Raw genomic sequence first — 72089 nt, forward strand, 5'->3', positions numbered from 1 at the left:
ACTATTTCAAGTACAAGAACATGGAAAAAAATGACATATCCATCGATCAAATAATTTGCGCTGTTATTAAACGCAGCACCTACATGTACATACATGTAGTATCAGGAAAAACTAGAGTGGAAGAACTTTCTTCATTTTATGGGTTTATTAACAAATATCAGTCATGCCTGGATGTTGAACAGGCATTCTTTGTGGTAATATCGCCAAAGTCAAGACTGCTAGTTTGTAAATGTCACGTCGATGGCTACGCATGCACGTCTACAACAACCCTAGCCAGTAGTATGCTCTGCATGTTTGATTGTCCTATGAATAATTCATGTCCCTTTATGGATCATAAATTGTGAGCTGCCATATTTCTTCTGCCTTCATACTATGTGTGTTTATTCTAAGAAATTTTACAGTGTATTGGTAAAATCATAGATATTCTTCTTTGCAAGTTAACATTCTTGCCTTAAAAGGTATACAGGTATGATGATCTTTCTTAATTAGTTTATTCATTTATTTATTCTATTTCTGGCCAAAGGAATACAAGAAATTACAAATACAAGAAAATTTATTAATTAGTTAAAGGGTATATTGGAGAAAATGTATAAAAAAATATATTATTAAGTATGTTTCTTTTCTAATTCAAAGTATCTCCTTTCTTAAAGGTGAAGTCTACCCCAGAAAAATGTTAATTTGAATAAATAGGTAAAAATCAAACTAGCATAATGCTGAAAAATTCATCCAAATCGGATGTAAAATTAAATAAGAAAGTTATGACATTTTAAATTTTGCTTATTTGTCACAAAACAGTGATATGTATAATTCATTGACATGCAATGAGACAGTAGATGATGTCCTTCGCTCACTGTTTCTTGTTTTTTTTTTTTTTTTTTGAATTGTACAATATATGATTGAAACATATACATGCTGTATTAAACAATGCTAATTCCACATGTTCAGGGAGGAATCGATTGTTGTTTCACTTGACAGTGAGGAAAAAATTTGAATATTTTGTATTTCATACAATAAAATACCAAAAAATAGTGAGTGGATGATGTCATCAGTCTCCTCATTTGCATACTGACCAGGATGTGAATATAACTGTTTTGTGAAATTCAGCAAAATTTGAAAATGTCATAACTTTCTTATTTTATATCTGATTTTGATGAAATTTTCAGTGTTATGCTTGTTATTGAGTATCAGGGGTGTGGTGGTGGGGGGGGGGGGTGGCATTGATGACTCCAACCCTAACCTTTGATTTATTATTACATGAAAGGTTTGCAACTTTGCACTATGTAATTTCAAGAATCTAATAAAGCCTGAAAATCCAATTAATGTCTTGTGAAGTTCTCATTTAAATAAATAAAGTGATCACACATAAATTCTTAATCATGCAAAAAAGAGAGAAATCCATGAAAAATTAAATAAGTGAACGTTAACAACACATAAATCAAGTATAATCATGCATGCATGCAAAGAGCAAATAATTTTAATTGGATTATTTTAATAGTTAAAGGAGAATGAAACCCTTGAAACCAGCTGAATCCATATCAAAGAGAAAAATCAAAGAAACATATTGTTGAAAGTTTGAGGAAGATTGAATGAATAATAAGAAAGTTATGAGCATTCGAATATTGAGATCACTAGTGCCATGTAGATCCTCCCAACGGCAATGCGACCAAGATCTGTGATATCACACACGTACAACTCCCTCATTACTTTAGTACTTATTTCACTTATATTCTCACTTTTATAGAGTCTATCACAAGGTGAGGTGTTCTCTTTATGAAATGACAAGTACAGAGGTTTCACAACATTATATCATTGATGAATCGTTTGTCATATGATTAGAATGAGCAAAAAGAAATGTTTTGGGGTATATTTTCAGTGTCCAAATGGGAGAGTTGTACGTGTGTGACATCACAGATCTTGGTCGCATTGCCAATGGGAGGATCTCCATAGCATTAGTGATCTCGACATTCAAATGCTCATAACTCTTTTATTGCTAGTCCTATTTTACTCAAAGTTTTGTTGATCTTATTCTTTGGTTTTTCTGCTTTCACAAAAGCTAACTTGCTCCAAGAGTTTCATTCTCCTTTAAGACTGCTGATTTAATTTTGTCATACCCACTATTTATTGGTGCAAGCCATTATTTACATCCTAGATGAAAACAGTCGGTATTCTGTCAAGCATGAACAGAAATTTGTCTTTTTTGGGTCATCTCATAGAGAAAACTTTAATAGAGCAATATTTCAAAGGAAGTCCTTGGTATTTAGAAAAATAATTTTGATAGATTTTCAAAAACATCTCTTTTTATAAACACTGTATAGGAAGCATTAAAGGGGTACACTTCGATGTAAGGAATATGACTTGAGCAGATGAGACTTGCAAAACACTGAAAATTTGATCGAAATTAGACAAGGAATAACAAAGTTACATATATGACATTTCAAAGATTTGCTTTATTTTGTAAAGCAGTGCTATGCATGTCTTCATGAATAATCAATGAGCAAACTGATGAAGTCATATCCCCACTTGTTCTTTTAGATTTTATTACATAAAATTATGTTTATTCAAAGTTTGTCCTCTACATGTATGAACTAAAAGAAAATGGATTTAGATTTATTGCTGGAACTTATTTCATTATGATGGAGACATATTGATACACACCTGTATGAAAATATTTATGATTTCATGTAATAACATAAGAAAAATGGACATCATCAGCCCACCTCATTACTATTCATGATGAGATGCATATAACTATTTTCATAAAACATGATATCTTTGAAATTAAATTTTGATTAAATGTGCAGCATTTTGCTAGGTAAATTTCACTCTATTTATTTCTAAAGATATAATTATTTTCAGCTCCGAATACCGCTTAAGTGACAAGGTGACAAAGAAAGAGACTCCCAAAAAAATCCACTCTGATTAATAACCTCAACATCCTTCTCTGCTATCCATCATTTATTTATATTTCAGTCATCATCTAAATCATTCTCTTATGAATGTTATTCTTTCTTCATACCATCTCCCGTCTTCCTCCTTATGAAAGTAATAACATTACTTGGCGCTCAGTTTGTTGCTGAGTGAGTGGAGGCAAAACCCAATCTCCGTACTCTTGCTGGGAGCCCTTCGAAGGCGTATCCAGAGATCGGGCTCCAACATCCTTCTGTGATCCATTTTCAGAGAGGAAACGGGGCACAAATCTAGTCCCCATTTCCAGTACCAGATGATAATTCATTTTGAAAGATGTTTTAATATAAAATACCTTTTGTAAAGCTTTAAATAAAAGGGTGTCTTAATAAGTGTAGGTAATAGTAGCCAACAAGTCTTTTGTTGGAAGAGGGAGAGAGATAGAGACTGAAAGACCCCCCTCCTCCCATTGAACTCTTTATTGTTGAGTGTCTTATGTCATCTTGGGGTGTCCACACTTCATGTCGGATCCATTTGTTGTTGGTCTCATGTACACTCGATCTCGTGATTGAATGTCGTTCTAGTGGGATGACACCATTTTTTTTGGGGGGAGAGGTGTTAACTTTATTTTTATATGTTCTTGACGACCTATAAGCACGCCATAGTGGACATGTCAACATTATCTGCACAAATTTCTTTTAACGTGTTGAGGGCCCCGCAACACTAAGTTTGTGATTAATAATCGCTAATTGAAATGGCCAATCAAGATCATCATTGCATGCGCATTTTGCTGTTTAGACTGACAAGGAACTAGGGCTGTTATCGTTGAGCAAATTCTCTGTCGATATCATGCTATAAATATCTTAACGATATCGATAACTATTGACAAAACTATCTGTTAACTATAACTATCCGTTTGAAAAGCCACTTTCAAAGGGCCGTTTCCGTGATTCTCGGAAATTCACTGTGTCTCTCATTGATAGCGGATATTTTCGACAAAGAGGGAAAGGATATCGATATCGCTAAGTGGCAAAAACAAGCAATTATTGACAGGACTATCGAATATCGATAAAGACGTTATCGATAACAGCTCTACAAGGAACCAATCAGAGAGTTGCTATTTCAAATTGGCGATTAATCACTACCCTTTGTGTAAACGGGACCCGGGTCATGTGTCTGTAAACCATTATTTAAAGGGGGAGTGAACTGTGTGTGATCTCTCATTGACTGTGTGTTATGAATACAAAAGTCTTAAAATATACGTTTTGAAAACTTTTCAGATATCTACTAATACTAACAGAGAATGAATTGACCTATAATTGTATCTCTATGGAGAAACAAAAATGTTTTGAGAGAAAAAGTAATTGTTTTGCTACTTGGTAACATAATTATTGCGGTATAAATGTATTGAGTAGTTAATTAGCATGTTATCATTCAAGTGGGTCTATATTACTAGACTGCACTACAATATGGGTCAGGAAACTGGCCAGGTATGAGTAGTTGAGGACTCAAGATGGCGCTATTGGTTTGTATCTGCTTTAAGTCCCCCCTCCATGGGAGGGGGAGGAAGCACCCCATCCTCACGCCCATCCTGCAGTGCGACAACTGTCTAGGACAATCTGAAGACCCCCATGGCAAACATGATATTCTCATGGGTTTCAGCATTCTGTTTACCTTGGATGTCTTCATAATTGCCTGCCCTAGCTGCCTGTCTACCTACCTGAGAACATGGTTTGCATAATGCTGTATGCATGGCTGGCTGGCTTTTTAGAGACTGCCTATTTACATGTATGTACAACATTACTATTTAAATATGGGTGAAGTCTCCCCAACAAAGAGTTGATTTGAATTAAAAAGAGAAAAATTAAATGATCTTAACTCTATTTAGTCATCAAAACATATGTGAATCAAAGTTGTTAGGGGGGGGGTGGGAACGTTGGGTCAAATGATAAATTCTTATTTGGTGGGGGGGGGGAGGGATGGGCAGGGGATTGTTTTACCAGCCAGTTCAAGACAGAGGAATGTTTACATCGCAAATTCAGACTAAAATGGACTAGTACTAGGAGACAACAAGCTAATGGGCCCATTCACAATGGCCTAATTATAGGAAGTCCATCAATGAAAATTGCAAATTCTACAAAAGAAGGCACCTTTGAAGCTGTGAATAAGATTTACATAAAATACCTGCCCCTATGAAAGAAAGGTGGGTGGGGTAGGGTTGGGTTCATTTTATTACAAAAAAGACGAAGGAATTAATATTTTATGACTGTTAATTGTTATGTCGAGATGCTTCGAGTTTTTTTTGGATAACATTATAAAACTCAACTCCAAACCCATTTCCAAAAGGTAATTCAATTTTTGTTGTCTGAATGGTGTATGGTTTGTTTGTGGGTGTGTGCGAGGGTGTTAGTGTGTGTGTGTGTGGGTGGGGGGGGGTGCATTCATGATTATGCACAGTAATTGATTGGATACAGTTTTTGTTGCCCCCTTAGGAGAAAGCAAGATAACATTGCAAGGTAGTAAATGGAAAGATAGATACAATAAAGAATGAAAATGGATAGAACAGGTGGGGAGATTTTTTTTTTTAATGTACATGAACTACGGATGTCTCACTGCTAATTCCCTGCATGGATTGACAGTGTGTTTTTAAAAAGGGGAATCCAACTCAAATAAGAGTTGTTTTCAGAGGAAACAGAAAATAATCAGACAAGTTGATACTCGAAAGTTTGAACAATATTGGATAAACAGGTATGAATTTTTAAAAGTTGTAATGGTAATCATTATACCAAAATTGGCTGCATTTGTGATGCCTTAGTGAAGTAGGCAAGGACTACTCTTTCACTTCAGTACTCCAATTTCTAAAATGGCTAAAATGTCATTTTTCAGAAGTTTTTAATACTTCAAATTATATTTTTCTTTCATGAGGACATAAATCAATATGCTACCTGGGTTTTATTTTTATTACTGCCCCCAGGGGAATAGGTACTTACATGTAGGAGAAAACCTTTAAATCCTGATAATGAAGTACATGGCCTATGGGGAAAGTTGCCCTTGCCCCTTGTCATAATTTACTTTGAATTTGAAATTTACAGTCTTGGGGATCTCAATTTTAAAGCAGCCATATCTTTCCTATTGCTTGTGCGATTTCTTTCCTATTTTCACCATTCTCTTGTTCTTATTTTTCTCATTTCCATCACAGCATTTTTTAACCAAGGTTGGATTCCCCTTTTAAGGGAACAGATTTATAATGTTTCAATCTCCTCTTTCCAATCTAACTTGAGCTGGTAGTCCAAGTCTTTCCTCATTGGTTGACTTGTTTATAAAGAATACTTTTTGAACTTTTCACTTCATACTTCATATTCCAGTTCCAAATGTGATATTTAGTCCTCACATAATTAATACTACTTCAGCACCCCAATATTTTTACAGGGTGAAGCTAGACGCCTGATAAAGACAACACAAGGGCAGCTGAAACTACACCGTCTTCAGAGAAACAAATTTCCCTTGCAACGTTCATCTTCAAATCTCATTTCATATGCCTCCTACATGTGGACACATTTATGCGACGGTGATTTGAATTCACGAATGTTGTACCACGTTTGTCTCGCTTTATTTCCAGACAAAGGAGGACAGAAGCTGAGGGAGAGGGAGGGAAGAAGAGACGAGAGAGGGAACGGGAGACAAGGGAGGGAACGAGAGAGGCTTTGGCTGATCTGCTGCTGCTGTCATTCTAGGCTGATGAGGGAACCGACAGACCCAATCAAGTCTTGTTGAGACGGAATGATTTTCAACAAACAAATCTTGGCCGCTCTCATTGGCATGATGGAGCTCACCTGCGATTGATGTATGTTTTCGACGAACCTTTATGTCAGGTATGTGCACTATTAAATTTGATAATAGATTTGTTATAATGATGATATTAATAATATGCAAATTTGTAATGTGCTTAATACAAGTGCTTCTTTATAAATTATGTGCAATATACATGTATACGGAATTTGCAGAAATGATAGCTTCATGCAGTGTAATCTTCTGTTTTAAAAAGATATGTGAAATGCATGTAGTGTGATAAATAATTATTTTTATAAAAAAAAGTTGCATTAAACCTCACTTCTCAGACTGAAATATATATATTTTCATATTTTAAAAACATTTTCATAGTAAAAGGAAGAAAGTTATGAAGATAGAGAATGTGATGAACTCACCAAACAGAATTGCCAGGTTCGAAGAAAGTATAGCGGGGAGTTATTCATTGGAGGTGTCTGTATACATGTATGTAATTGAGTTCTTACAGACTTGTATCAATCAGATATATTTATTTACGTCTGAGACCGACTTTAACATCACCATCCAAAAAACGTTACCAGGCTTGAGCCTTGAATCCCTGCATCAATTTGTAACTTCCCCACATTGCTTAGATTACAGGCGCTCCAGTCTGAGGTTCTAATATTAAAACAAAAGTCAAAAGAGCAAAAATAGCCCAGTATTAAACTAAATTGGCAAACCGATCCTATACAAAATGATAAAACTAATGGGGGGTGGGGGACTTTGACAAATGATAATAAATCAGTGACTATGCTCAATGTACTACATGTATGTAAATGTTTATTCATTTGCGCTAATATTCAAATTGATAAATGAAATTAAAGTTTTTGTAACCCTTTGCACGCTGATGTTGCAGTTTTGCACATTCGTACAATTAAATCCAACAATCATAATTCTTCTCTACCTTCAAATTAGAGAAGCTAATAAAAGGCAACAGTTCTTGGAAAACATAGATCTATATAATAATTATAAAAATTATCAATGGTGCAATATGGAAATCTTGAATTGAAGAAAATAACATGGAAACAATTTTATCATTATTATCCCCCAAAAGAAATTTGTCCATATTACTCTCATTAATCTATTTTAATTATAATTTTTTATTAATTTTGGAGAGGTCTTTCCTTCCTTGAAGACCAGATTAATGCCATCAGGCTATGAATAATATTCATTTAGATAATGAATGCATCTTTCCACTTTAATAATAAGGCTGCATTATTTTTGCTATGGCTGTATATTATACATGTAGCAGTACTTCAAATTGTAGCCTTAGGAACCGAGACAAAAATAATTCCTAAAGCATTGACCTTAATATCACTGAAATTACCAGCTCTGCTGCAAATTGGATAAAGACAGGCCATGAATTATTCCACCCCGAATAAAATATACCAATTTATGTTATTCCACCCGTTAGTGGTATCACCGTTGAATGCTGGCTGGCCGTGTTGGTCCCTACTGGGTTTAGTGTACCTGGGATGTTTAGTGCTGTGCATCGCGCGAGCCCCCCTGAAGAAACAGCTGGTTTGCCGCATTTATTTTCAATAATTGGCTCAAATTTGGGAGCCCTCGGCTGCGAAAATTGGATTGCAGCCCGTGCACTGCTGATGTTCCTTCGTCTCTTTCCCGTAGATGGATGGATGGAAGGATGGGTGGGTTGGTGTCATCTCTGTCAGTCTTTTTCTTTGTCTCTTTTCTCTCAGTCTCTCCTTCACCCCTCTCTGTCTGTCTGTCTCTCTCTCTCTCTCCATCAGTCTATGTCCATCTCTCTCCCGCTCTCATTCCCTCTCTATAATTCTCTCTTTGGTTGTTTGCTTCTCTGTCTTTGTTTCTCACTCTCTCGTAATTCTCTTTCTCTCTCTATTTGTCTGTCTTTAGTCTCTCTTTCTCTATATGTCTGTCTGTCTAAGTCTCTCTGGCATCCCCCCTACCTCTCTGTCTTCATCATCTTCTCTATTATAATTGGTGAGTTTTAATAATTGAATGAATGTGCATTAAAAAAAAATTGTGTGCAAAGAGTAATATCTGTCTTTCTCTTGTAATTTCTCTTCTTCTACAAAGTATCTCCTCTGATTGCTTTCATCAAAATACGAGATGTATTGTGGACTTTTTCTGCAAGTACATGTACACTACACTGTAGTGTCAAACAGTTTCCTGTTTGTTCATATCTACTCTAGATATAGATGTGTACATGATTTATACAATCTTTTTGTTTTCTCCTTCATTTCTTGACAAAGTAACGTAGATCACAATGATTTTGGAAACAGAACATGTTTCAAAGTAATCGAACCTCATCTTTAGCCTGAAAAATATAGACATACTGTGTATGTAATCAAAGTAATTTCTGTTCATATGTACACTTTCAATATTACCTAAATTTCAAGAATGTCGTTTTCAGCCGAGCAGCCGAGCTCTGCTTCACACAGCAGTAGCGTGTGTTGCCCCTGTGGTATCGTTGGAGACAAAAATGTACTTTTTTCTTGTCTTTATCACTAAAACAACATTAATCATTCCATTTGAATGTCATTTTCTTCAATTCTGTGTAATCAATGAGTCCATATATGTCCCTTTGAATTCGCCTGGTTTAATTGCAATCTATAATACGATTTCATACTTTTTGTCATCAGTTATCTGTTCAAGATGATATCATGTAGTTTTTGTAAGAAAATAATAAATAAATCACATTGTAAATCACTCATATTTCTAAATCTGACATGTTTTGTTGGCAGTATTATTAGTAATATAATACACTCCTGTATAGACATTGAATCTCCATGATCTTCTTTAGAAGAACAAAGTATTTTAAATGTTACTTGTTTGCCTTATTTTAGTTTTTGGGGAATTCCAAGATTCTTTAAAATATAATGTCTGTGCAATCCCTGAAATGCTCCTTCATTGTTCCTGTGCATTACAACATGCATACGCACATCCTGTGCAATATGATGTTCTGATTCTGAGACTGAATCATTATTGCACTGTAGTCTTGTTTGTTTTCCCCTTTCCTTTTGAGGCCACCATCAACTTCAAGCTCCAAAGCTTTAGCGGTTGCCCAAATTTCAAATGAATGAATGATTCTTTATTTTGTTTCAATTTCGATATCAAACAACAATAATAACAACACTAAATTATTGGGATACAAGTAAATAGCAAAGAACAAAAGTAAATAATTACAGGATAATTACAGGATAATATGCATAATACATGCACTACTTTTTATGGAACATTAGTAACACCCATGAGAAGAGATGGAAATGAAATGTGGTGACCTACTAAGAAGCTTAGCTTGTGGGCCATAGGCCACCAGAATGTTAAAAACTTACATAAGCAATAATTTTAAAACATCATAGAACAAGCAAACAAAAAATTTGAGTAAATAACCAAAGTACAGATATACATATTTACAAAAGATACACTAAAAAGTAACAAAAAGGTGAAATGCAGAACGCAAGCATTCTATTAGACCTAAAGTATAAGAATCTGAAATTCGAAAAGAAGAAAGAAAGAAAAGAGGAAAAAATAAAGAAAATAGGCAGAGCTCTATTTTTGCATAGATAATTGTGGGAAGAATACAATTTATAAAGTTAGACGAGATATAACAAGCAGGCATTTGTTTACTGATCTAAGTATTTCTTCAGTAAATCGGTCTTTAACTTGTTTCTAAAAACACTCAGGCTAACTGATTGCTTCAATGAAGAAGGAAGGGAGTTCCATAATTTTGGCCCTGTATAAACAAATGTATTTAGCCGAAAACTAGTTTTGACCAATGGCAAGTGGAGAAAAGAAACTTGTCTTGTATAGTAAGAATGGATTTGGTCATTTCTAACACATAATGAATCAAGGGCAAGTGGAAGTTCTCTTTTATTTAATTGATACATAATGCAACCAAGGTTGAGATCAAATATGTCATGTAAATTAAGAAACTTGTTTTCATAAAACAAAATATTAGTGTGAGATCGTGAACTTACTCCACATACTTGTCTTAGTACCCTTTTCTGGACTTTAAATAACCCATCTAAATGAACTTTAGCAGCGTTTCCCCAGGCAAGGATGCAATAATTCAAGTAAGGCAAAATGAGAGTTGTGTACAACATGCATAAAATATTTTTTGGGAATATACTCTTCAATGAATTAATGTATTATATCGTTATATATTTTTTTTCTCTGCTCATGTTTCAATGATTTTAAAAGGACTGAATATTCAAGTATGATTACATGCATATTATGTTATGCAATATCTTATAAATCATTATGTTGTTTGTTTATCATGTTACGTTGAAAAAAAAATGATTATACTTGTAATATACATGTACTCATCATCATCATCACGGGTACACAGCAACAGATCGAAAGTTCCATGACACTGTGGTCTGGTACAGATGCGACAGTGACTAGTTTAGAGCAGCCTTAAATTCATCTAGTGATTGCATTGATGTAGTGGCTAAGGGCAGTTCATTCCAGTCCCGTATGGTTCTGGGCAGGAATGAGTACAGGTGCGTATCAGTTCTGGATTCGATGATATCGTAGGCATCTGGTGTGAAGCGTCGACTTGGACGACTTTAGTTTCTAAGGTGGCCTTTGGTTGGCGTTAGGGGAGATTCCCTCTTTATGAATTCAGTAGAACTGGCTCAATCTGGCATTGAGCCGTCAGCAAGACTTTCCCACTCCAAGTGCTTTTTGTCTCGCCCACCAGAGGTGAAGGCGAGACTAAGGGATCCAAATGTCGTCCGTCGTCTGTCCTTCGTCCGTCCGTCGTCCATCCGTCGTCCGTCCGTCACAAACCTAATGACACATAACTCCACAACAGTAAGTCGCTTTTCAAGCAAACTTGGATGGTAGATGGACTTGGGGTCCTGCATGTTATGCTGCAGTCGGAGGTCACATGGTAAGGTCAAAGGTTATTTCCAGGTCAACGTTAAAGTTTACATGCAGGTCAACGTTAAAGTTTACATGCAAGACTCTCTTATGACACCTAACTCCGCAACCATAAGTCACTTTTCAACCAAACTTGGTTTGTAGATGGACTTGAGGAACCTGCATGTTATGCTGCAGTCGGAGGTCACATGATAAGGTCAAAGGTCATTTTCAGGTCAACGTTAAAGTTTACATGCTAGACTCTCTTATGACACCTAACTCTACAACCGTAAGTCACTTTTCAACAAAACTTGGATGGTAGATGTACTGTACTGTAGTCATTGATCACAAGACGAGGGGCTCTTCTTTGAACTTTATCTAACATATGAATGTATTTTCTGGTAGGGATCAGTAACAGCAGATGCATACTCAAGATGTGGACGAACAAGAGCTTTGTAAACTTTCCCTTTGGTATCAGACCTGCACTGATGAATTTTCTTTGTACTTTTGTTATTTGAATGTGGAAATAAAAATCAAATCAAATCAAAATTAAGAGCCAGCAGCCTAGAATGGATAGCATGGCAATCTTTTTTTCTTTTAATGCTCACATAAATCTAGGCTCTATTGTGCATAAATTTTCATCCATCTGTTGGGAAGCAGCGAGAATTCAACCGTTCGCCTGTACACTAAATGCAAATGGCCTATAGAGTACTCGGTTGCTCTTATGTACACAAAGTAGACTGATGTATATCTGTCAAATTACAACTGGCTTTATCGGTTGATAACGACTGGAAAGCACCCACGACACACGATTGATGACTGACGGTTGGCCTGGTTTCTGTTGACGTGTAAACACAGCCTATGAGTTAGTGTGCAGGGGCTGCTCCCACTGCTGTATGGCTGTTGAGATAATTTGCGCAACCCCTTCCATATGCTCCCCCTATACATGCCTTTCCTGTGCATGTAAACTGTCCCAAGTAATTTTCTTCAATGGCCTGCTATGGTCTGAAGCAATGTGAACAGGCTTCAGCATACATGCAGATCTACATACGTGCAAGTCTGTACCCCATCTGACTTAGCCTTTACACAAGGCTCAGTGTTTTTATATTTATATCAGATGCCGAGCGACTGAACAAAGACTAATCGCGAATGGCTGTGTGAATGCTAGCTCAGTCTTGGAAGACGCTCGTTCACGCGTTCAACTTGGTCTCATCAACCCCCTTTGTCTCCTGCTAGCTAGTCTCGTCTCAGCCACTACTAGACAAGGATATATAGCAAAGTCATGAGGCCTTGTAAAAAGACTATGTCTGATGTCACTTCATGCTTCTGCGCTATATATTCATCATGTACTTCCCGCGTTGGCATTGCATGTCTGACTTGTATTTGTGCAGTTGGAGACTGCATTTTGGTAATTCTATTTACCCTCTCAAGATCAGACGAAGCTTCCAGAAAACAAAATTTATGGAAAGTGTTTCTGCGCCCCCTACTCCTCGAAATCTAATCAAAAGGATATGCTTCGTACACTTGTAGCTTATCAGATGTGCAAACAGCATTGTTCTTAGGCCTCATTTAATGCAGTTCAAACTTGCCGTTTGATTGATTTCGAAGCTTATGTGCGTGAATCATTAATGATATGAGCAGTTGTTATTCTTTACTCTCGTTATCCCCATGAGTAACCATTCTCCTTTCGAATTCGAACCGTCCCCCGGAATCGAATAGTATTATCGTTCATGTTGGAATTAAGTATTTAGTTGAAATGACAATGTAGCCTCTATGTGAATCATCTATCTGTCATCACTTTTAAAGCTACATGTACAATGGTTGCCTTGGGCTAAGCTCCAACACCCGTGAAAATGTGCAATGTTCTTGTACTGTCTAACACCTTCATGTCTTCTACATATATGTTTCAGCACTTTGTAGGTCCATGTTTTACTAACACTGGAGGTGTGAAACACCAAAGTGTATTTTGGTAGCCCTAAGGATGGATGTTGAAGCATTGGGGGTGTTAGCCTTTATAAATGGCAGATGTAATGAGTGTGAAATACAGGTAGAACAATTTCGTTAATTAGAATACAATATAATATTATACATGTATATATGAAACATGATATGATATGGTATGGTATGATAATTATAATAATAAATGCAGTTTATTAGGCGCCATATCCATCTCATACATGTAGGAGATGCCCAAGTGCACTTGGGCAAGTCCAAGAATTCAAGCACGTTACGTATGGGACATTTCAGAGGCTTTAATGACCTGAAAAATAGTGTTAAATGACTTTGATTAGATTGAATACCCTCATGATGGTAGACATCTAGGAGAAGATTAATCATGCGAAAAATGGTGACATATGACCTTGACCTTTTAGAGAGAAAAGATATGCCATTACATATGGGACGCAGAAAAAAGACAATTTTTAAAACATTCTTTATAAGTTGAGAATTCTCTGAAAGTATTTCATTTGACAACTGATAGAAGTCACAATACTCTAGTATATCTAAGGCAAGTTTCATGTCATATTAGCCAAATCCCTCTAATTACAGACTCTAATTAAACAAATTAATGACATGTTACATATGGGACAGTTACGTACGGGACATTTTGTCCCCATAGAGAACGTACACAAGTTTCCCTATAATTCAAAAAATTGAAATAATTCAAAATATGGAAATGACAAAGAGTTTCTTTCTTTAAAATGTTCTATTGAGACATATTTGATATGACTAAAAAGGAAATTAGCCATTTCAACATTTTTTTTCTTGTTTTTTTATAGTTTCATGAATTTCTTATGTATTTCTATTGTTTTTTATTTTTTTCATATTTTTAAATTTTAACAATTTTTTCACTCCGATTGTTTTCATTAATCAGTATTCATAACAAATCAGTCTTTAAAAACTAAAGAAAAGGTAAATAATCACTTTTTAGAGCACTCATGAAATTTGTTTGTCCATTCACTTTGTACACAAATCTCCCCATTGACATTGTGTGTAAATGTCCCATACGTAACAATTTTTTAATTAACTTTTAATTAAAAATTAAACTCTATTTTTAAAACTTTTTGGTGTATAACATTTTCATACTTAATATATTAGAACTTCCCAGAGATGCAACAATACAAGTATTGTATTATGAGAAACAACTAAAAAAAACATCCTCAAAATGTTACGTATGAGACATTCCATCCTTGGACAAGACCTAATTGCATAATTAATTAGATGACACCACTTTTTCCCCCAAAAAGTAATAAGATGTTAGGGGGTCCATGTCCCACCTACGACTAAATCTCACAAGTTTTGTCTTTATTTTCTGTGAGTTTGTATAATTGTCCCATATGTAACGCCCATTTTACCAATTATGCAAATTAGGTGGCCCAAATTGGCATAAATATGCATGTTATCACATTTTTCTTAATGAAATTTTTAAATTCAACATTTGGGTATTCTTACCACACCAAAGGTAACTTCTTAAATTAAAGATGAAATTTGGCCTTCTGGGGTGACCTTTTCTTGGACTTGCCCACAATTGAAGGGGGGGGGGGGGAGCAAACAACATTACAAATAACATAAAAAAATCATTGATAAAATGAGTTAAAGAGATAAGGTTTTTATAGCTTAATCTTAAAGTTTTGACACACTTGCTGTCCTGGATATGATATGATATTGTGTGGTACATGTATGATATGGTATGGTATGATATCATATGATATGATCTGTTATGATATATGATATGACATGATGTAATATATATATAGTATGCCACAAAGAATCTTGCTATAGGATTGGTCAGAAGTCTGTCATATGATAAAGGGTAGTTTTCCCATCAGTCATCACTCGCGGTGATGGACCTTTTTCGTTTCGCTGATCTTTGTCAGCCCATAAGGTCACAACGCATCATGAATTAGTTTGAATAATAGCCAATTTTGCAGTGAGGATCGCGCAATATCTAGATGGGTGGGCGCAGTGTACATACGTGCAAAAAAAGTGCATTGCCCCTTGATTGTTTTGTTGTGATGGTAAAGTTCCTTTGTGAGGTCACAATAAATCTTGTTGGAGCAAGATCTCGGATGCTTGCGCACAGTTTACATATGTATGCGCTAGCATTAAAACAAGCATAATCGTCTCGATGGATTTTTTTTCAAAGGAAACCTTGATTTAAAAACAAAATTCTTATAGAGACGTTTTGATATCGGTTTCTTCGTTTATAGTGGTTCTCGATGCAGAATATAAAGCATATACATGTAATCACCTTCTTGATTTCAGGTGACGAGGCAAACCATCACTTTCTCTGCAAGCTGGATATACATGTACTCGCTATCTTTCCTCAGCTTCTCTTTGGAAAGATCTCTACTTCCAGCTTGCCTCGTAAGTCATAGTTTGCCCATCACCTTCACCAACAGTGATTATTTTCTTAATATCAAAAAATATACTGTTTAGAATAATATTTCTATCAACATTCCCTTTTACCTTCAGGACAATGTTTACAACGTATACATTCATGATTCTTACACCAAACATTTGAATAAAAACCATGGATATTGATCATATCTCTTTATTTTGCTGGCCCCAGGTATATTAAGGAAATGATGAAAGAGCGTGAAACTGTCATGTAGTTTTATACAGATTTGTACATGTACATATACCCTCTGTTAGCCCCACATTCATGTGAAGTCTAAAGAGACGAATGGAAAACAGAAATAGCCACATTCGGAAATAGAGAAGGAGAAACCTTTCCTTATAAATGCGCACAGGTGAAACTGGTACACCTGTACTCGCTGTGGCCTCGCCTTGTGGGCATTTATTTCTCGACAAGCGGTGAAAAACAACAGTTCCTCTTGCGATTCCGTCGGCCGGGCCTTTTCAGCTTGATGGCGGTGAATATTCATACCCAGGTGGGACAAGTAGCTCTCTCCGTCCTCCAATAAACTCCAGCCTCCGGGAGAGGATGGGGGATGTGTCCACACTACTCTCTGAATGCTGTGGTCCCTAATTAACACTGCCCTCGTAGTGAGACGAGGAACCAGTCGTTTGTGAGTGAAATCTGACTTTTTAGAGTGGATTTGCATCTTTTGAGAGTGGATTTTACCTTTTTTGGAGTGAAAATGTCTAAGAAGATACTTATTTCACTCCAGAAGGAGCCATAAAGCTGTATAATTCACTCCAGAGGGATTGGTCTGCTAGTATCACTCTAAGAGGAGTGCAATTAGGGACTACATTAATTTTTAGCTCTTTTGCATTTGAGAATAATGACCATTTGTGTCTATTTTACATCCCTTCCAGTTTCATGAAAACATTTGCACGACGGGTGTGTTTAGGGTGCCATTTCATGAAAGGTTTCAGCACTGAAAAATAGTTAATATTCTCTGATAGTTGGCAAAGTACGGAAGAATAAGCCAATCAGCAATATCAAATTTAGTCTGTTGTCCATGATGTATTAATATTGAGATACCGGTACCCCAAGTTTCCCAGGTTTTGGCTAAACACTATGAGTAAAATGTTGCATCTTGGGTAGGATCCAGGAACTCTATTGCCTGCATTTTGAACCCAGGTTTAATCAATTAGCTAAAAAATGATATAATAACAATAGTTAGTAAAAAAGTAAGATTAATAATAATCAATGATGATGATGATAATATTTATATAATGATGATTATATATTAACAGTAATGATAATAATGATGATGATGATGATAATAATAATAATGATAATAATACACTCTTCTGAAATATATCATCCTTTGAGTGGTTGTTAAAAAAGACTTGTATATTATTACCCTAGTTTTATCCTCGTAGCCTTTAATAGCGCAGAAGCATTTCAAGGAATAATTTCTTGCCAAAAGAAATAAAACCATGGCTACAAAACCACGACCCTTTGTTTAAATGTCGGGAGACTAATCCACTGGGCCATAACCCTCTACAATCACCGAACATGCAATCCACAAAGTATGAACACGTTCTGGGACGGGGATAGAAAGAGCTGGGAAGGTGTAGAGATTGAGGAGCTTGAAAGCATCATTGGAACCCGAGACGGAGAGCTTTAGACATAATACACCTGAGGGGTACCTACCGGGTATGCATGACGACAACGAGGCACCGCTACTCAGGTGAGGCTCGGGGCCCCTCCGCTTTCAGAAAAAGGGGAACTTTTTTTTTTTTAACGAAAGAAGATGATGCAAGCCTAATCCACTGCTTGCAAGCACAAACTGGGGACCCGTTTTGATAAAACTTGTAAAAATAACAAATGTGCAGTAACAGTTTAAAGCTACTGGAATCCTTCAATTTGATTGGCTGTTAGTAAACTTGTTAGAGAAGGTTTGCAGAACTTGTTCATTGTAGCAAGTCTGTATGAAACCTGACCTAGGTTTGTAAAGAGCTTTCCATTGGGTAATAAAGTAAAGTTCAATTCAGATGCATTTCTATCTGAAGATTAATGTGGAGGTTTCATGGACAAACTTTGTGCTTGCGGTAAAATGTAGATTGAGCCATTTATAAAGCAATTCTCACCCCCTTACAAAAAAACTGCAATTAAGAAAAAAAAGAGAGATGCTAGTGGGTACAGGTTCAGGCTAATATTCATGTAATAACATTGTGCATATACATGTAGGCGCTCGAGGCGCTTATATTTCCTAGCTAAGCCAGGCTACCGATTTTGATTATCATAGTCTTTGAGGAATTTCTTTCTGCCGATACCTATACCTCACCTGGGTTGTGTGCAGCTCAGTTTGGATGAATTTCTTGGTGAAGGAAATCAATGCTGTGGTAAGGGTTTGAACCCATGGCCCTATAATGCAAAGCAAAAGTCAGAACCACTAGACCATGATACTGCCACATGCAGGACAAAGGGGGGGGGGGTGTGAATGTGTAAATGGAAACATTATTAGAAACATGAAAGAGGATTGAAAGTTTTTAAAAATATTAGTGAAGAAGAGTGAGAGCATGGACTCTATCGAACAGGAGCCATAGTGGAGTGAGCAAGAGAGAATGAGAGATAGGGAAAGAGAGAGAGAGAGATGAAATAAGGAGACAAAGGAGAAGGTGAACTCTATGAGCATCTCGGGGATAGGTAGATACGAAGAAAGCAATGAAGAGTCGTGAATAATTCACGTCTGCATCTCTAATGGCGCATACCTCCAATGCCGTTGTATAGTCTGCAGGTGCAGACCCTTGATTTTTGCATTATGCGTACTGCAGAGTCTGAAGAAGGAGACTAGATTCACTCGTGTACTGTGGTTGCTTGTTGGACAAACACACAGTAGGTTTGAATACTAGTCTTCAATCTAGACATGGTTAGGAGTAACTTAGGACTGACGCCTCCACCCTGGACATGGTATCATTTGTGAAGCGTCAACTTTGAGTCTGTGATTGCAGACTAGCTATCATTACACCTCACTATCAAGGTGTGCACTCAGGTATTCTTGAGCAAACCTCGACCCACTTCAGGTGAGGGCGTCAGTGTTCTGACCAATCACTGTGCTGCGAATGTCCCGAGCTCATGCCTCCAACGGATGCCTTTTGGATGTTCCTTCAAGTGGATATACAAGGGGCTGCCTGCCAGTTTGTGTAGAAGACCTATATGATCTTTGATTATACTACATGTTACTACATGATTATACTACCTGTTTATAAAGACCATTTAAGGACGTTCCACAGTTAAAATGAAGTCCATGTCATTTTCACCAAATTTTGCAGAGAGTTACTTTGGTATCTATGCATTATGAAAATGCAAAAAATAATATAGGTTCATGTGCTTATTTTTTTTCTACAGGTCTTCAAAGTCGCCGTATTTGAATGATATGCAATCTTGCGCAATCAAGAGAATTATGCCTCTCTTAGACCTCACGAATTCACCAAATGAGTTTAAATCGTCTTTACTCAGTGGATACCGCATCAAACTTCATCAAATTTTCAAGATATATAACAAAGTGTATACTAAAGTAAGAAAAAGTCTTTTAATTGGTAAAGCTATATGCATTTGGAATCAGCAGCGCCCTCATTTGGCAAGAATGGTGCAAAAACTCGGAAAAAACAAATCTTCAAAGACGTGAATCTACTCAAAAATTAAAAAAGTATTTTGTAAGCTGCACTTTTTTCAAAATCCATGTCATTTTCATCAAATTCGGCTAAATTGTAGAGGAATGCATATCAAAGGTGTAGGGAATTTAAAAATATGGGGTCCATGTGCTCGTTTTTTAACTATGAGTGTCCAAAGTGTGACAAGTTGGCTTGAAAATCGCCTAAAAAGCGCCGAAAACATGCAAAAGTATCTTAATACCCTCTAAGATGCAAATGGTTCCATATTTCGCTCCCAAACATTTAAAATCCATGTCATTTTCATCATACTCTCTAGATTTGTAGAGGAATATATTCTAAAGGCATTAGAATATTAAAAATATGGGGTCCATGTGCTCGTTTTTTAACTATTAGTGTCTAAACGGTTGCGAGTTGGCTTGAAAATCGCCTAAAAAGCGCCGAAAACATGCAAAAGTCTCTTAATACCCTCCAAGATGCAAATGGTTCCATATTTCGCTCCCAAACATTCAAAATCCATGTCATTTTCATCATACTCTCTAGATTTGTAGAGGAATATATTCTAAAGGCATTAGAATATTAAAAATATGGGGTCCATGTGCTCGTTTTTAAACTACCATTGCCTAAACGGTTGCGAGTTGGCTTGAAACAGCCCAAAAATGCGCCGAAAACAAAAGTCTGATAATACCGTCCAAAATGTCTAAAATACGAATGATTCCGTAGTTTTGCTCCCAAATATTCAAAATCCATGTCATTTTCATCATACTCTCTAGATTTGTAGAGGAATATATTCTGAAGACGTTAGAATATTAAAAATATGGGGTCCATGTGCTCGTTTTTAAACTATCAGTGTCCAAAGTGTTGCGAGTTAGCTTGAAACAATCTATAATACGCCTAAAACGGGCAAAAGTTTAATACCGTCCAAAATGTCTAAAATACGAGTGGTTCCTTAGTCCTGCTCCCAAACATTCAAAATCCATGTTATTTTCATCATACTCTCTATATTAGTAAGGGAATATATTTTGAAGAAGTTAAGACATTTAAACTATGGGGTCCATGTGCTCGTTTTCAAATTATCAGTGTCCAAAGTATTGCGAGTTGGCTTAAAACAGCCCAAAATGCGCCGAAAACAAGCAAAAGTCTGTTAATACCGTCTAAAATGCGAGTGGTTCCGTAGTCTAGCTCCCAAACATTGAAAATCCATGTCATTTTCATCATACTTTGCACATAGATACTTTAGCACCTGAATATTCCAAATATGCAAAAATTAACATGGGTCCATGTGCTTGATTTTTTGCCATAGAGCTTCAAACTTACCCAAAATGGAAGAATTGTGCATCCAAAAGAATTTGGCATTTTTAGACCTCACGAGATCACAACAATGAGTTTAAAGCCCTATTAGTCAGTCAAAATCCATGAAAATTTCATCAAATTTGCAATATGATTAATAATTGTATCCGTAAGATGGATAATCTATCTATATTGCTGTCAATTGTTTGCTCATTTAAGTCTAACAACACTCTCAGTTCACAGAAATTGCGGGAAAGATACTCAACCTCAAAAATTTCAAATTTCAATAACAAACTTGAGAAGTAAAAGAAATGCTGCACTTTATTCAAAACCCATGTCATTTTCACCAAACTTTGCAAAGTTGTACAGGAAGGTATACCTAAGAGGGGCAAACATTAAAAAATATGGGTTCATGTGCTTGTTTTCAAACTATCAGCACTCTTATTAGAGAAAATTTGCTTCTTAAAACACCCGAAAACGCGCCAAAAGCAGTATCTATGTGAGGGAAAATTCCGAACCACTTTTCCATTTATTCAAAACTCGGGGTCATATTCATCATACTTTGCAGCACTACAGAGAAACTATTTTGAAATTGTAGAGGAATAAAAAAAATGGTCCATGGAATAATTCCAGTTTATTAGCTTCATAAAATAACACATCAGATCTGCAGTTAGTGCATGCAGATAAGGAAAAAAAAATCAGCTCACAATATATCTACAGCTGATTAAATCGCCAGTTCATCCATTGTGACGTCAGCGCGCAGAGTGTAAAATATGCGCAGATCATGATGCGCACAAACATAACTGTGGAACGTCCTTAAGGGAGGCGAAAAGATTTTTACTGACAAGTTTAATATTCTGCCTATTTTGCTGTCTGTTCCAAACTTTTAAAATAATTTTGTAAAATAATTTTAAAATATTGTGATCCTTGATGATTTTTTTTCAATAGAAAATATGTAAAAGATAGTTATTCAGTGCATGCGGCTTTATTTTGGTATATGAAAGGTCAACAATTAATAATTCATGACAGAAGTATGAAATAAATGAGAAATGTATTTAGATATTTTTAATAAATTATGAGATGTCAGGGAGAAAGGATTGGAGTTCTGTGTCATTTCTTTATTTTCTCCATTTCAAATTAATCTTGAATGAGTGTGGGTAGTGACAAGCCAAATTACGGTAGCCTGTAGATCAATATAAAACATAAAATATGTGATAAATTTGAAAATTATAAAGAAATCCTGTTCAATATTTCAAAAATCAAAATCCAGATCCTGGCTATTCTCTAATGCAGACAATATTCACAGGGTATTTTAAGGCCTAAACAACTTCTTTTTAATCAAGGATATTTTGGATATCAAGTCAATGTGAAACAACCTTAAAGGGGAATGAAACCTTTGGATCAAGTAGGCTTGTGTCGAAACAGAAAAATCAAAGAATAAGAACAAAGAAAGTTTGAGAAAAATCAGACACAATATTCAAATGCTCATAACTTTCTCATTATCTGTCCGATTTTTTCTCAAACTTTCGCTGATCTGTTTCTTTGATTTTTCTGTTTTCACACTTGCTATCTTGTTCCAAAGGTTTCATTCTCCTTTAAATGACATTTTCTTCAATTGTCCAACCTTATTTTCTACATGTAGACAAAGTGTTTTCATGAAAAAAAAGCCCTTTTATTTACTGTGTCTTTTTTTTCTCAACTCTTTTGTTCTATTTAAAAAATATTCGACTCTTATATATGATTTGAAAATGTCTCTACTGCGTGGTTGTTCTGGATTACTTTTTAATCATGCAATTAATCCTCATTTATCTGTTCTGCTCCAGTTTCTCCGGTTGCCATACATGCTAACATTACAATTATTAACTACTGCAATGTTACTCTTGTATCTATATGTAATTTGCCATCCTAATTGCCGTCTGGAACTTAACCCACATGCTTAAATTATTGAAAAGAGAAACTGAGTGGAGAACAAATTTGAGACTGCTGGAAGAAAGGCTGTGTTCACGCTGTGAACACATATAAAGGGCTCAAATATTCATAGTTGAATAATACACGCCGTATATTATGAACAGAACTGCCAAGTAGGATGGATTTTCTGTATTTTAGTACTGAAAAATGAGAAGAATACTGATGGTTTCATTTAAAATTCTGATTTCTGAAGTTCCAGTTTTATGTTTTGCCCCATGGTATTTCTTAAAAAATACTGATTTCCTCACCAAAATACTGATTTTCAAGTTTTATGATACTGAATTGTTCCTGTTCAGGTTGGCAGCTCTGTATAAAGCTTAAAGAACAATAACAAACCATCGATTGGCATCCTAGGCCCTGTAACATAGTTCTTAGGGATTGATCGTAAGGCTGATATACAACTGGGCCCCGTCTTACAAAGAGTTACAATTGATCCAATCAATCTGAACTGTATAGAACTCCATGCCATATTTTTTCTGTACAGGAAATTTGGAGAATCTCGTATTAAAGAGAATTGCACTGAATCTTCAAGGGAATGATGAATGTATGAACATACATCATATCTAAAAAATATTTAAAAGAAATTTGCATTTTAGATGTTGACGTTGCTGGCCATCCATAGTTGTGGTTGATTGGATCGATTGCAACTCTTTGTAAGACAGGGCTCTTTATACAAAATAAATTAATCATAAAAATCAACCCAATTATCAATCACTATTATTAAAGCTTTGTGTTATGAGGCCCTAGGGAGCCTTTCGGGATAGGATTTAGATGTTGTCTTATCTGACAGAGTCTATTTTGTCTGACAGTTACCATAGTAACAGTCAGACACCCTTGCTTTCTCAGCCATTCAAACTCAGGGAAGTTGTCAGATCTGAAAGCTTGTTGTACATGTAAGACAAATATTGTTAAACACTCTCCTGTATGTCCATTAAACATTGCATTGATCTGTATCGACATAGAAACCTTTCTCTTCTTCTATTAAAAAACAACTCTCCATTTTGAGTTGGGTTCCTTGTTAATAGTGTTTTTGCAAAAAGCTATTTGAGAGTGAACGATGATTGCTATTTGCTTGAACACACCCTAGTGGGTTAATACATTGTAGTGGATCGAGTTGCTGTCATTGCTTGTGCGGGCAATCTCATGTTCCCGTAGCCAATTTCATCAATGAAATTGGGGCCCGTTAACACAAACTTAACATTTGATCGTAGGGCTGATTTAAAAAAATATTTGATTGCTTTGATCATTACAATTACCTGCAATCAATCATACATGTCAACCATACAATCAATCCCAAAGTTTTGTGATATGGGACCAAGGAGGTGAATATAGAATGTCACCTAAAATGTCAATCAGTCATGCGCCTCATCATGCATATGGACACTTTTTTTCTTAATGTCCGACTAACTCTGTTCGGCCAAGCAGAAAGCTGTCGTGCACTTAACGTTTCTAATTTAGCTCTAACGATGTTTGTTCCATGCGAGTGGTTTTGTACATGTAGGCCAAGAATTGTGATGACCCATTTCCCACAAGGGTTGTTTCTGCAGTAACATTTGAATTCTGCTTCTTTTTTTAAAACTTTAATCTAGAGGTTATAAAATGGGAATGTGAAGATTGAAGGTGGGAATGGGAGGGAGGGAGGGATATTTACAGTTCAGACATGCCTCTTTATGATTTGATTATGTGGCACTATTTATAGTGTTTGTAACCTATTCTTAAATCATTTTTGGTGATAGCTGATATCACTGCTATCCAGCCCGGCTATCCTTCTGTATTTAGTTCAAGATCAGTATTCATTTTGCTACTAACACTAGATGTGAGCTTTTTAATATTCAATTCATCTGTTAATGATTGATTATATTGAGGATTCATACAGACATCCGTCTATAAATCACTCTGGTGCAACTTCCCAACAATTCTAATTAAAAAAAAAAGAAATTTTGTCATTCTTACAGTGTAATTAGAACTGATCATCGAAAGGCATCAAAGCTAAAGTTGGTTTTCATTTTTATTAATCGGACAGAATTAATTGAATATTCAAGATTTGTTTTTATCTTTCTTGCTAATCTATTCTAAACAACACCTCGCTAGAGCTGCCATAAATTGGCAGCTATTGACAAAATTTCTTTTCATGCGCTTGCTTCAGTCCATGTCTATGCGAGAGAGTCATGGGCAAATGCTCTAGCTGAGGGAGTGATTAATTTCTCAGAAATTGCATTACTGTCTAATGCTTGTTGATTAGTATGGCGATGCTTTTCTAAACACATCTGCCAGCCTTGGAAACATGGTAGTTTGAGATAAAATAAGAATCCAGTTGTGCGATCCCTACATAAATAAATCTATTTTGAGGAAGTTAATTTGTCAGCAGAGGTCTTGGTGGAATGTTATTTTGTGCCTGTTCTTCAATGTTTGTTTATGAAAATACGATGTATTACTAAGAATCATCTTCAAGTTATTGGAGTATGATATGTCACATAAAATCACTTGAATTGTGAATTAATTAAAATTGTTATATGAGATGCTTCTTTTGAAAATTTTAAAGCTCAAATCCACCCCAACAGAAAGTTGGTTAGAAAAAAAAAATAGCACTAACAATTTCATAAGAATTTGGATATAAATAAGAGAGTTTAATATGAAATTTTACAGTTTCGCTTTATCGCAATTAAATAGTATCTCCACATACTGGTTGGTATGCAAATGAGGGGACAGATCCCAGTCTATTTGTTTTGTATTTTTTATATTATAATTATAAATGTGGGATTTTTAATTTTCTCCTCATTATAATGTGAAGTTTTATTCCTCCCTAAACTGATTTTGCCATTGTTTTAACCTGGAATGGTTCAACCAAGAGGGTCTTTTTTGTCAAATCCATGAGATACTACAAAGTTGCATAAGATAAAAATCATACAGTAAAAACAAGAAATAGTGAGTTAGGGACATTATCGACTCTCTCATGTGATTATCACTGAATTGTGCATATTACTCTTTTGTGAAAATTAAGCAGAACTTTAAAATGTCATGAATTTATTAGTTTACATCTGGTTTTGAATTCAATTTTCAGCGTAATGCTTGTTTGATTTTTTTTTATTGATTCAAATCAACTTTAGTTTTGACTTGACCTGTTACAAGTTCTTTTTTAATATGAATACCTTCCATGAATTTCATAGGAGTTTCATATCTTAGTAAGATAACTTAGTGGCAGAATTTCAGTCTTGCTGTCATAATGATCTTTCTTGTTGCTGTTCAAGTTGTCTTCATTATGACAATCTTATTCATTGTTGATGTTATCATTAATTATTTGATCCCTGTGATCTTCGTGATCATCACCACTACATGTATCATTAATATTGTGACCATTGTCATCCTCATTATGATCATTTTTATAATCATCATCACCTCCACCACCACCTCCATCTTCTTCTTCTTCATCGTCATCATCAATTTCATTTTGTCACTACATGTATCAGACATCATATTCTTCAACATGATCACTGTAATGTCATCACCATATTCATCATTGGCAATGTTGCCGTCATCATTATTATTTTTCTCAATATCGATCATGTTCATACTCACCATCATCACCACCATTATTTTCGTCATCTTCGCATTGCCATCATTCACGGTTTTTATCATCACCATCCTCATCATCATCATCATCATCATCATCGTCGTCATCGTCATCATCATCATCATCCTCATCATTATCTTCATTATCATCATCATCATCATCATCATCATCTTTATCATCATCATCATCATCATCATCGTCATCATTACCATCATCACCACTATCATCTTCATCATCTTTAAAGGGGAATCCAGCCTTGGCCATAAAATGTTGTGTTGGAAAGGAGAAAAATAAATTAAACAGAATGGCGAAATAGGACAAGCAATAAGAAAATTATAGCTGCTTTAAAATTGAGATCACTAATAGTATGTAGATTTCAAATTGGCAACTGGGTAAGTAACTTATGACAAGGGGCAAGGACAACTTTCCCATAAGCCATATACTTTATTATCAGGGATTTGTGGTTTTCTCCTAAGTACCCATTCCCCTGGGGCAGTAATCTAATTATAATCCAGGTAGTATATTGTTTTATGTTCTCATGAAAGAAAAATATAATTTGAAATAAAACTTTTGGGGAAAATGACATTTTAGCCATAATATGTATTGGAGTACATGGAAGAGTAGTCCTTGCCTTACATCACTATGACATCCCATATGCGGCCAATTTGAAGTCTCCATGGGTATAGTGATTACCAATATTTACAACTTTTAAAAATTCATAACTTTCTTGTTGTTTGTCCAATATTGTTCAAACTTTCACCTATCAATTTGTCTGATTTTTCTTTTTCTTATAAAAACAAGTTTTTATTTGGGTTGGATTCCCCTTTAAACGATGTCTATTGTACAATGAATGTACAAGTGGTGCAAGAAATCATCTGATCGTCATTTTCATGTTTTTGTACACGGTTTTGGAAAAAGTTTGAAGGGGGTGCTGACACAGCAACCCCCCTGCTTTTTTGGCCCCTGCATGAGAATGTCATATTATGCCTTTTTATTTCATACATGGTATGAGCTTTTTACCCACTCTCTGCGTATCTTTTTGCTTGTCGACACCAACCCTATCTGATTATACTATCATACCACATTTCTCAATTTGTAGGATATTCAACTTTCAGCTCATTTCCCAACTCATGAAAATGCAGATCAATACATTTGGACCTCAAATTATTGTCAAGATTCCCTCTCTGGATCTATATTTGTTTTTAGGCATGCTTGAGCAGAGACGGTTGTATAGTAATGGTGATTAATCAGTTTAAAGACATCAAACTCCAATGAACTGGGTTTCTGTCTCTTAAGGTGCTTTTAGACCATCTAATATCTCCCAAATTCTTGATATTTTCTTATTAGGATTTCTACCTTATCTATATCCAAAGTAGATATTAATATAACAAGTGCAAGTGCAGTTCTTGTTATATGATGATGATGATAATGTAAAGATGTCTCTATGCATTAGAATTAGAAAAGAAAAGACATGTTTAACCGTGTTAAATTTGTTATTCGAGTTTCAAGAGCTGTTTTAGTTTTTTGAGTGAATATCCCCAAAAGAGTAAAAAGGAAGTACCTGCTAATCACAAGGTTAACTTCTCAGAAGTTTCACTTAAGTTTGCCAAGGTCAGGGTTAATCTTGCAGTGTGAAAGAACTTTCTCATCCTACCACATACACTGAACACAGACACCATTTAGAAGGCACTTGGGTTGATTGCTTGCTGAGCTGGTGATTTTGAAAGAACGCTTCATCTTCTACTCTGGCTGTACTGCGCATGGTCATATTTTTGGAAATATAAGTCATGTACATGTACTCCAAAAGGGTCCGGTTAAGGTGGGTAGAATCAAGGATGAAAATAGTGATCAGATGTTCTTGAAGCCTGAACAAGTTCTTGTAGATTTATGGGTATTTTTGTGATCAAGGTGGCCTGAAAGCACATTATAAGGATGATGGAAAGGGTCAATTTCCTCAGTCTTGGTTGTGTCTGGTTGTAGTTTACCAACCAGTCAGCCATATTTGCCTACAGGTCTAGCGAGATGCTCTAGCAAGGATGCAGGAGTCCAAAGGGGCCCCTACTAACTTGTTGCTCAAGTGTCTCCCCTTCTAGGTTGTTTTACCATTGTAACTATAATGAATCGCTTTCCTGTATAATACTACATTGATTTACCAATTAGAGTCTTGCAGATTGTAGTCTGCACAATTTACATGAGCAATTTGATCATTTACGTTCACATGTGACTTCAAAACCCATAATCAGTCGGCCAAAATGAATACTGAGATTTTCATAAGTTTGAAAAAAGCAGATATAGGGAAAATGAGATGTAACTTGTCAAAGCAATATTAAACCCAAAACTTTTATATTCAGTGAAGAAGAATATATCAGTGAGAAGTATGGTAGTACGGAGAAAACAGGTTTGGCTGGTGGTGTTAAGGTTGACTTTTTAAGCATTACTATATGCATAGTGTGCGAGGTAAAATGAAACTTCAAGCTATCCAGATACAAAGTACATGTACTGTCCTCACAAAAAGATAAAGGCCCGGTCCCTGTGCACTTACGGATGCAGAGAGGATGCAAAACATAAAAAAATGCCTTCTTTTTAGAACGCTATGCATCCGTTGTGTACTCATTGCTTACGTATTTCATACGACCGTTCTTTTCACAAATTTTCACCCAATTTTGTCCATTTCTGAAGCCGAATGAAAATGGTTAGAGCCACCTCTGAAGTTTTGCTTGTCCTCGTGTCCTTTATACATACGTTTTGTGTCTATCGGCCACTGAGGTCTTTCCTTACCAATAAAAAAAAAAAGATAGATATAAACATACTTTTCTGCACCAGATATTAAAGTTGTCTAATACTAATGCTTGAAATGGGACCAATGGAGAGGGGTCAAACCAGGGGTGGATCCAGGATTTCCCAAAAAGGGGGGCACAATTTGACAGGCCATAATGAACGCCATATTCCTGTTAAAAATATTGGCTATGACTCTCAAAAGGGGGTGGGGGCACGGGTTGGATGTGCCCCCCTGGATCCGCCACCGGGTCAACCCAATGCATTTCTAAAAAATTGCTATTTTCATCATTGCTGTCGCACCTAATTATTGTGGCTAATGCTCTTACTGCATTATTCGGGGTAACTACTAAAATCGATTCCTGTGCAAAAAAATTGAATCCCCCAAAGATTTGTGTCTGTGTATGAGAAAAAATAACATATTTCAAAGAAAAGGGGATGAAACACGCAGACAGTAATTCAACATATGATATCTGTAATCTTGTATTATTGGACATTTTGTTGATTCAGTGTGTCCTCATCCACCGTGATCATGAATAGTCAATCGTGTATGACTAATACACCCAATAAATCTTGAAAATAGAGACGGGAGTTGGGGATTAAAAAAATGCAGGTCAATTGCCAGATTCAAGTAACAAGTTCACGCCAAGAAGACTAGAGTTTGCATCTTAAGAATAATGAAAGGAATATCTTACTTCTGGAAAAGTGATGCCTGCATTTTGGATGGGATGTCTATGTTTTATGCACAGTTAAGGTGTCGGCCTCTGTAATAGATGAATATAATTTGCATAAATGCATTGGATTAAAAGAAATATGGTTGCATCTTAAGAATAATGAAAGGAATATCTTACTTCTGGAAAAGTGATGCCTGCATTTTGGATGGGATGTCTATGTTTTATGCACAGTTAAGGTGTCGGCCTCTGTAATAGATGAATATAATTTGCATAAATGCATTGGATTAAAAGAAATATGGGCGAGATGCGGTCCTTTAGGGATAAGAATCTGAAAGTAAAGTAATTAAAACAAATTTGAATAGAATTTTGTCCAGTGAGGAAAGAACATCTTTCATTTTGTCAAAAAACAGGAACTAACTGTCCACTCTGATACAGAGACCCCATTCACATTTGCTTTCCTGAATCAATTCTGTAATAACGGGGATGTTCACACTGACAAAATGTTTATTTTGAAAATAGCAGAAAAAATAATGAAAAATATTGGCAAAGATTTGAGGAAAATCCATCAAGGAATAAAAAAATTATTAGAATTTTCATTGTTTGAATTGTGATGTCACATGCAAGCAGCTTTCCTTCATATCGTACATGGTAAAAAATAATCAATGAAATATGATTTTCTCAGAAAATTGAAAATGGTTTTTATTGCACCTTCAGCATATCAATACAAATCAATATCAATTCAAATGAATTCACACCCGCTCCCAAAAAGAAAATAAAAAATAATTCATTACGAACCATTAAAAATAAAATTTTATATTACCTATTAAGATATGGGGTACCTGCTTGTCTATGACGTCAGAAATCAAAAACTTGAAATTCTAATAACTATCTCAATCTTTAATGGATTTTCCTCAAACCTTTGCCAATATTTTGTATTATTTTTCTGCTATTTTTACAACAAAGTTTTAAACTGATTCAGTGTTAATTGGTTCAGTGTGACGATGAATGTTCCTCATGTAGCGATCTATCGGAACTTTAATCTGTCTTTAATAGTATATGGTCTTGGATAGTGGTTCAATAGATTTTACCTCTTCACGAACCGGTTCATGGGTGACTGTGAACGGTACCATTCCAGATAGTGATAATCTCTTTAGAATTCCTTTAGAATGCTGACTGGGATAGATTTTTAGTGGTGTTGTATGGGGCTTCCATGATGATCCCCATTTTGTGTAAATCTTTGACCCCTCTGCGCAGCATTGAGACTGTTCCCATAGCAACAGGATTAATACAGTTTGCAATGTTGTTACTGTGGTTGCTAAATGAAGTGATCTGTTTTTTTAATGTGAGTGTGAATGGGGTTTTATTTTCATTTGAACTACATGGAGTTAAAAAAAAGATGGGTCAGTGAGGTCAGTCAGTTCCCATAATATTCAAGTCATCTCAAGTCAGACTATTATGGGGTCAGCTGAAAAGAAAATGAAGCGATTCACTGGAGTGCCTTGTCTAGTTAATTTACAAATAAATTTCTCAGGTAATAAAATTGAGATAGAGTATTATAGGAGTAAATTGCTCTTGGGGTCAAAGTCTATCCTTGACCAATGGAATTAAAATGGAATCTCATTTCAAGATGGTTACAAAATCAGTATCTTACACTGACTGTGAAGATGCTGTTTAAAATTTTGATGCATTGTCGTTTACTATATGAACTTTACAGAAGTTGTTTAACATTAAAAAAAAGTGTTTAGAATTTTAATCAACCATGCTTGAGTCATTTATGATAAATCAAAATTTGAACACTTGTTTAAACTTATTTATTAGTTCATGAAACTTGGACATAAGGTTAATCAAGTATTACTGAACATCCTGCCTGACTTTCAGGTCACATGACCAAGGTCATAGGTCATTTAGGGTCAATGAACTTTGACCATGTTGGGAGAATTATTTTCCAAATCTTAACCGAAGGTTAAGTTTTTGAAATGACATCATAACTTAGAAAGTATATGGACCTAATTCTTGAAACTTGGGCATAAGGTTAATCAAGTATAAGTGAACATCCTGCTCGAGTTTCAGGTCACGTGACCAAGGTCAAAGGTCATTTAGGGTCAATGAACTTTGGTCAAGTTGGGGGTATTTGTTGAATTACTATCATAACTTTGAAAATTTATGGATCTAGTTCATGAAACTTGGACATTAGGTTAATTAAGTACCACTGAATATCCTGTGCGAGTTTCAGGTTACACGACCATGGTCAAAGGTCATTAAAGGTCAATGAACTTTGGCCGTGTTGGGGGTATTTGTTGAATTACCATCCTAACGCTGAAAGTTTATGGATCTAGTTCATAAAACTTGGGATATAAGAGTAATCAAGTATCACTGAACATCCCCTGTGAGTTTCAGGTCACAAAACCAAGGTCAAAGGTCAGTTAAGGTCAATAAACTTAGGCCATGTTGGGGTAATTGTTGAATTGCCATCATAACTTTGAAAGTTTATAGATAGAGTGAATGAAATGTGGACATGGGTGTAGTTGCCAAGTCTTAAGTTACCGTTCAAATGTCATTTATGGTCAATGAACGTGGTATTATGTCATTATATGAATGGTGTTTTTGTGAATGATTATTTTATAGTAGTTTTCAAAGTTAGCACTGCTGCTATATTAAATCGCGTAATGCAGGCGAGACTGCCAGAGGCGTTCCACTTGTTATAAAGAAAGTATCAATCTGAAAATAGATCAAAATATAATCTTTAATCCAATTTCATTATAAACGATGTAATCTTTTTTAAGATTACAAAATAGCAATCCAAGAATAGTTTACTCTTATAATGCAAAGGGATTTGTCCCTCGGGACAATCTGAGATGGATTAAAAAAGGAATTTTTTTTAATTACAATTATAATTGCTCAAATTAAGAGAGTAGGCCCACCTACAGTCCAAGGGAGAGGGTACCTGCATGTGTCATGCTACATTTCAAACTGGTAGCTTTGATTCTCAAAAGTAACTCTAAATTTAAGTTTGAAGTTTTTTATGCATTATGTATTTTCTTTTGTTTTTTTGTGATAATTTAAGGTTTGCTTTCAAATGAACAGGGATAAAAAAAATCATTGTGATTTATCGGTATTAAAAAGTTAAAAAATTAACACAGCAAAGCACACTTATGATATAATTAGAACATAGTAGTAATAAAAATTAATTTATGAAAAAAATCTTCCAGTTTCCAGTTTATTCTAAAACTTGCTGTTGGATGGACTTGAACCTGTAAATCTAGTAATATCAAACATTGTGCTTTGTTATTTGCTTACATCTGCCATGCATTTATGTTCAAATCCTTTCATGTGCACCCAACCTGAAATCGCACATGGCGGGACTGAAGTGATGTGCCTCATTTTCTTTCCAGATGGTTTCCCGATGATGATATATGGGAAGATTAGCTTGTCTGTGACAAGCTGAGGTAGCCTAAGATAAAAGAAGATAAGCTTCTTACATTAATGATTAAATATTCACTCCACATCATACATATACGTCCATTTGCGTGCCTATTTCTAGCAGATAGTGTCACGAGAGGGATTTACGAGACATCGCATTGGATCTTGTTTTTGATGATTATTCCTATTGTAATGTCTTCTCATAAACCGTTATCTCACATTTTAATATGTGACTCAATATTTTGTAAAATGCCTAAATCCTCATCTGGTTTTAGAGAGAGTTCATGTTGTGGGTGTGATATTATGTAAAGCAAGGAGCATTGGGGCATGATTGAATATGATGATATGAATGTGTTTATTTAATTATTATTTGTAAGTGTGAGTTTCTATGACGACGGTTGTCTTCTCATTCATTCTCGCCTGCATCATCATTGCCGTCATCGCTCCCATCAATAGATATGAAATTTCAATCATGATTATATTATGATATGATGATATAATTGTGATATTTGGTATTATTATCACATACACCATTTAAAGGTCAGGTCCATCCCAGAAAAAAAGTTGATTGAATAAATAGAGAAAAATCAAACAAGAATAATGCTTAAAACTTCATTAAAACCGGATGGAAAATAAGAAAGTTATGACATTTTAAAGTGTCGCTTATTTTTCACAAAACAGTTTTATGCTCAACTCAGTGATATGCTAATGAGATAGTCGATGATTTCACTCACTCACTATTTCTTTTGTTTTTTATTGTTTGAATTATACAATATTTCATTTTTTTACGGATTTGACAATTATGACCATCTTGTTTTAACCACAAAATGTTAAAACAATCGAATTCCACATGTTAAGGGAGGAATGAAACTTTGTTCACATGACAATGAGAAGAAAATTCAAATATTTCATATTTCATGTAAGAAAATACAAAAGAAATAGTCAGTGGGTGATGTCATTGATCCCCTCATTTACATACTGACCAGGATGTGCATATAACTGTTTTGTGAACTTTAGCAAAACATTTAAAATGTCATAACTTTCTTATTTCAGATCCGATTTTGATGAAATTTTCAGCATTATTTGTATTTGATTTTTCTCTTTCTATTCAAATTATTTTTTTGTTGGGGTGGACTTGTCCTTTAAAATCCATGGTCATTAATTTGGTAATTAATTAACCATCCTGATCATGATCAACACATTATTTATCATTGTCATCATTATTATCATAGACATCATCACCATCATCATCACCATCATCATCATCATCATCATCATCATCATCACCTTCATTATCATCATTGTGTTTTTCATCATCTCCATCATCATCTCCATCATCATCATCATCATCATCATCATTATCATCTTCATCATCATCATCGTCGTTGTCGTCGTCACCACCACCACAACAACCACCATCATCATCACCACCATCATCATCATCATCATCATCATCATCATTACCATCATCATCACCATTATCATCATCATCATCACCATCATCATCATCATCATCATCATCACCTTCATTGTCATCATTGTGTTTTTCATCATCTCCATCTCCATCATCATTATCATCACCATCATCATTATCATCTTTATCATCATCATCATTATCATCATAGTCGTTGTCGTCATCACCACCACCACAACCACCATCATCATCATCATCCTCATTATCATCATCCTCATCATCCTCCTCCTCCTCCTCCTCCTCCTCCTCCTCCTCATCATCATCATCACCACCATCATCATGATCGTCATCATTATCACCACCACCACCATCATCATCATCATCACCACCATTATCACAATCATTGCCATCATAATCACCACCATCATCATCACCACCATACCTCCTCCACTGTCATCACTCATTGTCACCATTACTGTCATGATCATCCGCATCATGATCCTGATCATGATCAACACATTATTTATCATTGTCATCATTATTATCATAGACATCATCACCATCATCATCACCATCATCACAATCATTATCATCATCATCATCATCATCATCACCATCATTATCATCATTGTGTTTTTCATCATCTCCATCATCATCTCCATCATCATCATCATCATCATCATCATTATCATCTTCATCATCTCATCATCGTCGTTGTCGTCGTCACCACCACCACAACAACCACCATCATCACCACCATCATCATCATCATCATCATCATCATCATTACCATCATCATCACCATTATCATCATCATCATCACCATCATCATCATCATCATCATCACCTTCATTGTCATCATTGTGTCTTTCATCATCTCCATCTCCATCATCATTATCATCACCATCATCATTATCATCTTCATCATCATCATCATTATCATCATAGTCGTTGTCGTCGTTGTTGTCATCACCACCACCACAACCACCATCATCATCATCATCCTCACTATCATCATCCTCATCATCATCCTCCTCCTCCTCCTCCTCATCATCATCATCATCACCACCATCATCATGATCGTCATCATTATCACCACCACCACCATCATCATCATCATCATCATCATCACCACCATTATCACAATCATTGCCATCATAATCACCACCATCATCATCACCACCATACCTCCTCCACTGTCATCATTCATTGTCATCATTAAAATCTTAGGCTTATTCCTTCTCAATCTTTATTAGATGTGAAGTTTTTCTACCTACAAGGATCACTTTATAAGTATGCAATTACATGTATATTTTTATATTCCATTAATACCTACAACATATAACCTGTGTGATATCTCATTGAGGTTTGTCAAACAAAAGGACATAACTCACTTCTGAACCATTTTGTGATTTTGGTATTAGAATGATAACTCTTTCAGATTCTGAAAACAATAAAGCTTTATTCTCACTTGACTGTCTACCTCTAAAGCAAAATAAAACTTCATAATGCATCTGTAGACTTAATGTTTTGCAGAAAATTATGAATTCTAAAAGCATTTAATTTCCTCAAAATCACTGTTTTTAGTGAATGCTATCTATTTGATAGACCTTCTGTTTGTTAACATTCAGTACAATTCAGTCATATTTTTACCAATATATTTTTTGTTTTTATTATATTATCCAATTTATATCACAGGTTATGATGGACTGATGCCTCTGATATGAAAATGTGTGTACAGTAAATCTTCTCTCATCCTATTGAAAACAAAGTAAGTTAATTTTGATTCTATATTCTTTTTGATAATGAAACCAATGCTACTGTTCTGAAGCATTGTTTATATACTAATGTGGATCGTTGTGGCCCAGCGGATTAGTCTTCAGACTTTGAAATAGAGGGTTGTGGGCTCAAATCCCAGCCATGGCGTAATTTCCTTCGGCAAGAAGTTTATCCACATTGTGCTTCACTCGACCCAGGTGAGGTGAATGGGTACCCGGTAGGATTTACTCCTTGAACGCTTTAGCGCCTATTAATATGGCGGCTCAGCTACAGCCGGGGTAATAATATGATACCAAGTATCAAAGCGCAGTTGAGTATATGCACATAGTAACTGCGCTATATGAATGGACATATTATTTATTATCATTTAATGTAGGTTTTATTGTAGTTAGTTTTCATGAAGAAAGAGCTATTTCTTCCACGCGCTGTTCCAGTTCTGAGCATGCAAAACAACATGACGTTCCCAAGATTAATATTTATTTCTGTAGTGTTATTCATTTGTGTTACATTCAAGTTTTTGTAGCACACATAAAAAAAAATCTATGTTTTATATATTTCGAAAATATATAGTTTTTTTTAACACTCGAGCACTCTAGATAGTATTACTGATTATATTGATCAAAATTTGGAAAGAAATTTCGTCCTCATTTGTGAACTGCCTAGAATGTAGCAAGGTAATATAACTGGTAATACAATTCAGTGTTCTTGAAAGCATGCCATTTCTTTTTATTAAAAAATTTGCATTCTAAATTTCCCCTGTGTGAGAATAATGATATTTCATTTTAAATATTCAAGTGCAACTTGAATGTTTATCAACTGAATGGATGAAATTAAGCATTTGCGAAGGATATCTAAAATTTACACTATTAATCTTTCATAGTTCATCTCTTAGGAACTATTCAGGGAAACCATGTAATAAATCAGATATCCACTTAATCCTACCCTACTTCAGCTAATGCTGATATTGAGTATTACTCCTTTGACCTGTTCAGACTAGATCAGAATCATTGTATAGAATGTTAAGTGAAAAAAGCTTTCAAAGTTTTAAAAGGGGCCATTTAGATAATTGATCCTACTAGATGTACATGATATCAGTTTGGTCAATGTAGTGGAAATTTCACTTTTGTGTAGCCCCATGTAGTTTATACACCTGTTCTCTGCGATTTTTTAAAACCAGCCTCATGAAGTGATTTGGTTATACTACTACAGTTGATATTGTTAGTCTGCATGACACCTTTTCTGTTTAAACTCCTTTTCCTTCATGTCCCCTCTGGTAGTCCCATGATAACTATAAAAAAAATTACACTTATGAGACTACAGAGGGGCATAATTATTTCCCTTTACAGAGATTATTGTGAGTACTCGCTGCTTAAAATGTGAATGTATGGATATAGCATTACTTTTTCATGAATCTGTGTCCGAATTCTTATTTTTTTTAATGATAACGCTCCAGTGAATAAAAGATTTTATGTTAAAATCTTCTTACAGTATTTCTGTGCTTTTAGACTGACTGTTTTTCTGTCAAAAACAGTTCAATACACAAAGTCTGGATTAAACCCTGTAAATTATATTGCATATATGACCTGGAAAAAGTAAAAAATTTACTCTTATACAGTATTATATCATTTTTTTGGCTCTTTCTAAGGATCATTATGCAAGAGACGAGCATTATTACTGAACCTAAATCATAATAAGCAGGCCTTGAAGTCTGTGAAATCTAATGGAAATAGTGCAACCAGTCGCTCTCTTAAGTGCAAGTAATAGTCCTTGTAGCGTCTACCTCAGAGGATTCATCCTCATTCTGTCAATATGAAGATTGTCTAGATTAATAGGGAGGAGCTGTCTGGAGGAGTGAAGGGATCGGATGGGGGGAGGGGGGGGGGGTCGTTAGTCTGCAGGTACAGAATTTCAGTTTTTGCTATGAAGTGTGTAATGCAGAGTCTGATAAAGTAGGAGACTACTCTCTAATTCAGCCCCTAATCACACTCTTTTCGGAGTGAGATGAACCGCCCTTTCGCCGGGGGGGGGGGGGGGGGGGGGCCCTGATATCAATTAAGTTAAAATGAGAGTAAAACATTGTGACAAATTATTGGTGAAGGCAGGTTTGACAAAAATTATCAAAGACACAGTCATTTATATTTTTGGCTTAAAAGTTAATATGTTGTGTGATAAACTCCATGAATTAGCATAATAAAATGTTTTCATGATGACTTGATCTATTTTTTCACAGAAAATATAATGTGTATGAGGAATCATTACTGTGACGAAAATTTATTTTGTACAAGTACCCCCACACAAGACTAAAGCAACACTAGGACTATGAACAAACTTCCCCTCGACATTAGGAATTCAAGAAATTTACATAATTATCTATCTATTCCAGTAGTATGTACAGCACCTAGGAAGCTCTTGCAGCCCAATAGAATATATATAGAAATAGTTTTTGCACCATATATGCATATTATTGTTATTATTGTACATGTACATGCATGTGTGACATATTAAAGTGCTGCTGAATTTAATGTTATAAAATATAAAACTTTTAAACATTTTCTCATGTTATTTGGGAAATTTCAAACAAAAACCTTATTTGCTACATTATGTCTATAATTTTTATGCCTTTTCAGAAATAGACCAGATATCACATGGATGTTTAAGTGTGTTCAATTCTTTATAAAATAGGTATATTCATTCATATTTCTACCCATCACTTTCCGATTAATGCTAATTAGCATTTATTCACTCTGAATGGAAGCAATCAAATTTTTGTCCTTAAATATAAGTAATTTTCTCCCGATTGTTCTTATCAAAGTGTCACTTTTTTCTAAAAAGCCCATTTTGAGCGTATAAGTTGTTCTGATTCATTGATTTACCTAAAGAGAGGCGAAGTGCGGTGCTAATACATTAATGGGTTGTTTGGAACAGGTAAATTACACGATCTTGCCCAGAAGCACATACAGGAAAGTAGATATATGGGACTGATAATTAATCTGTAAAACGGGAAGATAAATTGGTGTTTCAAGAACTGGGTTCTGAACAAAATGGTCTGTTAAATTGCAAGTTCAGACTTTTTTTTAAGAGGGAGTATATCTCGGGTGAATAAAAAACTTACCTTGATCATGTGATCAAACTGTGAAAATGAATTATAAAAACGACCCTGAAGAGTAGTTGTACTTTATCACAAAAAACAATGGTGAGCTAGCTCTTTATAGAGCCTTTTCTATGAAATAAACATGTTCTATCCTTGGGGGGGGGGGGGCACCCCTTTCCCCTCCAAGAAATAGAACAAGAGAGTTTTTATGTAAAGATCATAAGTGTTTTTAAATAGGGTTAGTTCAATGTTGTTTTTTTAAATCTAAACAGCAACATGAATCATGATTGAAAGTGCACATTTGAAAACGCAGATATGATGAGAAATATAGGGTGTGTTCAATGTACCCCATTCTTGGTCATAAAAGTAAACGTGTTCCAGATCGCGATTCGGAGGAATATTTATATGCCAAAAAAGATGCTCAGATTTTACGACCTTCAGCATTGCGAATGCAACATTGAGCACGACTGCATTTTTAAACTTCTCTAAATTTGCAATCACAGAGGAAGCCTACACAAGCATGTGTCAGAATTACCCATCACAAAAAAAACTGCGCAGTAAGCTGTGCTAAACGAGAGCGGGGAATTTAAAGATGATCGACGTATAATCCGCTTTATGTTTTCGACAATGCATTTATGATTGTGTTCTGTTTTCCAATTGTGTTTTCAATAATGATTCATGTTGCTGTTTAAATTTTAGAGTCGTCATTGAACACACCCTTAGTTCCAAGAGCTGGTATTAGCAAAGATTGGACACGTCTAATTTTTAAAGGTTACTATGATCTCATCTATTTAATTAATAATAAGCATATCGGGAGTCTTCCATATATAGCATACTATGATGAATAGTTTCTGCACTCTATAAATCTATTTTTATCGTTATTTCTATTCCAAAGAGATGGCGCTGAAGTTGATAAAAATCTTTTACCAGAAGCCACTTGTGTTTTGGGAAGATATTAACATGATGATGATGTTCAACTGATGAATTTTAAGATTCTTGTCAATATTTTGGTAAAATGCATAAATTGGTTATTGCATGGATACTTGCTATTCCACCTGTTACTTACCCTTCTGACATGTATTAGTTTCTTCTTGTCTCTTTTTCACATTTTAATGAAATGATATCCCTTTTTGCTGATTCATATCAGACTTTGAACCTGATCATGACCATTATTACTATTAACCATAATGTTTAATTTGAGATCCTATTGTCAAACATTAATGTGAAATTTAGAGCAAGTTTCAGTTTGGAAATTCACTCTTGATATTTTATAATTTAGTGCGGTACTGATTTTATCAAGACTGACAGGTTTTCATCTTCCTCTTGATCTAAGACCTCACTCTTTTTGAATTATTATCATTTCATTTTCTTTTTGTTTTCAGTTTTTTTGCTGTAAATTTGTGACTTGAGTCTAATATTCCTCCCCCTCATCAACCTACACATGATGTTAATACTTGCTCTTTTAAAGTAGTCTTTCCAATATCCTGACCTTTTAAGCCAGTCTAAAGCTTTAGTAAAGATTTCCATAATGTGAAACATTTTGACTGTTTTAATAACATTTAAATCTCACAGAAGTATACACTCTTATTTATGCCTGGAGTCAACATTTTTTTTCTCACTCCGATCCTTGTAAAGTTCACGCCAATTGCGTATTCATGATTCAAATCCCGGTTGTCATTAATTCTGGTTAGTTGACTTTTTAGATTGTGTAGCGTCTCCGCAAAATGATAGAAAGTCTTGAGTATTACAAAAAAAAATTATTTTAGAATACACTAACTTAATGCAAACTTTGGGACCTCTTTTTTTCTTATCCATGAGCCATGTAGCTCTTCTTTCATTTCTATCACCTGTTTATTTGAAATCACTCAATCTGTATTGTATGGTGAAAATAGTTGCTTGAACGCATCCCACTTCATATAGTGGAGCGTTGTGGCCCAGGGGATTAGTCTTCTGACTTTGAAACAGAGGGTCGTGGGTTCGAATCCCAGCCATGGCGTAATTTCCCTCAGTAAGGAATTCATCCACGTTGTGCTGCACTCAACCCAAGCGAGACGAATGGGTACCTTCGTCTTCGTCTTATCTATACTCACTCTTCCATCTACAAGTACTTCCCTGTCTTTAATTTAAATTTAACTTTAATAATAATCTTATCAATATCAAACCCCTCCTATGTTTTGTTCCCATTCCTATTTGCTTGTCATAGTATTTTTGTTCCTATTTATCAACCCCCATCCTCCTGTTGGTTTTGAGCTGTGAATCACTTCATCTCATTCTCTAAACTAAGCCAGACCTGCCAAGTAGTAAGGTTTTATTCTAGATATTTATTAGGATTCTTAATGGAAAAGTGACACAAAATAAGATTTTCCACTATTAATTTTGAAATGTGTAAGAATGATATTTTTTTCCCCCACAATTTTAAAGAGAAATATAGGATTCTAGGCTTGAACAAGTAAGGCCGCCAAGTCTGCTAAGCCCATCACATCCCTACCCCTCCACAGCACCCGGAGACGCCCCTCTTTGCGCGCTGCTAGGTCGTTAGGCCCATTAGGTTAGCCAACATCATCGGCTCCAAATTCATCTCTCAGTATTTACCTCTAATAAAAGTGGTAAGGTCTCATGAGCGGTAACAGATGCCACTGTCACACCAACGGACCCGACTCCAAACCGACCAATGATATACTATTTGATATAATGTAATAGAGTGGATCGGTCTGGATTGGTTTCGATGGTGTGACTGTGGTCCTTTGGTAAGGTCTCGTGAGCGGTAACAGATGCCACTGTCACACCAACGGACCCGACTCTAAACCGACCAATGATATACTATTTCATAATGCCATAGAGTCGATCGGTCTGGATTCGGTTTTGTAGGTGTGACTGTGGTCCTTTGGTGAGGTCTCATGAGCGGTTAACAGATGCCACCGTCACACCAACGGACCCGACTCTAAACCAGCCAGTGATATGGCATTCGATATAATGTAATGGAGTTGATTGGTCTAGAGTCGGGTTTCGATGGTGTGACTGTAGCTTCATAGTGCCAGCATTAACACATAGATCAGTAACTGAGCGCCAGGATGCTGAGGTTATCTTCATTAGATGTAGATTTCTTTCTATATGTTTTTGAAAACGCTGTAAGGAGGAGTTGCTATTTGTACAAACCTCTAACAATAAAATTATGCTTGTATTTCCTTGATGAATGCAAGCTCAAATAATCATTCTAATGATTCTATCCCACCCTGAAGTTGCATGCTGTTATTTTCATAATGCACTAATAAGTGCTTGTTGTTTATTTTTATGTATTTAGTTATTTCATATGTTCATTCGATCATTCGTTTGTTTGTCCATTCATCCATCCATCCATTTATCTATCTATCTATCTATCTATCTATCTATCTATCTATCTATCTATCTATCTATCTATCTATCTATCTATCTATCTATCTATCTATCTATCTATCTATCTATCTATCTATCTATCTATCTATATCTATCTATCTATCTATCTATCTATCTATCTATCTATCTATCTATCTATCTATCTGATTGTCATTTTACATTGGGCCCTGTATACCATGTAATATCATGGAGGTAGATTTCTTTCTACCTCCATGGTAATATGTAGGCCTACATCATACGTTCAATGTATTGATCTCGGAAAAAAGGGGGTCGCTTTTTTTAACCTTAACGTTATGTGCTGTTGACATATCTATGGTTTTCTGTACTTGTCATTAGACATTAAGTAGACCATAAAAGTATTATCTTGATAAAGTGATATTCTTGGCTCCAAGCTATCAAGGTCTCTTGCAAATGACATAGCCAACCCAGTTAATGGTCGTTACACCATGATTTATGTTTTTCTCTACTTAGTAGGGAGATTATTAGAAGCCTTAGAATATTAATAGCCTCAAACATGACAGCAACATTTTCTTCTCAACATCTTCCTCTCCTATCTCTTAGTCGAAGTGTCATGGTGTAGTGGTTCTGACTTGCATTTTAATCAGTGGGTCGTGTGTACAAATATCAGCTTGGCGTAGTCTCCTTTGGCGAGGTTTCAGTCCACACTTTGCCATTCTCCGCTCAGGTGTTAAATGAGTACCAATTAAGCGGTTTATTACTTTATTCTCTGAATGTAAATACATGTAAGTGAAAAAGCTGGAAAACAAGCATGATTTGCAGAACTATGTGTAATTAAAAAAGTAGGCTTTGCCGCTGAATGTTTAAATCAATTTCTGAATATGTACGTCATATCTAAAAAATACTAAAGTGAATATCAATGCCATATGTGAACAATTTTTTTAAGTGAACATATATACCACATCTGAACACTACTTGGGTGAATATGAATACATCTGAACACTTCTTGAGTGAATATGAATATCTCATCTGAACAATACTAAAGTGAATATGAATATCTCATCTGAACAATACTAAAGTGAATATGAATGTCTCATCTGAACAATACTAAAGTGAATATGAATATCTCATCTGAACAATACTAAAGTGAATATGAATATCTCATCTGAACAATACTAAAGTGAATCTGAATATCTCATCTGAATGATACTAAAGTGAATATGAATACCTCATCTGAACAATTAAGTGAATATAAATGCCACATATGGACTATAGTGAATATAAATGCCACATCTGAACACTGTCTTCATGGGTGAAAATAAGCACCATGTCTTAATATAGGATATTCCTATTGCATCTAAGTGTTTGCAACTACAGAGTTTGGCATGGGTATGTTCAGTGTGAAGGAGTACTGGTGTAAAAATGGGGGGGGGGGATGGGGGCATGGACCCCCAAATTTCTCACAACCAAGAAATAACAGGAAAGAAAAGGAAAGAGAGAAGGGTGAAATATATTAATTTTCTGAATATTACAAAGTATTGTATTAAAAAAGATTAAATTTTGGCCTGAATCGTCATATCTTGTCCCCTCAATGTTTTTGCTTATTATGCCACTGTGCTGAAGTGAGACAAACAACTCTAAATCTTGGCTGAATTCACAACAAGTTTGAACATGAATACTCAGAAAATACTGATTTCCGTTATTAAAATAGAGAAGGATTTTCAATATTGTGTTGCCAAATGATTCACAAAAATAGAAAAAAATCTAAAGAAATAGTTTATTTCTTATTCTGGGCAGTGGTGAGAGAATTTTAAATGTCAGCTGGCAAGATATTAGTAAAGGTCTGCTTTATTTGAAAAGATACATGTAGGTATTGGTAATAATATACAGTGCTTAGAAACTTTGTAATAAGCACTTCATAAATGTTGCATATTTTCCTCTTCCTATTCTTCTTCTTCTTGTTATGATTATTTTAATTATTATGATGATTGTTATCATTATTGTTATTTTTTATTATTATTATTAGTAGTATTGTGCTTAAGACACTTTATGATGATGAAATGAAAAGCTTTCATCAAAACAACCCTGTCAGTGTTTCCTCCAGTTTAGCAAAGTGTTTTTATTTGTCTCACCTGCATAGCAGAGTGAGACTATAGGCGCCGCTTTTCCGACGGCGGCGGCGACGGCGACGGCGACGGCGACGGCGGCGGCGGCGGCGACGGCGGCGGCGGCGTCAACACCAAATCTTAACCTGAGGTTAAGTTTTTGAAATGACAGCATAACTTAATATGTATATGGACCTAGTTCATGAAACTTGGCCATAAGGTTAATCAAGTATTACTGAACATCCTGCATGAGTTTCACGTCACATGACCAAGGTCAATGGTCATTTAGGGTCAATGAACTTAGACCATGTTGGGGGAATCAACATCAAAATCTTAACCTAAGGTTAAGTTTTTGAAATGTCATCATAACTTAGAAAATATATGGACCTAGTTCATGAAACTTATACATAAGGTTAATCAAGTTTCACTGAACATCCTGCATGAGTTTCACGTCACATGACCAAGGTCAATGGTCATTTAGGGTCAATGAACTTTGGCCGAATTGGGGGTATCTGTAGATTTACCATCATAACTTTAAAAGTTTATGGATCTGATTCATGAAACTTGGACATAATAGTAATCAAGTATTACTGAACATCCTGTGCAAGTTTCAGGTCACATGATCAAGGTCAAAGGTCATTTAGGGTCAATGAACTTTGGTCAAATTGGGGTATTTGTTGAATTACCGCCATAACTTTGAAAGTGTGTTGGTCTAGTTCATAAAACTTGGACATAAGAGTAATCAAGTATCACTGAACATCCTTTGCGCATTTTAGGTCACATGACCAAGGTCAAAGGTCAATGAACTTTGGCTTAATGGGGGTATCTGTTGAATTACCATCATAACTTGGAAAGTTGATGGATCTTTCTCTTGAAACTTGGACATAAGAGTAATCAAGTATCACTGAACATCCTGTACAAGTTTCAGGTCACATGATCAAGGTCAAAGGTCATGTAAGGTCAATGAACTTTGGCCACGTTGGGGGTATTTGTTGAATTACCATCATATCTCTATAAGTGTATGGGTCTAGTTCATAAAACGTAGAAATAAGAGTAACCAAGTATCACTGAACATCTTGTGCGAGTTATAGTAGTTTTCAAAATCAGCACTGCTGCTATATTGAATCGCGTGATGCAGGTGAGACGGCCAGAGGCATTCATCTTGTTCTCAGTCTCACCACTTGCCATTTTATATTCACAGACATGTCTTAAAGGAGAATGAAACCCTTGAAACTAGCTGACAACATATCAAAGAGAAAAATAAAAGAAACATATTGTTGAAAGTTTGAGGAAGATTGAATGAATAATAAGAAAGTTATGAACATTTGAATATTGAGATCACTAGTGCCATGTAGATCCTCCCATCGGCAATGCGACCAAGATCTGTGATATCACACACGTACAACTCCCTCATTACTTTAGTACTTATTTCACTTATATTCTCACTTTTATAGAGTCTATCACAAGGTTAGGTGTTTTCTTTATGAGATGACAAGTACAGAGGTTTCACAACATTATATCATTGATGAATCGTTTGTCATATGATTAGAATGAGCAAAAAGAGATGCTTTGGGGTATATTTTCAGTGTCCGAATGGGAGAGTTGTACGTGTGTGACATCACAGATCTTGGTCGCATTGCCAATGGGAGGATCTCCATAGCATTTAGTGATCTCGACATTCAAATGCTCATAACTCTTTTATTGCTAGTCCTATTTTACTCAAAGTTTTGTTGATCTTATTCTTTGATTTTTCTGCTTTCACAAAAGCTAACTTGCTCCAAGAGTTTCATTCTCCTTTAATCTTTTTTGGGGGTAACTGTAGCCACAAATATCAAAAGTATTACATGCTTAGCAGGACTAATGATCTGAAATGTCACTGACTGCATATTCCCTGAGCAGACAGAATAACATGCAGCTTCTTTCAAATATTTTTCGAAGAAACATTTGTGAAAGATTTTGGAACGACATGTTGATTTGCAAGAACGAGGGAGAGTATTAATGTATCAGTGTAAAACTTTGAATAGTGTGATGTAATTGAGGCCATTGCACATCTTACAGAGAAAGTGATCTGCTCTCCCAATCATGCATCCAGCAATTATAATTAGCAAATGATATGATCATGGCAAACTTTGACAATCATTTTGTGCTGCATGATATTACACACTCTAAATTTCAAGGATTTTAGATAAAACAAGATTGTTTTATCTGCATTTTGATAATTTGTAATTGTTTATTATTTGTGAACTATGTCTATTTATTGTGTAAATGTCACAATTTGTAATTTGATCGCTTTTTTGTACTTTTTTATATCATAGATTATACAATTTGATATCTGAATTTGTGTTTTGAGTATTAATAAATGCAGAAACACCTGCCTAAAAAAAAGAATATTGACCAGCCGAATATTGGGTTTATTTTTGTCACACCTGCGTAGCAGAGTGAGACTATAGGCGCCGCTTTTCCGACGGCGGTGGCGTCAACACCAAATCTTAACCGAAGGTTAAGTTTTTGAAATGACAACATAACTTAGAAAGTATATAAACCTAGTTCATGAAACTTGGCCATAAGGTTAATCAAGTATTACTAAACATCCTGCCTGAGTTTCATGTCACATGACCAAGATCAAAGGTCATTTAGGGTCAATGAACTTAGACCATGTTGGGGGAATCAACATCAAAATCTTAACCTAAGGTTAAGTTTTTGAAATGTCATCATAACTTAGAAAATATATGGACCTAGTTCATGAAACTTGGACATAAGGTTAATCAAGTATCACTGAACATCCTGCACGAGTTTCACGTCACATGACCAAAGGTCAAAGGTCATTTAGGGTAAATGAACTTTGGCCGAATTGGGGGTATCTGTTGAATTACCATCATAACTTTGAAAGTTTATGGATCTGATTCATGAAACTTGGACATAATAGTAATCAAGTATCATTTAACATCCTGTGCGCATTTCAGGTCACATGACCAAGGTCAAAGGTCAATGAACTTTGGCCATAATGGGGGTATCTGTTGAATTACCATCATAACTTTGAAAGTTTATGGATCTGACTCATAAAACTTGGACATAAGAGTAATCAAGTATCACTGAACATCCTGTGCGAGTTTTAGGTCACATGTTCAAGGTCAAAGGTCATGTAGGGTCAATGAACTTTGGCCAGGTTGGGGGTATTTGTCAAATTACCATCATATCTCTGTAAGTGTATTGGTCTAGTTCATAAAACGTGTACATAAGAGTAACCAAGTATCACTGAACATCTTGTGCGAGTTATAGTAGTTTTCAAAGTCAGCACTGCTGCTATATTGAATTGTGTGATGCAGGTGAGACCGCCATAGGCATTCCACTTGTTAATTTTAGGGATTACATTTTAAATCCCAAAGATTTAAATTCAAACCTTATAGCTTTATATTCAAATCAAGAAGGTTTAAATCTAAATCTAACATTCAACTGGTCACTATTCACAGTTGAACTGGATTTTTCCCCCAAATCCTTGGAATTTTGAGATTAATTAAAACAATAATGCATCAGATAGTATGAAAATGAGTGAGTAAATGACAACATAACAACTTCGGGTTATCATATTTCATTATATGAAATTTATTTGCTTTTCAATTTCATAAGGAATCTCTTTTTTTAACGAAATAGTGTTTGAAGATTGAAAAATGTATTGTGTTTCTAAAGCGAAGAATAATGAAAGGGATCCAATGCTTTGGTATTGAAGGTATTATGCAAAAAAAAATTGAAATCCAGTTTCTATGATTTCCTCCCAATTTGTTCTATTGTCTTCAAGCCATGCTAATCCATAAATATGTATAGACTTGGATTTTGAGCATACATTTTGGAAAAAAACAGAGCCAAGATGAAATATACATTTAGATAGTTTTATATCTATTAATATTCCCCGAACCATTAAAAATGCAAGATATTTTTAGCAAGGTATTTTTAATAAGATGTATTTAACAAGATATTTTTTAAACATTGAATCATGTAATTGATATTTTATACCATACTTCTAAATATCAAAATGACCCTAAAATATCTAAAGTTAATAGTTAATGTTAACCATTAACTTCAAGTGAAAACCCATTGCTTATTTATGCTGCCAAACTCAGTAGAAGTTAACCTCAATCCCCAAATACATGCATATCGAGTCTGAAACCAGTCCGATTTTATCCCGTCCCTCCCCGAGAGCAACGCTGGATTAAGACTCTGTCGTCATCATCTAAATCTACACTCCCCACACACGAACTGGCCATGAAATGAAGTTCAGTTTACAGTCAGTCCATGTTCACTGCCGAGCATACGACCACAGAGGAGGAGGCTCTCCTTGTGTGTGTGTTTTGCATCCGTACATGTATGCACCCATATACCGGCACTCGGTGCATGCCGCATCGCATCATCGGTGAGAGAGGTGTCCTCATGTACTGGCAGGCTAGGAGCATCTTCCTTTATGCATAGATGCACACACACACTCGCACTCCCCATACACTCATTCAGTACCAGTCTGAGCTACATATAATCTCGTCATACACACACACACAGATGCACTTGGAATACACTGTGTGGAACGCACTTGCATCTCTTTAATGCATCGCATTGCCTATTCATCTCCTCCTATGCAAGCCACGGTGGAGGCAGGCATCCAATAGATTCAATAGAGAAAAAGCAATAGACAGGCACAGCATACATACAGGCAGGCTTTTCGCTTCTTGAGACATCGCAGGGCCGGGGAAAAAAAATCAGGGCAAAATCTGAGGAAATATCACGTAAAGGACTGCCCAAGCCTGAGCCGATTAGACAGTTTCTGTAGATGTATATATTGACTTTTTATTGTTATTGAAGAAGTGGTGTTGTGAACCAGTGAATAGATAACAGACAGAGGTTTGATGGAAGAAAGCATGGACAACCGGCTACGATTGTCGCGGTATCAAGAACATCAGATTGAACAGATTCAGAAGCTCGGTAAGTAGTAAAGTGACAACATCAGCGGACTTGACGGTGTCCGTGTGACACCAATATGGTGGTGAGTGCGTCGGTTATACAGCCTAGCCTTCTGAAATCACAAATGACCGTAAATGTAACATTTATCATGTCCAATCCACTCTGTAGAATGCTGTAGGCACATGTGGGATTTGAAATCAATGAATTAAAAACATTGTTTACATTCTTCTTTAATAATTCAGCAGTATTGCCTCTCTTCAACAGAAGTGCATCTCCAGGAATGGTCAAAGCTGGTATTCTCAGAGCCCAAAATCAACATCTTTATAGTTGATGAGTTAGTTTTGCGCAGATAGGTTGGACAGTATTAGAAACAAGAGAATGGTATTGACAATATATAACCTAGGCCTATAAACAACATGACATTTTAATATGTATTGTAGGCCTATACATGATGTGGAGAATATGGGGGCACTAAGGTGGACACCATGCGACCAGGCAATGTATGATGTACGCTGCTAACTGAGAAAAGGCTTCAAAGTTGCCAAATAGAGAAAAAAAGGTACATACTTATCATCTGCGGATACATTAAAAGGGTATATATTTCAACCTATCATGCAAATAGATTATTTGAGGGGTGATTTAGGTTGGGAAAAACATGAAAATAGTGTTTGGGGTACATTGAGATAGGGCCTTAGATAGAAGGATGATACTTGTTCGGGGTCAATTTAGAAAATACATGTACAAGCATGGTGTCCACAGACTCCGCCTTGTAATGGCAGTGGCCGGCTCCCTCAGAGGAGAATATATACTCTAGGAATGTACAGTTCATCTGGAACGTGTAACATGAAGCTTAATGATTGACCATGAGGGTAAGTTTTATGATTGATTATACTTATACCCCTTTCATAAACCCAATAAAACATATCCTCCAATTAGCCGCCTAAGAGTAATGCGGATAATTCAATAAAAATTGCGTTCACAAACTCCGAAAATTATTTTTACGAGCGCCCGTCCTGAAAAAGGCGGATAATCGTCATGACAACTGAACACGCCCCCTCCGATGTGGTTGTGTTGGAAAAGGGTGACCTTGTGACCGCACCATGGCAATTATCCGCATTATTTGGAAATACGTTAATAAACTCAAAATCTTGTCCCGATGCCGCTATTATGCGGATAATAGCAGCATCAGAATAATGCGGATAACTCTTGTCCTCCTCTGATTTTACGACCAAATTATGCTGCTATTAGCCGCATAATTGTGTTTTATTGGGTTTATGAAAGGGGTATTAGTTATCAATGCAATCAATTACAGAAATCAGCCCTGCAATCAATTGCTAAGCTTTATGTTTACGGGGGCCTTGGTATTGATAGTTTTGGGGGAGCATTGATTCTTGTCAACAAAGAGTTGCAACAAATTATAATAAAAGTCATTTCACACTGAGATTGATTTTTGTCTCACCTGCATAGCAGAGTGAGACTATAGGCGCCGCTTTTCCGACGGCGACGGCGGCGGCGGCGGCGGCGGCGGCGGCGGCGGCGGCGACGGCGACGGCGGCGTCAACACCAAATCTTAACCTGAGGTTAAGTTTTTGAAATGACAGCATAACTTAGAAAGTATATGGACCTAGTTCATGAAACTTGGCCATAAGGTTAATCAAGTATTACTGAACATCCTGCCTGAGTTTCATGTCACATGACCAAGGTCAAAGGTCATTTAGGGTCAATGAACTTAGACCATGTTGGGGGAATCAACATCAAAATCTTAACCTAAGGTTAAGTTTTTGAAATGTCATCATAACTTAGAAAATATATGGACCTAGTTCATGAAACTTATACATAAGGTTAATCAAGTATCACTGAACATCCTGCATGAGTTTCACATCACATGACCAAGGTCAAAGGTCATTTAGGGTCAATGAACTTTGGCCGAATTGGGGGTATCTGTTGAATTACCATCATAACTTTGAAAGTTTATGGATCTGATTCATGAAACTTGGACATAATAGTAATCAAGTATTACTAAACATCCTGTGCAAGTTTCAGGTCATATGATCAAGGTCAAAGGTCATTTAGGGTCAATGAACTTTGGCCAAATTGGGGTATTTGTTGAATTACAGCCATAAATTTGAAAGTGTGTTGGTCTAGTTCATAAAACTTGGACATAATAGTAATCAAGTATCACTGAACATCCTGTGCGAGTTTCAGGTCACATGATCAAGGTCAAAGGTCATGTAAGGTCAAAGAACTTTGGCCACGTTGGGGGTATTTGTTGAATTGCCATCATATCTCTATAAGTGTATTGGTCTAGTTCATAAAACGTGGAAATAAGAGTAACCAAGTATCACTGAACATCTTGTGCGAGTTATAGTAGTTTTCAAAATCAGCACTGCTGCTATATTGAATCGCGTGATGCAGGTGAGACGGCCAGAGGCATTCCACTTGTTAAGTATGTAGAGATTGGAACTGAGATCAGTCTCAATTTGAGTGTGATTTGAATCTCTGCAAGATGAGACTCAGATATGTTGGTCATCAACAGAATCATATTGCTCTAATGCATGTGGAATACAGGGGTGCCATGATATTAAAGGACAGCTTACCCTCCGTTCACTGAAAGTAAAAACCAGTAAATATCAATTCTATTACCTAGTGGGTGGTTCATAAAGCTGTTCGTAAGTTAAGAGCGACTTTGAGAATGACTGGTGAACCTTTCTAAGTGTTAAATAATCACCAATGAACATTTAATGGTGAATATCATTTACCACAAGATAGGATCACCAGTCGTTCTTAAGTCACTTTTAACTTACTAACAGAAACTGCTCCTGGAGCGGTGTATCTTTAATATGTCCATGTGTAATACATAGCTATCAATCATAGCATATACAGTATGTGTCTGACGTCAGGATTTGAAGAAGGGGATTCCATATGTTATGATATAATTTTTTGGATTTTTTTTTCTCCTTTTCAATTTATTCCTTTCACTCATATTTTTTCAGACAGTATGGAAGGCTGACTTCATATGAAATGCCCCTTGAGCTACGCAATAATCATGGTATAATAGGTGAACCCAAATCATATAGAAAAAACCCTTATGTCCAATTATTATCAAATAGCTTGATGAAAGAAGAAAGTAATTTTGACTGACTGCTATGACCCGGCTGACCGCTCTCCACTGACCATTGAATGACCACTGACCATTGAATGACCACTGACCAATCCTCCCTGTGAAAAGTACAAGAGGATCTGTACCTTAGGCAGGTATTAATATGAAGCCACTTGTTGGGGTGAATATTGGATTCTAAAGTGATTCTTGACCCTTGGGTAAAAAAAAGCGACTTGCTTGAACGTGGTGATTGAATGTGAGACTTATGGAAGAATCTTGTATTTTTTTTAGATTGAGTGTAATATAATCTATGCCTGAATCTTTATTTCATGGCATTATATTTGAGTAATAACATAATTTAATGAAGGTAGATATTTAATTTCTTTGTTATTGTAGAAGTTGTTCAGTACTTGTATGAGGTCGGATTGGTAGAATAGTCCAAAGACTACTGTGTTCCCTCTTATGGCAAAATAGGGGAGGTGGGCAGGGGTGGGTGGGGTGGGGGGGAGTTCCTGCAAACTTCTTCGCATCACATCATTCTCCCAGTAGTAAGCAGTTGATGATGAAGCTCTGACATTGACAGGGTCGATCTGAAGCGGGATGCCACGTCATCTGGCGATACGGGTCAAGTGAAGGAAGCAATATGGATCGGAGTAAAGCCCTCCAGGTCAGAATAATTTGGGGTTCGAGATTCCCCTTCGAGCGGTGTCAGAATCAGGGATTAGGTCATCTGTGTTGCAGGATGGACATCTTTGTTCACTGTTAGCTCATGAATAATTCAGTGTTAGCTCATTGAAAAGTCAGCAGCTAGACTCTATTGAAGCCTCTGTATACCAACTGGTGAATCTCTGCATGTGGTCACTTTCATTTCTTTTTGTTTCTTTTGAGACAATCTTAATTAATAATGGTTATTCATTTATTTATTTATTTTATTATTATTATTATTATTATTATTTTTTTTTTTTTTTTTTTGGGGGGGGGCCGGAAGATGAACTCCAATGCTGTCCAATTCATTTGGCGGCCATCTCCTTCCATAATTTGAATGTAACTGTCCACTGTTATCTGAATTGATACATTGCTAGAGGTGCATATCTAATCCTATCAATAGTAGATAGCTTTAACCATGGACCTACTAGCAAATCTTATCATTGGAGTCATTTACACCATATACAGCCATGAAGATATTTCAGACAGAAAAAACTGTGTTAAAGGGCATCTTGTTTTAGTAATAAGGGCGTTCATATTTATTGCACCCTGTGATTGCATTGTGTTAAAAAGAGTGTGTAAAGAACCATGTGTGATAGTCCGAGGCACTGGTTGGCAAAGTTTTACAAAGAAACAGATTTAGTAGCTCACCGATCATATGTATATATGCTCATTCCTCATGGTAAGCTAACTAACGTGTGTATGGTTTTAGAGTATTACCAAATTTAGCCAACAATTAGAAACTAATTAATTTATCCTAAGTTTGAAAAAAAAAAATTAAAATGTTCTTTTTGGTATACTAAATATTTTGCTGTACAACATTCTTGATAACATGAGTGAATCACTAACTGTATGAAACTTGATTTAATGACATGATATTAAGCTTGTTCCACTACAGAAGGGTATGCTTTACAGCACACAATAGTTTTCAAAACCTTTAAATAACAAAGAACATTAACAATATATGTTTTGTGCAATCAAATGATGAAATTTGGTAGGCTGAATGTGGAAGGCTGAACTAGGAGGTGATACTGTTTAAGAATTTATACAAGCCGCTACATGTAGCTAAGCAGGTGTTTTCATCTATCTGGATTTGCGAGAGTAACAAAACCTAATAGCGACTTTTCATACATATTTTATTTGAACAAGGATGCTTGCCATAGCCAATGGTCTCTATTCAGAATATATTATATACAGTAGGCTTGACCCATTGCCTACTGGAATCTTATGATGACGTACAGAGCCTATGGGAATGACAGAATCCAGTGGTCAACTGGTTAACCAATTGCCTACTGGAACTAGGTGATTGTTGTACAAAGCCTATGGGAATCACAGAATTCGGTACTTATCTGGTTGATTCAGAAACACTGCTATTCTGTGTGTAATTTGGTGCTTCAAATCATTATGTTAATCTTTACTTTCATACTGCAGGCAAAACCATAGCCTATATTCTAGGCGGAGCCTCCAGCTTTTTTGTCTTCACTGCTGTGCTAAAAAAATAAGGAATACATCTGAAGTAGATATGCTTAGTGGATGCAAAGCAGCCACCGCCTATGCATTCCGGTTTATCACTAGTTGTTGTTTTCTTTTTGTTGACCAAGATTCGTTGCAGGTTTTTTTTATGAAAAGCTGCCACTGGACATTCAGATGTTCTACATTTTATTGGGTGTCTTGTATTGCTGGATGATTTGTAGATGATTTTTCGCAAAATGCTGCTTAAATTAAATTGTACCTATCCCTGTTTTTTTAAATAGGGCTCATTATCATTATGTTCATAATGATATTACTGTTATTATCGTTCCTGAATAAAACAGAAGCCATTGAAGATTACCTTTCAAAGCTGGGTAGTAAATTAATCATTTGCCAGGCAGGTGGCCAGTATAGCTAGAATATAATCAATCAACGCTTTATTTCCATGGACGTAATTAACAGGCTTCATTAATTATCGATCACCCACATGGAACGCGTCTTCTTGCTAAAGTACTATAGTTGGTGTACTGTAGATGTGACTTCAAGCAAGTGTTGGGCTGCAAAATTCTGACACTGTTCCACGTTTATTGGTATACAAGGAAGATGAATTGTAATCGTACAACCAGGGAGTTCCTGGTACAACTTGAGAGGTCACTATGATACGAATTCAATGAAGTAATGATATAAATGACGTAAGTCATAATCCCTAAATCCTATCCCTATCAAATCCCTAATAAAAAGATCATGAAAAATAGCCTGAAAATTGTCCATACTGTTTGGTACTTTATTCAAAGTGATATAGTCCGAGGCACTGGTTGGCAAAGTTTTACAAAGAAACAATACCAATTAAATATTTTGTGCATAGTTTTAATCTACTACTCGGCCAGCAGTTAGAGATGAAGCATTTTTTTTACTTGCAGACTGATATGAGTAATGTGTCAATAAGAAGACTTAAGTTTGGTGAAAGTGTTTTATGATGTGTGATAAATTGTTCTAACCCATCGCTGGATGAAATTGCACATATCTGTCTCAATCAATAGACATCCATTTAGCCACGCATATGATAGAAAACCCTTGATTGATTTTCATTGATTCATAAATTACCTCGCATTTTTCTCTCATTGATTTTGTCCCTTGTCTTCTCCAGCCCCGCCCACGCTCCCTTCTCCAGAAGACCAATCCTCCATTCGAGAACACAATTTTTTTGTTTTCTACGAGAACATACTTTTGTGATTGTCTGACGCGATGGTGATCATTAAACATTTCATCGCATTGCCGCGCACCACCGCATCTCATCCCAGCCCTCTGTCATTCCATCATATCGGCTGTCTTTCCCGGCAACGAGATGAAATTCCACGCACCCATATTCCCTCCAGTCACAGTTCCCTATCCCGAGCACGCTTAGCCTCCGCCCTTTACCTCCAAACTTGTTTTCCCCCTGCTCTCTCTCTCTGTCTCCCCTTATCGAGACTATACCCTCTTCCAAGCATGGCCCAGACTCCAAAATCAATCGACGGTGTTCATTTCCCCCCTGTAATTCACAGGCATGTCATGAATACTCTTGCCCACGATCGTCAAGACATTCGGTTTCTCTCCCGCTCTTGGTTTCCTCATTTTTCATGTTTTGCCCGTTATCTACCACCTTGTCTGGCATTCTTCAACCTCTTCTTTTCCTTCTTTGAACCTTGATAAGTAAAATGATCGCCCATGACATCTTGATGACTTCAGAAGCCAATAAGTGCTTGTCTTAGAGGATTTACAGTTTCATGTTCTTGGGTAGGTGAATAAACTTGAGAAGCCATCTGGAGTATGTCGTACCTGCTCATTTTCAGAAAATACCAAGTGTACAGGTGTTTTATTCTCAAGTTTACCTTCTTGAGTCATTAACCTGTTGAGAACTTGCCAAAGGCTCTATGCATAAACTACCAAGTTCCAGTTGGCAATAGGTTAATAACCTGTCTATAACGGAATTCTGTAATTCCCTTAAGGTTTGTAGAGTGACTACCAGGTTTCAGTTGGCAATGGGTTCAATACTGTTGGCATGTTTGAGCATCCACCTCATGAACATGTCACAGGTTCAAATCTCAACCGAGTCATGCCAAAGACTCCCAACAATAGGACCCTGTCTTACAGTTCTTGTCATGTGAGAAATAGAGAAGGTTAAAATTTACTTCATTGTGCTACATGTATGAATGAGCGGGCCATTTAAATTCAGGGGTTTACCATGATAAGTATGCTATGATAATTTAGGACTGTCAATTTTGGCACAGAATTTGTAAAAACATTTTGAAGCATGAGAATTTGTTATTTCTAACTTGGGATGAAGCTTGACGGTTTAAAACTTTTCAGACACTAATGTTACCATATCTTTTGTTTTCATTTAACTTTTCCTCTTGGAGATATAGCTTTTAACTCATTTTACGAAAATAAATGATGACAGTGTCATTTAATATCAAAGTGGCATGAGAGATATCGTGTTGCAAAATGCATCTTCCTTGGTTCTTCTTACCAACAGCACATCAAAAGTAGTGTGTGGGTATAAGGACTTGATAGATTGTATCAAATATCAAACAGCACGATGGAGAGCATCTTTTTCCGCGGTCACGCAATTCTGAATGGAAAGAAAACATAGCATTTTGAGACAAGACGTGAAATCACACTATCAGTATGCATAGATCCTCCTTACGGTATCTTATAACAGTAATACTGCACGCTACTCTAGGAGGAACATGACCTTTTCAGACAGATGAAAGCGTCCTGACTTGTTTCATAGTGATGCAATGGAAAGAATCACTGAAGTGTGAATGGCTTTAGGTTGGTTATCAAAATCTTAACATGGTCATCAAAGACATGCAGAGGAACTTGGTATGAAGGAAACAGTCTAGAAGTCGGAAGGTCACTGGTAGCTTGTTATCATTTGTGTTGCATGTTATGCATTTTCTGATGGACTCAAATCCTATTTTTTGGAAAGGCAAACCTGCATCTTGCTGCCCAAGATGTCATTGCAAATACATTGTTTCATAAAATGTTCAGAGTATTATCAGACAGAACCTACAAAAGAACACTAATGGACTCCACATTTCATGAGAAATGATGCTCAATCCTGCGTCATACTGTATGAGATTTCATTGAAAGCACATTGTTTTGTAATATGTTCAGTATAAAACAGGGCCCAAAACAGAACACTTATGGACTCCACTCTTCATAAAAAATGATGCTCAAATGTGTGTATTTCTCTTTACAACATTTTGTGATATTCACAGTTGAACTGAACTAAGCAATGTCTATGTAGGCCTATTGCAGCTAGTTGCATGGTATAGCGACTAAATACATTTCAATTGTGTAAATGGGGAATGGAAGATGAGGAAGGAATAGGATGCTTGGTTGGGCAAACATGGGATACTATGCTATGTGCATCCCATTCTCATCTGTGTGTTTGTCCATCGCTAATACAGTATGCTAAAGAGCCTGGCAAGAGAGGAATAAGAGAAACAGAGTGGGGAGAGAGAGAGGTGGGGGTAATAGAGAAAGAAGAAAGAGAGAGGGGGATGAGGGGGGGGGGGGGGGAGCTGGCAAGAGAAAGAGAGAGGCAAGATCTATAGATATAGGGGTAAGGGATGGAGCATTAAGCATATGTACATAGGTTAGTGAGTGGAAGAGAAAATTGGTGCAGGAGCTAGAGCTGAGAGTAAGAAATGTGGTTGTTCTACCAACTTACATGTACATGCATGCATCCAGTGGCGGATTCAAGATTTTGAAATAGAGTGGCCACAAAGACCAAATTTGAAAATAGAGGGGGCGAATGATTTTCAATTAGTTACATCTGTTCTATAATAAAATGAACAGAGGGCCAGCATGCGTCTCTTGTGCCCCCGCTGGATCAGCCACTGTGCATCTTTGGAAAGGTATGAGCTAGATAAGCAGAAAAATGGAGCATGAACAGATGGACGCATGATACACTAAGGAAACAAGGATTAAAGGTCACTTAGGCAAGGGTCTTGAGACTAATGGAATTTCACAGCTTGGTGTTGGACTGTCCAAACTTTGGCCTCAGCTTCCATCTTGTACATGCATTATAGTCTCGCATTACATATACGGAGATGATCCATGATGGACCTTGACAGATACTTAGATATCTCAGGTTCCTGTCAAATCATGCGGTACCTCCCTCCCAGTGTTTTCAGAGCTCAACAAAATTTCCCAAACCCGAGTAGCAAATTTCCTGAAATTCAGAGACATCTTCTGAAATCTTGAAGCTTGTTTTCAAACAAAATTCAGACATTCTACACCAAGCCTGAACCATGTAATTGATTGCCTAATGATCGATTTAAGATTTTTCTGCATAATGACTATGGGCTGGCTATCAGTTGTAAAAAAGCAGCCTTGTGATCAATGCTAAGATTTCCGAGACCGAGGACACCATAGTGTTGTCAAGGAGCAGCTGATGCATAGCACTGTCAGGGGCAAATTGATATGACATTCTTCACTCCACGATTGCCGGATTGTGGTGGTATCCATCATATTCAATCTAGAGCTGTCGTTATTGGAAGCTTAAAGTCATTGGTTAAAGATTACAAAATACTTTTTTTTTAATTCCAAACTTTTAAAGAGTTTCTACAGGAGCCTTGTAAAAATTCAGCAGCGTCTTATGCGCATGAATCCTGCAAGTAGCTATTCATTACAAATTCTCATACGTCATGATCTTCAATATATAGAAACAACAAGTTGGAATGCGGGAAAACCACTATAAAAAGACATGTCTTGCCTTTATACTATAGTGGGATTCCTGCTAAAAGAGAGGCACAGACTTTTGAAGAGGTACCTAATATTATCCATAAGGATTTAAAAAAAAAACAGGAAGAAAAAGAACCCTCAAATATGAGACTGAAATTTTTTTAATTCATCTCCTGAGGAGGTTACTTGCAACACATTTGGTGTCAAGTATGTGGAATGAAATTTGGACAGTGTTTCTGTCACTTTTTTTGAATCACTATGATTCTTCTGGTGCTATTTTTTCTGGGTTACATTTGTACAACATATCATAGACACATATCATAGACACTGGTGACAAATGGGACCTCGTAGCTCAGATTTTCTAATATCGTCTTCAAACTGGCTACGAACACCTCTACAGTACTGGGACTGTCCCAAGACGGTGGCGGTGTTGCCTGCAGTGTGAATTCTTGGACTCGCAATAAACTACCTGGGGATAACCTCGCCTTGCAATAACTCAGCAACAAACTATCGCTAGACAAGCCATAGTAATAGCAGCGGGACAGCCTCGTGACTGTTGCGGTGTTCCTTCAATGTGAAGGCACACCGCTACACCACAGGGATAAACCACTTGTGATATGTTCACTATAATGTTGGGGCATCATGGTCTAGTGGTTATGACTCGTCTTTCATTTTGAAGGACGTGAGTTCGATTCCCTGCCCTCAAGTATTTCTGGTGTATCAGAGTCGGGTCACTCACAGGGTCACAAGCCTACACATGTTTTGTTACGGAGGTCATAAACATCACCTGCTGCAGTGTGAATGGATACATGCAATTTATTCTGGCACAGTCCCGGGGATAACCTTTCTACAGTATTGCATTTATGGCGGGTTTATAGCTCTGTTGCTGTGTTGCTACAGTGCTCACCGGAATAAATTTGAAAACCAGTGTGAAGATGGTATTAGAGTCGTCAATGATTTAATGCCTTTTGACCTTTATTAAAATTATATTTGCAAAGTTTATGGCAGTGTTAAGGAAAGTTTGGTGTGAAACTATGTACCCACTGGGCAATTTGTTACCGATTACCAATTTTACCGGTTATTACCGGTAATATCACCCGGAAATTTGAGTAACACCAAATATTACCGTTATTACCATGTTATTACCGAAATTATAATTCCTGTTGATACCTGTTACTGTTATCACCCTGATGAAACCTACATTTACCTAGTTACAACAGGGTGATGAAGGGTAATAAGGGTAATGTTGAATGACTTTGATTCACTGGCGTAAATCCGTGTTGATGGGTGGGGGGGATGACTGAAATATTTTGGCATTTTTTTGCAATCATGTTTTTAGATATGCAAGGAATTGTCATTGATATGTCCACAGTGGCGTACCGTTGGTCACGGCATGGGGGGGGGGGGGGCCAGCAAAATTTTTGAGTCACTGAGTGAGTGACCTATAAGGACAATGTCATTAAACGGATATGTATCTCACTGATCAAATAATGCGAGCGCGAAGCGCGAGCTGAATTTTTTTATATTCACACCTAAAAAGGGACATTATAAATCAAATTTGTGTAATCATGAAAGGTACCTGTCTCGCTAAACAATGCGAGCGCGAAGCGCGAGCTGAAAACTTAGATAATTCAGACCTGAAGTGGGGCATTCTAAGGTTTCTTTGTAGGAATTAACTAGGACCATTCGTATTTCATTAACCAAATGATGCGAGCGCGAAGCGCGAGCTGAAAATTTTTGATATTCAGATCAGAAGAAGGGACATTTTAAAGAGAAATTCCAGTATTTGCAGTAAACACTGATTTCATGAGAAAGTCTGTAAAACAAGGCTTAATTGTCAGTATATCATCGAGGATCTAGATCTGGTACAGTTACATAAACTGAACTTTGTGAAATCTTGAAATCTACGCTGAAAAATGTTCACACTGAAGATCACCAACACAGATAGGCACACGTGGGACAGTGTATTATTATTGCTAAAATAAAGACCCGACGGAAGTGACCGAATCCGCGCTTATTTTGCTTATTTCTCAGCAATTACACAATTTCTTCCAGAATCCTTTGGCACATATTTTTTATTCATACAAACAGACACTTAGGTGGTCATTATATTAGATTCTGTAAAAAGTCATTTTTAGATCGTTACCAAAACTGGAATTTATCTTTAAGGACTGATTTTAGGAATTCATGAAGAGCAGACATATCTCACCAATTAATGCGAACGTAATCACGGACAGGAAATGATTCATATTTATGAAGACCTTAACATGGGGCAATCACCTTTGAGTCATCATGAAAAAGAAGCATATGTCACAACATAAAACAATGATAACTCAAGTGCTAGGAAATATATTTGGTTTATGTTGACTTGAAAACAGGATGTTTTAGTACAACAGGATTATATCTCGTTAAATAGACAATGCGAGCACCAGGAACAATGAAGACGTAGGCCCTAGGCAAATTATGTTTCATAAAATTATGATAAAAATGTTTCTTATGTAATGTAACATAACATAATTATAATATAATATAACATTATAATGAATAACATTTTCTTCTTTCCCACTACGTTTCTCTTCCTTTCTCCCTCTTTTCTCCTTTTCCCACTTTCCCCATTTTTTCCCACCCCCCCCCCCGATGGGGGGGGGGGGGGATGTGCCCCCCATAGTTACGCCACTGCATGTCCATATGGCAAATACCCCTCCAATATTATTATCTTTTTTACCCCATGATGGTTTAATGGTTTTATTAGAGATTACATTCAAAATTTTTTGACATTCCATCTTAATCCCTTCCCAAAGACCCCAACATTGATGAATTCGAAGAAACGGGGGTTTCTCTTCAATGTTATAATAAGGACATAAGTATTTCGCTTGGAAATGGTGAACTGGCTCTTTATTTGCATTTTATGATTCAATAATATTGTTTTATTTGTTAAGCGGTATTTTTGGAAGAATTTTCACCAATAAAACAATTATCTCTTGTGATTTTTTTTTAAATTTCTTTCGTAAAAAGTGGGGGGATGTTTGTACAGGCCATCCCCCCTCCTCGAAAAGTGGGGGGGATATATCCCCCCCATCCCCCCCGGGATTTACGCCAGTGCTTTGATTGGTTATAACATTGCAAACTTTAGTAATAAGAGCAATCTTACAGCAATCCCAGCGAAATTTTCAAAGTCCAAAAAATTACTGTTATCACCCTGATGAAACCAACATTTTACCCAGTTACAAACAGGTTGATAAGGGGTAATGGGTAATGTTGAAACGCTTCCATTCCCAGACAGCAAAGTATCTGGATCACATACGGTTCTTATCTGGGATATCTGGGTCCCATATGGGCCCACATGGAACCCAGATGAAAACATATACTTGAACCCACATGGTGCCCAGATAGGACTCAGATGGAAACGAGACCTCCAACCCATGCGGAACCCATTAATATTGGGTAAATGGAGTAATATCAGATGGTAATATCAGGAAAATGCTGGGAATATTAGTTACTCATGAATATTCATTACTATCAATAAATGGCCAAAATTTTAGCTAATATAGCTGTAATAATTAATGTGTTTATGTTTATGCAATTATTCCACCCAGAAAATTTTCAGAAAAATGTGTAGTTTATATATCATATTAGTCATAATCATGACATTAATTTTAGAAAAATGTTTTAGGGTTGAATAATTGTTAACCATAATTTGTCAAGTGTTGTAAACTCGCTCAATATATAGAAGTAAATGACAGGGTTTGGTGGATAGGTGTAGGATAGGATTAGGATTAGGATGTAGGATTTTAGGATAGGAGAAGATGATATGGCTTAGAGTATGGAGTTGTAAAAATGTGCTTCAATGACCCTAATGACACTAATTGTTTTTTTAATGAGCCGACATTAATTGGGTAATATTGGGTAAACAGAGTAATATGAGGTGGTGATATCATTAAAATGCTCGAAATATCGGTTACATCATACTGGGTAATATTGGGTAAATGGAGTAATATCGGGTCCGGGTAATAACGGGGAAAGATTGGTCTACTATTTCCCCGTTACTACCCACTGGTGTTACCGTGGTAATAACTACGTTATTACCTGTTACAACCCGGGTAATATCGGGTAAAATGCCCAGTGGGTATGACATAGATCTTTTCCTCTGCTCTGCTTTGAAAGGAAATTGTGAATATCAAAACAAGTCTTTGAAGTCAGGATGAGAACATGGTTTAAAAAGAAAGGTCTTTGCAATTTTGAGATTTTCCCTGTTACGTGTAAATAGAACTTTGTGCTTGCTTATTTTATTACTTTGAATAGTGTTGGGTATTTCAGCTGGCCAATAATGTGTGCTAGACTCCTTTCAAGACATACTTGTACATACCAATCAGGGTCTGTCCCCACAGACTATGTACATGTGTGTAAATGATGGTCTATGGAGAGACATGTTGAAGAAGAAAGATTAATGCAAATCTCATGATCAAAAAGATTTTTGTTTTGATATTCGGTCCGGCAGAAGACGAATGCGGTAGCTTTGTTTGGAATTCATTGGCGTAATTGTTTATTCAGTTGATGTCGCTGGAAATTAATCATTCCCCGGACGTGGTTATTGATGTTGCAAAATATGACATGCCTTCACTCAATCCATATTTCTACATCCATGAGGTTGACAGTTTAATCTCGACGAAAATTATCATACTTATTTCGTATTTCATGAAAATGTGTGTTTCACTCAATCCATATTTCTACATCCATGCGGTTGACAGTTTAATCTCGAAGAAAATCATCATTTTTATTTCTTATTCCATGAAAATGAGTGTTTCGGTCATATCCATTACATTTATTCTTGCTAAGCCTAGGTGGATTAAGTATGCATTCAAGTGTAGGTGTGAACAGGCTTTTTTGATGGCCAATAGCACACTGTCAGTACACTTTTGGAATGACGTTTTATCCTTTGGATTACATTTGGACAAATTTGAATAAGAAAGAGAGCACCAGCGAAGAACTCTGGCACGGAATCAATAATCCAATCAGTTGCTACCAAATGTTATGCAAATTGATGGTGTAATACGCTGCTTCCAATAAAACACTCTCCCAGTATGATGCGTGTTTATTTGTACCAACTTTGTGCTGTCGTTGATGGCATGGAATTAATCATATCCCCACCATAACCATGGTAGGCCCGGGTATTCGTTTCATTAATCCGTAGCCCCGAGCATTGCCCAGATATCAAGAAATAACTGTCTTTGCTTCTGCAGGGCAAGTAGACTGGATGGGGCCACTGTGGAGATTTTTTCCCCCTCATACCGCGAAAGAAGATAAGGTATTGATTTTGCAATGCTATGTTTCCATTTTGTCTGCCGGCTGTAATTAGGTCTAGATTTCATCAACGCTGTTTCACACAAAAGCCCATGATGCGCGTTTGCCTTGACCAAGTTTGTGAATACAGGCACGAGATGGAGATTAAAGAAAAAAGATAATGTATTCTACTTGCTATTGTTCCAGCTATTGCTTTGATCTTGCCGACGGTTCGTGAGAAGTATGAGATTGGTAGATGCAGCGACGCAGAGAGAAATGGAGTAATATCTACTGTTGCCATGGCAACCTTTGCGTTTGTATGTTTCTCTGAAGGAGATACTGGCATGAGTTCCAAAGTGGTATAAATTGATTAGAATTGCAGTTTCATTGTAGGGATGTTTAATGTGTTGATAAAAGTATGACATCCAAAATTTGGCTGGTAAAGGCAGGACTCTTTGTCGAGTATATAATAAAGTAAATACATCATTATTATGATAGTAGATTCTGATAAAAATAGATGTTGATTCCTATTGCATTATACATATTTGTAATGCCCATTCGAGTTTTCTACCACTTAGTCTATACATGTATGTGGGGGTTGAGTTTTACTGTATGTATGTCTTAACTCTTGCACGCTGAATTACTTTTGGGGGGATAATAATGACATTTGTTTCCATGTTTTCTTGAATTCAAGATTTCCATATTGCACCATCGATACTTATTATTATTATATAGATGTTATCCAAGAACTATTGCCTTTTATTAGCTTATCTAATTTGAAGGTAGGGGACGAAACTAATTATTACAATTGTTGAATTTAATTGTGTGAATGTGCAAGATTGCAGCATCAGCAGGCAAAAGGTTAACAACTGTTTATGCATGACTTGACGACTGCATTATGGAGTGCTGAAATTCAAGCCCAGTATTTGTCATGTTTTAACAAAGTACTACCTTTTCAACATATTTTGGAATGATTTCACTTGAATTGTGGCAGATGATGTAATTTCAATTTGCTTTGTGAGTTGAAAAGTGTGCATTTTGGTTAATCGGACTAAAATTTCCATATTTCAACTTTAACTAATTTTAATTAAATGATTTTGAGACCCATGTTGCTTTCCATAATCCAGTCACATGTAAAATGATGCATAAAATTTATGAATGGCTTGATAAGACTGGCCACTGTATAAGATTTACATATATACACACTGTATCAACAAATATGTTGAATACTGAATGCAGTAAACTTTGTGCAGAGACTTTGTAAACTTTGAGTATTAAAGTCTAACACTTCTTATGAAGATATGAACTTACTACTATACTTTAGACTCTATTGCCAACTCTGGGAACAAATGAGTGATTTAGGGTTGAAAATGATCACTCTTTCAGAGTGAATTTAGATTAAAGATGATATATAGGGAAATATATCACTCTATATTCACTCTAAATGTTGATCATTTCTTTGTGTGTTCCTTGGAGTCACTCCCTAAAGTGAGTAAAAATATACTGTTCCACTCTGTGTTTTTTCTGTACTCAATCTAAACTCACTGCTGTCTCAATCCACTCCTTATAGAGTGAAAATATTCATACTTTTTTTTTTAAAGAGAGGAGGGTGAAATAGTCCATCATAAAGCTCCTCATGGTTGGGTAACATTACCCGACATGACGGCATGTTGCGTCATCCTTACACTTCATCTGTTCTCCTGAGACATACATGACATGCACAAACTTTTTCAGGGATTCAATTACACCCCCTCCCCCCCCCCCCCCCCGCCTTCTTGATGGCATCCAAAAATCTTTCAGAAGTGATATTCCCGCCATTAACTTTCTCCTTTTTTTCCTTTTATTCTGTCACGCCTTCCCCTTTTTTATGCCCCTTCTTTGATGCAGACTCATCGAGCCTAGAGTTATAGCTCGCTTGAAGTCTGCAAACATGGCAGAATGCCACGGAGTATATTAGTCATTAATGTCACGATAGAAAGCAATGATTAACCGTATAGATCGATGACTAAAGGATTTGATTGAGTAGATCTGTGAATTCCAGTGCCAAGGAATAGCCAGTATTGCAAAATGGTGATCAATAATCACTGCTGGAGTAGTAATAGGATAAGATATTGGAAAACTATGGAAGGCTATAGTTTTATTGTTTATTAGTATAGGTTTTAGAAGAGCATAATCCTACTACCAACAATAATATTCTGCTGTTTAATAGTGCTTAACTTGTTGATTTTGCCAGAACACACATTTTCCATAGACCCCAGTCCGCATATATTGAGGCTCGGTCTCTAATGGGGTAATACGTGTACATGTAGGCCTACATCTGGCCCCCATCTTACAAAGAGTTGCGATTGATCAGATCAACCACAACTATAGAAAGCCAGCAACATCAAAATCTAAAATGTGTGTTTGTTCAAAATGTTTTCAAGATATGAGGTATACTCATGCATGCATTCATAAGTTGTCTTGACTATTCAGTGTGCTTCTCTTTGTTTACATAGGATATTTTGCAAATTTCATGTCAGAAAAAGTACGACAATAATGGATTTCCATACAGTTGAGGTTGATTGGATCTGTCACAATGCCTTGTAAGATGGGACCCAGAGCTATGTCATTACCCTGGTCATCAGATTCTGACTTTAACTCCTGGACATAGTAAACATGAATTAATTTCACCTCGTTTTAATAACTATGTGACCAGCCACCCCCAAAACCAATAAAAAGTCTTCAGGGAAGGTTCTCTGTTAATAGCCAAATAGTAATTGGTCTTCAAAATGCAATAAAATTGAAATTATTTTACATTAAAGAGCCACTTGTTCTTTTCACACTGTAAGCATTTGAAGTTGTAAAGTTGAATAATAACAAGATGCAAGAATTTCTTTGACACCATTTTTGGGGGACTACTTGAAAGTTTTACCGAGATTGCACAGTGTGCACATCTCATGCTTAAGTGAACCCCAGACTTCAAACCTTGTTTTCTCCTTATTTCTTCTGCATTTTCATTCAATTATTTGTGAGGATCATTTTTGATCAATTTTGGCAATGCTATATCATATTAAAGCTTATGATGTGAATTTTGAGGCTAAATAAATACCTCAAAATTCATTTTAGGCAACGACTTGTTGGTTTGGGGGTGACAGGTAAGAATTAATAATGTGACATGGTTTTAAATGATACTGTCAAAAGTCAATCTTGTCGATAATTAGGTCAATGGCATGCTTCTGTGTTAATATGGAGAGGGCATTACTCTGTAAATAGAAATAATAGATCTATATTGATTTTTTAGTGTGTTTGGAATGTGAATTGATCGGTATTGTATGAATTCCCATATGTATAAGTCTGCACTAAATGGCAGTGCTTTTAAACATGTCAATTATAATGCATGCTGGGTAGTGGAAGGACATAGTAGTACCATGGATCTACTAACTCTTAGTAGTAGCTAGATGGTAGTATATTACTTTAATTTTTTATTGTTTTAGAAACAAGAGTTTTAAAACATGAATTGATGTACTGTAGCATCATGAAAGGAGGAATTGTTTTTTAGGCTCACTGTGTAATTAATATTGCTTCGAAAAATACCTGACGTTTGATGGAATTACTTGCTTATTTTGCTCATTTCTCAGCAATTACACATTTTCTTCCAGAACTATTTGGCACATATTTTTTATTTATACATACTATACAAACACTTTGGTGGTAAGTTCATTGGATTCTGTTCAGACTCATTTAGAGATCGTAACCACTACTGGTATCTATCTTTAACCTTTTCTTGTTCTATATATTTTTTTTCAGATCTCTTATTTTTCTCTTGCTCTCTCCCTGTTTTGCCCCTTCCCTCTCTCTCTTTTACTATCTTTCTTTCTCTTTTGATCCCATTAATCTTCTCTGTCTTTCTCCTTATCCCCTCTCTTTCTCTTTTTTCCCCCTTTCTCATTGATCCCCTTCTCTCCCCCTCTCTTACTCCAATTTTTATTTCTGCCCCCCCCCCCTTCTCTCCCCATCCTTGAGTCTTGACTTTGTGATGATGCAGCCTACTTAAGGATGCGGTCCTGCAAACCCTATCGACCCTCACAGCAATACACAGCTTAAGCCAGGGTTCACTCCGACCCACTTAAGCTCTAATCCTTCATCTATTTCTGCATTTATCATATCAAATGTATTTAGGAATACATGTGGACACTTGCCACAGTAGATAGACAAAATAGTAATATACTCAAGAACTATGAGGCACGCAGACCCAGAAAGAACAAATATCCTTGCCAACTTCTTCTGATGAAGATATGAACATATTGCATGAATGTGCTAAAGCAGTTTTGTTTACTGTTTGTTTTGAGTGCTTATTTCTCCTGGGCAAAGCCATAGAAATATTATCTCTTGCGCTGTTTTCCTTTGTAAGTTTGATGTGCAATGAGTATAATTCTTCAGAAGTTTAGACTTGAAATTAGAAATTGATGGACAATTGGTGTCATCATAAAGAAAGGGAATAGTTAGTTACCAATGCAGATTGCTGCGAAGAATGAGAAAATCATTGGTATGGAATTAAAGACTAATATTAATTGGTAGAAAAAAAAGAGAATTAGTGAAAGAAAAAACCTGTAAGAAAGCGCAAGTTCAAATTCAGAAGGACTCTTTCATCACACTACTATGTATGATGGATGTAATGTCTATTGTTGGGATATACTGTACAAGCTGTAATTTTCGCGGGGGTTTTATTTTCGCGGATTTCGCGAATTGCCGCGAAAATATTGACACACTTGTTAGTCAGTGCCAATGTCCCCAACAGCAAAGCTTTGCTATTGAAAACATACTGTGTAGTGAGAAAATGGAGATATGCACCTCTATATGTACAAAAAATAAGGCTTAGAAAGTACAGTTAGTGATTCAAAAAGTTAGCTAGAATTTCACTTTTTTTAATTTCTCAAACAAAATCAGAGCCTAAAGTATTTTCTAACATTATTTTATCGATATCTATACACTCATTGTAATATTAAAATGTATTTTCCATGAAATAATTTGATATTATTGTCATCTGATTGACTCTATTACACACGTATTGGCAGCTATTTGCATACTCATTAATATTCATAAGTCACATGACCAGAGCTTTTACAGTTGAAGATGCTGTTCACAAAATTCCAAATTTTTGCAGTTTTACCAACTTTTTATTAATTAATAGAACAAAACACAAATTCTAAAGATTGCTTAACCCTATAAATTACAGATCAAACTGTGGCATGATGAATTTTCAGATCTAAAAGTAAAAAAAATGAAATTTAAACCACCTTTTTCCACAGTTTGTAACTGTTTTTACAGGGACATATTTATGTACAAAACACACATCAGCATGGGACTTTGAGGAGTAAAGATTTGCACGTGATTAGCACTAGTTTTGCTCCTTTTAAATGCTGTGGAAATGTTTTCTACATCTTCCGATCGCGAATTTAACAACCCGCGAAAATGTCGGGACCCCCGCGATTCGCGAAAAATTCTGTACGCGAAAATAACAGCTTCTACAGTATTACTTTTGGGTTTAGGAGGAATAAGAGTTTTGCTCCGGGCTAGTCTTAACAATAGACCTTAAGAAATATCCGCTTGGCTTTTGCCAGAGCTGTCAGAAATGGTGAAGGATGGCAGTAATCTATTATACTTGCTATTTTCTTGGAGGAGAGAGATTGGAGAGGGAAAGTGCTATCGAATATTCACATATTTCTGATGAAGTTATTACTTCTCAGATGAATACATGTAGTAGAATGTGCTAGTCTGTGTATCCAGACCCATAGCGACCCTTTTCACAGTCAATTGTGAATTGATTAATGCTACAGAGCTTCAAATACAAGATTAGAGATATAAGATGATCAAAATGGGTATGCAATGCAAATAGTAAACATGTATTTTTGAGAAGATTTGTAAAGGTATTTCATTACAGATTTTAATATAGACCCGATATGAAGCCTATTCTATTCTCCAATCTATATATAGAATATTTATTGTCAACATTCAAAAACCAAAGTACCAAGCATGATTATAAGGCTATATATTTCTATTTCATTTTTTTCTACTTTATATTTTTTCTGGGAGAGAGAGGGGTTAAAAATGGGATGGAAATTGTGTAGTAATTTAAAAATATTTTTTTTCTTCAATATTGACTGAATTCCTTTTATTGAGTTGACGTCATATATTTCCCCCCTCTTTGTGGTGTTGGATTGCTGGTATGGGACTGGCAAGTTAAGACTAGCAGAAGCCCTCAGAAAAATATAAGTCCGCCAATATTGCGGAACCTGCCCAGGGGGCACGCATATACAGTATGACAAAGCTCATCTCGAGAGAGAACCCCTTTTACAAGTTAATATTTACCCACAGACCGCTGTGAACACACGCTCACAAGTTAAACCCAGGCTTGGGAGCTGACGATACGTCAGGGCTGCTTTATTGAAACCAGACTTGAAGCCACAAGCCCCAATTTCTAATTCATCGCGAGCTGCTTGGGTCTTGATTAAAGAAAGAGTATCGGAGGAGATTGTCTTCATTAGACTCGCATTTGCTGGTGCGAGAGGGATTTTGTGGGGACATGCCCTTCATGTTCGCACCCCCAATGAGATTTGATTGCTTTCCCTACATCAATGTCCAATTTCCCCATGCAAGAATCTTGGAAGTGGAAGTTTGGAGATAAATAGTATGCAAGTGTGGTTTCTTGTGACTGATTTCCTTTTACGATTTATGAAAGAAAAAAACCGATTATAGTTAGACTGAACAAACACAGTCAAGTTTTTAGATATTATGCTCTGGAGGCCTTACTGTCTTTTTTACTTTGTACAT

The sequence above is a fragment of the Lytechinus pictus genome, chromosome 5 (assembly GCF_037042905.1).
Source record: "Lytechinus pictus isolate F3 Inbred chromosome 5, Lp3.0, whole genome shotgun sequence".
NCBI lineage: Eukaryota > Metazoa > Echinodermata > Echinoidea > Temnopleuroida > Toxopneustidae > Lytechinus > Lytechinus pictus.